Source organism: Nicotiana tabacum, chromosome 5 (genome assembly GCF_000715075.1).
Source record: "Nicotiana tabacum cultivar K326 chromosome 5, ASM71507v2, whole genome shotgun sequence".
NCBI classification, from domain to species: domain Eukaryota; kingdom Viridiplantae; phylum Streptophyta; class Magnoliopsida; order Solanales; family Solanaceae; genus Nicotiana; species Nicotiana tabacum.
In genome coordinates this window covers 31320423-31392511 of record NC_134084.1, presented here as the reverse complement: position 1 = coordinate 31392511, position 72089 = coordinate 31320423, and the positions used below count along the sequence as shown (strand labels likewise).

Here is a 72089-nt window from a genome sequence, read left to right as displayed (position 1 = left end):
AGAATGCACGATTTCATCATGGTTGAGGATTGTGAGCTATGGAATATCATTTGTGATAGTCCTTACGTTCCAATCAAGGTACTAGATGAATTTCCATTTTCAATGGCAAAAACCAGTAAAGAATACACTGAAGCATATAAGAAAGCTGTGGAAAAGAATTTTCGTGCCAATAAAATTCTAGTATGTGAAATGGGACCTGAAGAGTACAATAGAATCTCTACCCACAACACTGCAAAGGAAATATGGGAAGCTTTGTAAATAACTCATGAGGGAACTACACAAGTAAAACAGTCTGAAGATAAACCTAATACTGGTGATAGTTCCATGATGGCATTTGAAGGCGAGGAGATTGGATATGACTCAACTTTTGCTTTGATGGCTCAATCAGATGATGATAAAGACAATGGTAACAAAGAGGTAAACTTCAGGGATGTTCAAAGAAATCTGAAATCCTATTCTCCAAAAAAACTCATGTGTTTAGCTGATGATTTAATCACTGTCTTTTGTAGTCTTGCGGAGGATAGAGATTCTTTGATCTTAGAATTAGAAGAATCTGAACATACTAGAGAAGACTTAATGGCTGCAGTTACTGACCATAAGAAAACCATTGAAATCCTTAGGAAAGAAAAGAGTGTTCTGTTGGCAGAAATTACAGACTAAAAGGAAACAATAGTAAAACCATGGACTAAGTCAAAACCTGAAAGTTCTAAAAGAGGAAAGGAGATAGCAAGTGAGGAATACATTAGGCTTGAAGATGAGGTGAAAGCTATGAGATTTAGGATGTGTGCTGAAATTGAGAAAAACGAGCTTCTCCAAACCAATCTAGAAAGAGTAATGAATGATCTTGAAAAGTCTCTAAAGTTGACTTGGTTCTCAGAAGCAACCACTATCTTGCTTACCAATGATTGTGAAAAAAGGCAGGGAGCAGGGTTCCAAAAGGAGAAAACTTCTCACAACCCTTACAGTAAGTACGTCACTATCTCTGATAACTGGCCTTGTACCCAATGTGGGAACACTGGGCGCTTCAAGGAAGGTGTCCAGGCCAAGAATCAATCAGTTCAGAAAGATGAAGTGGCTGCTGAAACCGTGACCACAAAAAAGGGACCAGGTTCCACTCACAAAAAACACATTTACCTACATGGACTAAGAGAACTCTTATTCATCCTCTTGCTTACTACAAGGGACCCAAACTTGTTTGGGTTCCTAAAACTAACTACTAATCTCTTGTGCAGGGAACAATTAAAGGAAGCGGTTAACAATGGTTCATAAATAGTAGCTGTTTAAAATACATGATTGGGAACACCACAGACTTTCTTTCACTAAAAGCCCTGCAAGGAGGGAGTGTATCCTTTGGCAATGGTAAAAAGGGGTACATTCTTGGAGTTGGAAAAGTTGGGAAGTCGCTCACTCATTCTATTGAAATTGTGTACTATGTCAATGGGCTTAAGTACAGTCTCATGAGTGTTTCTCAAATCTATGATAAAGGAAACAAGGTGGAATTCTTGTCCAAAATATGTATAGTCACTGACCTTGTGACCGGTGAAATAGTACTGGTGGCCAAAAGATACAAGAACATCTATGTTGCTAACTTCGAATCTTTACAGAGTGGTGATCTGAGTTACCTGGAAGCTGTTAACAATGATGCTGAACTATGGCACAGAAGACTAGGCCATACAAGTTTTTCCCTTATGAACAAACTAATTCAGAAGGACCTGGTCAATGGTCTGCCTTTGTCACAATTCAAGATGCAGAAAGTCTGTGATGCCTGTGCTAGAGGAAAACATGTGAAGTCCTCCTTTAAGTCTAAAAGAGATGTGAGCACCTCAAAGCCGCTTGAGCTTCTGCATATGGATATGTGTGGACCTATGAGGGTGCAAAGCAGAGGAGGAAAATGATACATTTTTGTAATCGTGGATGACTATTCCAGATTCATATGGACTCTATTTCTCAGAACAAAGGACGAAACTGTTGAAGTGTTTGTAGCCTTTGTGAAGAAAATCCAGGTGAAGATGGAGTCTAGAGTTGTATGCATTAGATCAGATCATGGGACAGAATTTGACAATGTCAAATGTGATGAATTCTGTAATGAAAATGGTATCACTCACAACTTCTCAGCTCCCATAACTCCCCAGCAAAATGGAGCAGTAGAAAGGAAGAACAGAACTCTAGAAGAAATGGCAAGAACAATGTTGATTGACAGTGGAATTACAAAGAACTTCTGGGCTGAAGCTGTCAACACTGCCTGCTACTTAGTGAACAGGTGCATGATTAGATCACTTCTGAACAAGACTCCGTATAAATTGTTGAATGGAAGAAAACCCAAGTTGACTCACCTAAGAACATTTGGATGCAAATGTTATGTTCTCAACAATGGAAAGGATCAGCTTGGTAAATTTGATACCAAAAGTGACGAAGGAATATTTCTTGGTTACTCCTCTCAAAGCAAGGCTTACAATATATATAATAAGCGGACTCAATGTGTTGAGGAAAGTGTCCATGTTATTTTTGATGAATCCTATCCATCATTTGAGAAAAGTGTTGAGGAAGATCAAGATGGAGAACCCTTACTCGTTCCTGGTGAAGTCATTAACATGACAAACGGAAAGGCAGATATGATGAGTCAAGTAAAGGAGCCAAATGAGATAATGCTGCCTCATCATCAACATAACCAAGCACTTCAATTACAACCACTGAAGCTGAAGAAAGGGTAGTTGATGTAGTTCAGGGAACTCTACTAGCACCTGAGACAAGGATAGAGGAAAATCAGCCAAACATACCTCCCTCCTCTTAGAATGAACCTCAGTCATCTAACTGGAGACACCAAAGCTCTCACCCTATAGATAACATCATCACCCCTCTAGATTTCGGAGTACAAACCAGGTCAAGAGCCAGAAATTTATTTGCCTTCTCAGCCTTTCTCTCCCAGATAGAACCCCAAAAACATCAAGGGCCTTGAAAGATGCAGATGGATTACAGACATACAAGACGAGCTCCATCAGTTTGAGAGAAACAATGTGTGGCACCTGGTACCTAGACCCCCAGATCAAACCATTATAGGAACCAGGTGGGTATTCAGAAACAAACTCGATGAACATGGGGTTACCATAAGGAACAAGGTCAGGCTAGTGGTCCAAGGCTACAATCAAGAGGAAGGGATTGACTATGATGAAATGTTTGCTCCAGTGGCTCGCATGGAAGCTATCAAAATTCTAATCGCTTTTGCATCTCATATGGAATACACCTTGTTCCAAATGGATTTCAAAAGTGCATTTTTGAATGGACTCCTTAAGGAAGAAGTCTATGTAAAGCAACCCCCAGGGTTTGAATGTCATGAGCACCCTGAATATATGTTCAAACTGGACAAAGCTCTGTATGGGATAAAGCAGGATCCTTGAGCTTAGTATGAAAGACTGTCAAAGTTCCTCTTAGAAAATGGTTTTAAAAGAGGGAAAATTGACAACACTCTTTTCTTAAAAAAACGAGGAAGGAACCTGCTCATTGTTCAGGTTTATGTTGATGATATCATTTTTGGAGCAACAACTGACTCTCTGTGTGAAGAATTTGAAAAACTTATAGGAGAATTTGAAATGAGCATGATGGGAGAATTAAACTTTATATTGGGTCTTCAAGTAAAACAATCCCCCAAGGGTACTTCCATTTGTCAGCAAAAATACATCAGGGAACTCTTGAAGAGGTTTGACATGGAAGCATCAAAGGTGATAGACACTCCCATTGCAACTGCCACTCGACTGGACATGGATGAAACTGGATCTCCTGTGAATCAAACAATGTATAGAGGCATTATTGGGTCTCTCCTCTATCTCACTACTAGTCGATTTGATATTGTTTTCAGCGTGGGGCTATGTGCGAGGTTTCAATCAAATCCCAAGGAATCTCACTTGAAGGCTGCCAAAAGAATACTGAGATATCTCAAAGGAACAGAGGACCTGGTGTTGTATTATCCATCAGGTGACAGTTTTAATTTGATTGGGTATGCTGATGCAAACTATGTAGTTTATCTTGTGGACAGAAAAAGCACTTCTGGAATGGCTCACTTCTTAGGTTCATGTCTTATCTTTTGGGGAATAAGGAAGCAGAATTCAAGTGGCTCTGTTTACAGCTGAACCTGAATATGTAGCTGCAGCATCCTGTTATGCTCAACTTCTATGGATCAAGCAGCAACTAAAGGATTTTGGGGTACTCACTGAGAGTGTGCCCCTTCTATGTGACAATACTAGTGCACTCAACATGGCCAAGAATCCAGTTCAACATAAAAGGACAAAACATATTGATGTGAGGCATCATTTTCTGAGAGATAATATGGAGAACGGGTTGATATGTATGAAGTTCTGTAGCACAGAAGATCAAATTGCAGACATTTTCACCAAGGCACTAAGTAGGGAACAGTTTGAAAGAAATAGAGTAAAGTTGGGACTGTTGAAGCCAAATTAAGAACTTGTTTCCTCTTTGGCTGGCTCTTATCCTTAAGAAATAACTGGCTCAAAGTGTTTTCTGGACATGTCTAACTCACTTCAATACCATTACAGGTAAACACGCATGATGAGCATAAAGGTGATAGATGTAGTGCATGAATGATAAAAGACGATTGATTCTTTTCAAAACAAAAAAAAAGAAGATTTTTTTTTTCAAGAACCAAGTTCTCGTACTAAAGGTTAGTAGTTCTGTGCATCCTTTTAATACACGACTTAAAAAGGGTACAAAATACAACTGACATGTCATCAACTTTTCAAATCCTACTGTCACGTCCCTTTAATTCAAAACGTTCCATCTTCCTCTGAAACATTGCAATTTTCCACGCCCAACCGCTGTTTCAGAACCATTGCCTATTCCTCTCCTTTCATAATTATCATCTCCTTTTAAAAACCCCTTTCTTCTGCTCTTCTTAACCATAAGTCGTATACTAGAATCACCCAAAAGGGAAGGATCGTCATACAACTTCTTTCAATGGCTGAGAAAACTTCTGATCTCTCTTCCTCAGCTGTAATTACCACTGACCCATCTATGGAACCTTTCGTTTTGACTGAGCCTTTCTCACCCTCTATCACTCATGCTGCTGCAGTCACACCTTTCCCAGTTTCCCAATCTCTTCCTAACTTAGAAACCCTTGAAACTACTATTCTGTTCGCCCTATCATCTGTTGTTCCCACTAGTCATATCCTAAGTGGAGAACAAGGTTAAAATACTGAGTTCACAAAGGGTTTTGCCATCGTTGCCACCGATTCCATGGTTGTGGAAGCACCGGTTGAAAAAGAAAAAGATGTTGTAACTGTGTTTGTAGTATCTGCTGATGGGGTATTGCATGAAATTACATCCCATAAAAATGAGACACACAGTGTGGAGGAAGAAGGGGCCATTGTGGCTGTTGAAGGGGATGCAGTAGCAGATACTACTAGGGCATCACATGAGGAACCTAATCCCTCTCCGGAGGACCCAGGTCAGGGCTCTCATTCCTGGATAGTACTGTTCCTGTATTCGATGTTGTTCCCTTGGGAATTCAAGCACCTGAAATGCGATCCAGTGATGAAGAAGACCTGGATAATGTGGCTCTTGATGCATTCATAAGTAAGCGAAGGGTTGTGTCCACCCTTGAGTCTAAAATCAAACGACCTACTACCAGGCTTCAAGTCAAAGTGGCCTACGACGCTGCTCTTCAAAAAGAGCAAGAAGAGTAGTAAGAAGAAAAGAAAAAAGTTGGTGAAGAATGGTGTACCTGTAAGTGATGAGGCTATCCCTGTAGTCGAGGTGGAAGAGGGAACTCCAGAGGAAGCTAGTTCACTTGTTAGGGTGTCCTTGAAAAAGGCAAAACCTGTTTCAATGGAGAAAGGGTCAACATTTAAGTCTAAGATAAATGAGGCAGTGAGTGAGTTTTTCATGTCTGATGAGGATGTACTAGTCAAGTCTAAGGGAAAAGGCAAAGTCAGTGGAGAGAAGTTTGGGAAACGCAAGTCTGAATCTGTTGAAGAACCTAGTTCTATGAAGAAAATGAGAAGTGAAGTCAGCCTTGGCTCTAAGCGCCTGAGGCATCAAAAGGTTCTGTTGGGTCGTACGTTTGACCCAACAATCTCTGAGATGACCGGAATACGCCAAATTCTAGAAATGGTCGAGTTTCAACAATGGGTGCATCTATTTAACATTGATGCACCTAAGGTGTATGAGGATGAGGTACAAAGTTTCTTCGCTAGCCTCTTTCCAGTTGATACTGACCATGTCTGTGCTTTGGTCAATGGGGTGAAAATCGTCTTTGATGTAAAATTGCTTGGAGAGATTTTAAAAGTTCCTACAGTTGGGGTGTCGAGTGTACGAGATGTTTGTCAGTATAACTTCAGAAATGCAGTGGTGAAAGACAATGCTAACTAGAAAGGGGACCAGATCCATAAGAAAGCACTACTCCCTGTTTACTAGCTACTGTTTGAATTGGTTAACAAAGTCCTGTTGCCTAGAGCTGAAAGGAGGTCAGTGACTTCTAAGTCTGACCTATTCCTAATGGAGCAACTGGACGGTTTCAATCCTGTGAGTCTGCCTGATATTATGATAGAACACATGCAAAAGGTTTCTACCTTCAAGGATGGTAATCATGGCCTTCCCTATGGGTTCTTGCTTACTCTAGTGTTCGAATTCTTTAAAGTTCCACTAGGAATAGGTAAAATGGGGAATCGAAAGCAGACCTTCTCACAGACAACTTTGGAAGAGTGTGAGTGTGTAGAAAAGTATGGAGAGGTAGGAAGTACATCAACCGTTTCTCAGCTTATCAATGCCCAGAATAATGCAGCTGAGGAAATTCGTTGGTTGAAGGCCAGGAATGCTATCCTGGAAGGTCAGCAAGCCCGAGGGGTTCTCATGTTAAATGATGAAGTGGCTCGTTTGACACAGGAGAATGCTGATCTCAGGGTGCAAGTTGAGAACCTGAAGGCAGAACTGCTCAATGAGCAAAAGTCGGGAAACGCCCGAATAGACCTCGTTCTCCAGGCACTTGCTGCAGCTACCAAGCCTTTTACTCCGAGTGCCCCCTAAGTACCCCTTCAGTGATCAGTTTTTCTAGATATATTTCTTATGTTTTTTTTGGTTCTTTGTTGATGGTTTGGCGGAGGTTTTTTTGTTTTCTTTTTTTGATGGTTGGGATAAAACACGACTGCTCCCATTAGCAAGTCCAAATGTTGCCTCTAGCCTTTTTCAAAGGCAGAGACATATTAAATCATTATTAATATAAAATCCTTGTTTTATTATGTCATCACTCTCTCTTTGTGTTCTATTATCTATCATGATTGTGTGCACATATGTGGCATGAGTTAGCTTAGCTGGACTTTTTTGTGTTGTTGTTCTTTTTAATGATGCCAAAAGGGGGAAAATAGGACTTATAGGGAAACACATGGGGGAACTGGTTTTTAATGCTCTGACCATGTAAACTATTGTTACGATAAGACATAGTCTCAGGGGGAACTCTGTGTTTTCTTGAGTTCCTTGATACTTTGAAACTGGTTCTTACTGCCCAAATTCCACCTTATAAATGTTAAGTTTGTCATCATCAAAAATTGGGAAGTTGATAGACTTTAAATACTCTTGCCTTATGTTTTGATGATCTAACAAACATACTGTTAAGAACCAGTTAGGGAACTTGACCTACTTGGATTGCTACAAGCTTTAACAGATTCTAGCTAAAGGTGAACTGCGATAGCTTCAGGATCTAGGAACCCACACAAGAACCTGATACTCTTGCGGTTTCCTCCTAGCAGTACAGAGTCAATTGGACACAGCTGGAAATGAAGTGACTGACGGTACTGTTCCTGCCACACTGCACTGTCCGCCCACTCATTCTCTAACCAAACAAAGTACTCACATTATTTCAAGTGATATGATCAAGACGTACTCATAATGAGCTTTATACAAAACATCACTGGAGGGTTTCTGTTTCTCATTCAAGCATCTTGCAAAAACAGAAGAAATCAATCCTCACAAGCTTGAAGAGCAAGGTTGAACGCAACTACGGACCAGTTCCAAAAAGATAGCCCGTTGTAGTCCTAGTTGAGTTGTAACCTTGTTGTTGTACTTATTGTATCTCCTAAACTGCTTACCTAGAAGCGTTTGATTAGGAATCCTCTTGAAAATCTGTAAACTCCTTGAGTTTATGTTGTGACTAGATTTAGTCATAAGGAAAAGTCTTTGTAATTGTAGAGTTACAAAGTGGCTTGTGGTGAGAGCATCACAAGTTAGAAAAAGCCTTTGTAACTAGGAAGTCGCAAAGTGGCTTGTAGTAAGAGTACCACAAGTTAGTTGAGTAAATTCTTTGCAATAGAAATTATTGTAAAGTGGCATGTAATAAGTAGATTACAAGTTAGTGAAGTTAAAAGCCCACATGTGTAAGTCGTGGTTTTTTTGATCCCCTTGTGTGGGATTTTTCCACATAAAAAATCCTCCGCTTCATTTATATACTGTTTTATTAGCATTCTCAGCAAAATCTTGTAGAGGACCAGGTACTCTACAGTTTGGTGGACCCATACAAACTAACAAGATGGGTTTTATTCATTGTAATTCATCCCAAATCAATAAGAATTCTCTCGCTCTATGTTTCTCTGCAATACTCTTCTTCTTTTATTGTTTTATAACACGTTATAAGCACGAGACTCCAACCAATTGAGTAAAGTCATTGTCACACCTCTTCTTTACACAACATTCCGGAGGAGGGTGTAGTGTAAAGGGAGTTTTTCCAATTAAAGGACAATCGAAACGGGATTCTTTATTAGTTTCAGAGTCGCCACCTGGGAATTTTATAGCGTCCCAAGTCACCGGTTTTAATCCCGAATCGAGGAAAATATGACTCTGTTTGTTATTCTGCGAACCAGAAATCCGAGTAAGGAATTCTGTTAATCCGGGAGAAGGTGTTAGGCATTCCCTAATTCCGTGGTTCTAGCACGGTCGCTTAACCATTTTATACTTGGCCTTAATTATCTTGATTTACTAAATACATTTTTTCTTGTTGCATGATTTTGTTACCGCTTTGGTTAGATTGTTTATAATTATAGACCTACCTTGAGACGAATCACGCGTACGTATATTCGTATTATTTTTTTTATATAAATGTAAAGAATTGTGTCACGCATACGTGTACACAATAAGATTGATAGTATTTTTTATATTCTTTATTATAAAAAAAAGAATTTATGGACGGAATTGCGCGTGCTTAAAATAAAATTATGAACATTCGTCACTCTTGTATGATTAAATAGTGAACTACACATCTCGGGTTATACGAAATAAATTAATTTAATAACCTCCGGAAAACCCCTTTTATTAAGAAAGTTTGCTCGAAGTTGTGCGAACGCATACTCCGAATTGTCTTTAGAAATGTAATCATGTCACGCGAACGTGTCCCCAATTACACAAAATATTCTTGATGGTAATATAAATTTTCTACAAATGTTTATTATGTCCATCTATTTTTACATATGAAAGCCATGGGAAATCACCGAATGGGATGCCTCGAGATTTCTTGAAAAAATCAAAATTTATTAAGTGTTGATCACAGGTTATATTTTAAACGTGTGAATTATATACCTCAAGACTATTCAAATTAAAAGAATTAATGAGATGAAAAATAAATAAATAACGTGCAACTAAAACTACCATTTTTATCGTGAATACAACATTAGTATTTTGCTTATGTATTTTTAGTACTTGATAATTATATGCACAAGTTATTTATTATTTTTCTAAGCTTAAGACTAAGTGTATATGTTTGAAAACTTACCAAAAGCGAATTACGTGTAAAACCAAGGAAAAATTTAATTGATAAGCAAACTAATAGTTTTCGAAGAATTTCCATTATTCTATTCGGAGCGAACTCTACTTTGTGTATCTTTGACTTACAATGTTGCAATTTGTATTTATAAATCCGACCTTCTTCTACACAACTTGTCTTTAGTCCAAAGGTCTAATTATTTGGTTAATTTGCTTACTATGATTGAGTTTGGGATAGATAAAATCAAACCAATTTATCTCGTGCTTATGCAATGCTATTTACAAATACTAAATCCATACTTTGTACAAATCATTGACATTATTTCTATATACTATTTATAAGAAAATGGGTTAATCGCATTCCTAAAATAAATGGTCATTTGCTATTAAGAAAGAAAACTAATTTACAAATTTGATCAAATGAATTGACATTATATACCACAAATATACATCTAAACCTTTAGGAATATTCCAATATCTTAAACGCAACGGATTATGTCAATTTTTCTCTCACTTATGGTTATTCACATAACCATTAACATGCCATAGACAAACAAGAAACCCTTACATCAACTAGATTTAACAAAAATCTGATGCTTGACGAGATAAATGTGCAGAAAATAAAAAAAACAATAGCTTCTATTTGAAAGAACAAAACCACAATTTCAACTTGATTTCAAGCTTTGATCTAGATTTACTTCAAGGTTCAAATGTCTTTACGTACCTGGAAATGAAAGTTAAAAGGAAGCAAGATCAATATGCATAACAACAGCTATCACCAACAGCAACAAACAGCCCCGATCAAACAATATCTCGCACAGCTTTAAACCAAATTTGAAGACCAATTCTAAAACCTTTCTCCCTCAGGTGAACTGAGATTGTTTCAGAAGTTTTAAAAAAACAATTCTCAATCAGTAAAAAAAACTTCAATAGAACAGCATAATTGTCTTCCTGTGTGTGTATATCCGTGTATGTCTTAACCGTCAATTTTCAGAATTTTTAGAGTTTTATATCTCTTTCTCCTAAATCTCTTAAGCTCCCTCTCTTTTTTTCTCTATGTTCTGTATTTCTGTCCTCTCTTTTCTGTCTGTGTGTGTGTGTGTGCTCTTTTTTTCTGTTTTTCTCTTTCTGTTTTTTTCCTGTCTGTATATCTCTCTGTGTGTTCTTTCTGTTCCGTCTCTCCTTTCTTTTCTTTACTCCTGAAATCAGTCCCAACACACCCTTTTGTACAACTTGTTTCCCCTCTTTTCCTACTGCTCGGATCCCCTTGTTATCTAAGATTGATTTTTCCACTAAAAACTGCCACTAAAACTGCTTTTCATTTAATCAGCCACTAAGGAAAACTTTCCCTTAATTTCAGCCCCTCCACTTCCTTTGGTTCCCCATTAGGATTAATTAATACCCCATTGATAAAGCACTAACAATAAAGTATCATACTAACTGTTTTATTCCCCAAACACCCCTGAAAGTCCCTTACTATTACTGCCCTGAAGTTATGAAATTACTGCCCTACCCACTCCCTTTCAACCTGCATTGAACCTCTCCAGTCTACTCAAATCCAACCACTATCTGAATTCAATTAACTACAACATCTATAACCAATTCAAAGGTTTTAAGGCAAAGAATACCTTAAATACTAAGATTCCTAGGATTCAGAACATTGTGTACAATCAAACAAAACTTTAACTAATCAGACCATCAACCATCGAAATTAAAACTAAACAGAATGCCAAAAATGATTCAAACTTATATGAACAAACAGAACATTGACATCTAATTAATCAATTACATATACACAACACAAACAGAATTAATCATACTAACAGGGTAATTCATGGTTTTGTTCAACACAGGGGGTTTATGAAACTAACTATTCGACGACATTAATCAAATCGACTACGTAGTTTATAACATGTACAACTTAATTACGGAAGAGAAATCGACCAAATAAAAGGGTCACTGGGAATGAAAAGATGAATTGAAAAAGTGTGGAAAATTAATCAAAACTAAAATACACAAATACACAGATAAACAAAAAAATCATAAATACAGAAAAAGAAAAAAGAAAAATACCTCAAACCTTCAGAACTTATACGGACACAGGCTCAAACTAGGATTCAGACATTTTGAGGTTGAACAGACTTTACTCGAAGTATTCTCAATTGAGAATACCTTGATTAAAGTCTATTAGACCCCAATCTCTCATTTAATTTGGACAAATTCCACAATTTGGATTTTTTAGGGTTCCTGATTTTTTGATCTAAAATTCGAGCATTTCTAGACATATTCGAACCAAACCAACAATGTTTTAGGCACGAGGGAGGTCGGGTGGATAACTGGTGTGAGTTTGGGGCTTATAGACGAACTAGGGTTTTGAGTCCTGAGCTTCGATCGAAGATTCGAAGGAATCAGAGATGATTCGAGGACAACGGTCAACAGATCCATAACGAGGGGGGTCAGTGGGTGCCTTGGTGTGGGTTTGGGACTGGTTAGGGTGGGTTTCAAGTTTGCTCGAATCTTCGATTGAAGATTCGAGAAGCTGGAGTCTGAGTCGAGCAATACAGTTAAGGGATTTGTGGAGAGGGTGGTTAGGGGGTACAGGGTGTTATTTTGGTGGTCACCGGCGTTGTTGCCGCCGGTTTTCAAGCGAGGGGGTTTCAGGGCGGCTAGGGTTTGGGAGGGGGTGTCCGCTTCTGAGTTTGGGGACGATGAGGTGGGTTCGGCTATGAGGGGGGCGGGGTAAGGTCTAGGAATATATACCGGGGTGAGATTAAAACCTGGCCGTTTGATCCGATGAGATCGACGGCTCGGATTAGTTGTGTTGAAGGGAACGGTATCGTTTGGGTGCAATAACGGGTGAGACCGGGTTGGGAAATGGGTTGGGTTACATCAATGGATATAGGGGTACGTTTTGAGCCATTGGATCGATGTGGATTGAACGGCTAAGATTGATTGTCCACAAAACGACGTAGTTTGGCTCCTATACTACGTCGTTTCATCATCCTGTGAGACCTGAAAGTTTGGACCGGGTATGGCATGGGTTTGGGCCAATTTGGTTTGGGTATTAGGTGTGTTTGATTTGGGCTTGAGGATTAGATTGGTCCAAGAATTCTTTTCCTTTTTTTTTCAAAATTTGAAATAAAAATCCTAATTAAAAAACAAAAGACCTAAATTAGCTTAAAAATAGTAATTAACTTTAAATAATACATATCACAAAAATATTTAAACACTAAATTAAAAGAAAAATCACACAATTTGACAAAAATACAAATAATATGTTATTTTTTGTGAATCTTCATTTTTGTAAAACAACTAATTATTAATTAATTCCAAAAAATATAAAAAATCCAAATCTAAATGCAAATGCTATATTTTTGTATTTTTAATGCATTAATAAAATTAAGCATGCACATATGCCTCTGCAAACAAACAGGAAAACAGTATAATATTTCCTAAAAATAACACATAATTAAAGAAAAGACCTAATTTCGGGATTTATTTTGGAGTGATTCGTATGAGGCAAAAATCATGTGCTCACAGCTGCCCCTCTTTGTCCGGAAACACGAAGAGTTTTCATGCAAAGATAAAGTGAGCGGATACGAGCGATTTTTGCCTGTTTGAATACTCCGTGGGAAGCATTCTTTGAAAGATTTGACCGAACCTCTGCTTCAAAGGTTTCCTACATATCATTGGATATAAAAGAATCAGGTCAATATAGTTCGGGAAGTTTTGGTAGCTGGGAATACCATGGGACTGTGATGTTACTGCTGTTGCATGCTGCTTTTACTACTTGTTGACCTCCTTATTACACCCTGCTTAAAGAAAAACAAAAAAACAAAAGGCTAGACTAGACCATGGTATATGAATTACAAAATCTTATCTAGATCATGCCCTTGTGTCCCTTGTTGCTTTCATGTCTTGGTGATTCCTTTGGTATCTTTTGCTTCCGATTTGTCTTGTATTCTCTTCAGACTACCGATCTTGAACTGCTTGTTTCCTTTTTGTATTGTTTTTCATTGAGTCTTGTACTTCCTTCCTCTGCTTGGGGATTCTTTGTTGTTTCCCGCTGGTGATTCCGATCAGATTCCTCTGCCTTATTGATTCTAAGTGTATTCCTCCATTATATGGGTGGGCTCCTGACGTCAACCAACAATGTCAAAAATAAATCGTCATTCTGTTCTTCAGGGGGGCTCCTGACCTCGACAACATCTTTTGACAATAAATTGTCAACCAACAATGACAATAAATTGACAATAAATCGTCGTACGTTTGACCCAACAATCTCTGAGATGACCGGAATACGCCAAATTCTAGAAATGGTCGAGTTTCAACAATGGGTGCATCTATTTAACATTGATGCACCTAAGGTGTATGAGGATGAGGTACAAAGTTTCTTCGCTAGCCTCTTTCCAGTTGATACTGACCATGTCTGTGCTTTGGTCAATGGGGTGGAAATCGTCTTTGATGTAAAATTGCTTGGAGAGATTTTAAAAGTTCCTACAGTTGGGGTGTCGAGTGTACGAGATGTTTGTCAGTATAACTTCAGAAATGCAGTGGTGAAAGACAATGCTAACTAGAAAGGGGACCAGATCTATAAGAAAGCACTACTCCCTGTTTACTAGCTACTGTTTGAATTGGTTAACAAAGTCCTGTTGCCTAGAGCTGAAAGGAGGTCAGTGACTTCTAAGTCTGACCTATTCCTAATGGAGAAACTGGACGGTTTCAATCCTGTGAGTCTGCCTGATATTATGATAGAACACATGCAAAAGGTTTCCACCTTCAAGGATGGTAATCATGGCCTTCCCTATGGGTTCTTGCTTACTCTAGTGTTCGAATTCTTTAAAGTTCCACTAGGAATAGGTAAAATGGGGAATCGAAAGCAGACCTTCTCACAGACAACTTTGGAAGAGTGTGAGTGTGTAGAAAAGTATGGAGAGGTAGGAAGTACATCAACCGTTTCTCAGCTTATCAATGCCCAGAATAATGCAGCTGAGGAAATTCGTTGGTTGAAGGCCAGGAATGCTATCCTGGAAGGTCAGCAAGCCCGAGGGGTTCTCATGTTAAATGATGAAGTGGCTCGTTTGACACAGGAGAATGCTGATCTCAGGGTGCAAGTTGAGAACCTGAAGGCAGAACTGCTCAATGAGCAAAAGTCGGGAAACGCCCGAATAGACCTTGTTCTCCAGGCACTTGCTGCAGCTACCAAGCCTTTTACTCCGAGTGCCCCCTAAGTACCCCTTCAGTGATTAGTTTTTCTAGATATGTTTCTTATGTTTTTTTTGGTTCTTTGTTGATGGTTTGGCGGAGGTTTTTTTGTTTTCTTTTTTTGATGGTTGGGATAAAACACGACTGCTCCCATTAGCAAGTCCAAATGTTGCCTCTAGCCTTTTTCAAAGGCAGAGACATATTAAATCATTATTAATATAAAATCCTTGTTTTATTATGTCATCACTCTCTCTTTGTGTTCTATTATCTATCATGATTGTGTGCACATATGTGGCATGAGTTAGCTTAGCTGGACTTTTTTGTGCTGTTGTTCTTTTTAATGATGCCAAAAGGGGGAAAATAGGACTTATGGGGAAACACATGGGGGAACTGGTTTTTAATGCTCTGACCATGTAAACTATTGTTACGATAAGACATAGTCTCAGGGGGAACTCAGTGTTTTCTTGAGTTCCTTGATACTTTGAAACTGGTTCTTACTGCCCAAATTCCACCCTATAAATGTTAAGTTTGTCATCATCAAAAATAGGGAAGTTGATAGACTTTAAATACTCTTGCCTTATGTTTTGATGATCTAACAAACATACTGTTAAGAACCAGTTAGGGAACTTGACCTACTTGGATTGCTACAAGCTTTAACATATTCTAGCTAAAGGTGAACTGCGATAGCTTCAGGATCTAGGAACCCACACAAGAACCTGATACTCTTGTGGTTTCCTCCTAGCAGTACAGAGTCAATTGGACACAACTGGAAATGAAGTGACTGACGGTACTGTTCCTGCCACACTGCACTGTCCGCCCACTCATTCTCTAACCAAACAAAGTACTCACATTATTTCAAGTGATATGATCAAGACGTACTCATAATGAGCTTTATACAAAACATCACTGGAGGGTTTCTGTTTCTCATTCAAGCATCTTGCAAAAACAGAAGAAATCAATCCTCACAAGCTTGAAGAGCAAGGTTGAACGCAACTACGGACCAGTTCCAAAAAGATAGCCCGTTGTAGTCCTAGTTGAGTTGTAACCTTGTTGTTGTACTTATTGTATCTCCTAAACTGCTAACCTAGAAGCGTTTGATTAGGAATCCTCTTGAAAATCTGTAAACTCCTTGAGTTTATGTTGTGACTAGATTTAGTCATAAGGAAAAGTCTTGGAATCATTTTTCTTATTGCAACTCCTTGAAAGGGTATCAAAAGCCAAAACAATTTGATATGGGTTTAAAATTACAACTTTTGGAATCATTTTTCTTATTGCCAGTACAATTCCTGCCTCAGTTTCTTTCTTGGGGGTCTTTTTATGTTTTATTTTATGCACATTATGTATATTATGCACCCTATGACCGAGCCGTGAGGCGCCTACGTATCCTCTTTGAGGAATCAGGTCAAACGTAGTTCACTCCTATAATTTTTCTTGTTTTTTATTGATTCCAAAAGAGGGTAGGAAAGAAACAAATATGGCTCAAAAGGGGGGAACAAAGGGTACAGTGTTTGGATAGCAGAATAAATTGCCTTTGTCATTCCAATCTTTGAAATAATGCCAAATACAAACATTCAATAACTATACCAAAGAAAAATCATGCATAATATCTCTTTACTACATCAGAATTGATAGCCATGTCTATGCATTTTCCTTCAATATCTGTTAAACATAATGCACCATTGGACAATACTCTGGTCACAATGAACGGTCCTTGCCAGTTCGGGGCAAACTTGCCCTTTGCTTCAACCTGATGTGGAAGAATACGTTTCAGCACCTGTTGACCCACTTCAAACTTTCGGGGGCGCACCTTTTTGTTGTATGCTCTTGCTATTCTTCTTTGATACAATTGGCCATGACATACTACTGCCAATCATTTTTCATCAATCAAGTTTAACTGCTCCAAATGGGTTTTGACCCATTCATCATCATCAATCTTAGCTTCGGCGACGATCCGAAGGGAAGGAATTTCAACTTCTGCAGGAATTACCGCCTCAGTGCCATATACCAATAAATAAGGAGTTGCTCCTACCGAAATGCGAACAGTAGTGAGATATCCCAACAACGCAAATGGTAATTTTTCGTGCCATTGTCTTGAACCTTCTACCATTTTCCGAAGTATCTTTTTTATGTTTTTGTTGGCTGCTTCGACTGCTCCATTCGCCTTGGGCCGATATGGGGTAGAATTGCGATGTATAATCTTAAACTGTTGACATACTTCCCTCATTAAGTTACTGTTAAGATTAGCACCGTTATCTGTGATGATCACCTTTGGGATTCCGAATCGACATATGATATTTGAGTGAACAAAATCGACCACAACTTTCTTGGTCACTGATTTGAATGTTTTGGCCTCAACCCATTTGGTGAAATAATCAATGGCTACCAGAATGAACCTGTGCCCATTGGATGCTGCCGGCTCAATTGGTCCAATAATATCCATGCCCCAAGCGACGAAGGGCCATGGTGCCGACATTGTGTGCAACTCGGATGGTGGAGAATGAATCAAATCTCCGTGTATCTCGCATTGATGACATTTGCGCACAAAACTGATACAATCTCGCTCTATGGTAAGACAATAGTAACCAGCTCGGAGAATTTTCTTTGCCAACACATATCCGCTCATATGGGGTCCGCAAACTCTCGAATGTACTTCAGACATGACAGTCGTAGCTTGTCTAGCATCTATGCATCTTAATAATCCAAGGTCTGGTGTTCTTTTATACAAAACTCCTCCACTTAAGAAGAATCCACTTGCCAACCGTCTAATGGTTCTCTTTTGATCCCCTATAGCTTGTGCTGGATATATCCCCATTCTGATATACTCCTTGATGTCGTGGAACCATGGTTCACCATCAAATTCTTCCTCAACCATGTTGCAGTAAGCGTGCTGATCGTGGACTTGAATATGCAGTGGATCCACATAAGTTTTGTCCGGATGGTGCAACATTAATGCCAAGGTAGCCAATGCATCGGCGACTTCATTATGGATCCTTGGAATATGCCTGAACTCCACTGATCGAAACCACTGACAAAGATCATGTAAACATTGTCGGTATGGTATGAGCTTCAAGTCTCGTGTTTCCCATTCTCCTTGAATTTGATGTACCAGAAGATACGAATCTCCCAAGACCAAGATTTCCTGGATATCCATGTTTGCAGCTAGCCTTAACCCCAAAATACAAGCTTCATACTCAGCCATATTATTGGTGCAATAAAACCAAAGTTGAGCAGTAACAGGATAGTGATGTCCGGTTTCAGAAATAATCACAGCTCCTATCCCGACTCCTTTCATGTTAGCAGCCCCATCAAAGAAAAGTTTCCAACCAGGTTTTTCAATTTGCTCCATCTCACCGATATGCATTACTTCTTCATCGGGGAAATAAGTTCTCAATGGCTCGTAATCTTCGTCAACCGGGTTTTCGGCTAAATGATCGGCCAATGCTTGGGCTTTTATTGCAGTCCGAGTCACATAGATGATGTCAAATTCTATGAGCAATATCTGCCACTTTGCAAGTCTCCCTGTTGGCATAGGCTTTTGAAAAATATATTTCAACGGATCCAGACGCGAAATGAGGTAAGTAGTGTAGGATGACAAATAGTGTTTCAATTTCTGAGCTACCCAAGTTAGGGTGTAACATGTCCTTTCCAGATGAGTGTACTTAGCCTCATAAGCTGTGAACTTTTTGCTAAGGTAATAGATGACATGTTCCTTTCTGCCGGTGGTGTCATGTTGCCCCAGTACACAACCAAATGAATTTTCCAAGACTGTCAAGTAAAGAATCAAAGGTCTTCCTGGTTCTGGCGGAACTAACACGGGTGGGTTTGACAAGTATCCTTTTATCTTATCAAACGCTTCTTGACACTCATCAGTCCATTTTACCGCAGCATCCTTCTTCAACAATTTGAAAATAAGCTCACAAGTTGTCGTGAGCTGAGCAATAAACCTGCTGATGTAATTCAACCTCCCTAACAAACTCATTACTTCAGTCTTGTTCCTTGGAGGTAGCAATTCTTGGATGGATTTGATCTTTGATGGGTCCAAATCGATGCCTCGCCGACTGACTATGAATCCCAACAGCTTTCCAGATGGAACACCAAATGCGCACTTGGCAGGGTTAAGCTTGAGGTTGTACCTGCGAAGTCTCAGGAAGAATTTCCTCAAATCCCCAATGTGGTCGGCCTGATGCTTTGATTTTATGATCACATCGTCCACGTATACCTCAATCTCCTTATGTATCATATCATGAAACACCGTAGTCATTGCTCTCATGTAAGTTGCCCCGGCGTTCTTCAAACCAAATGGCATTACCCGGTAGCAATAAGTTCCCCATGGTGTGATGAATGCCGTTTTTTCTGCATCTTCTTCATCCATTAGAATTTGATGATACCCGGCATAACAATCCACAAAAGATCCTATTTCATGCTTGGCACAATTATCGATCAAAATATGGATATTGGGTAATGGGAAGTTATCCTTCGGACTTGCTTTGTTGAGATTGCGGTATCGACGCACACTCTAATCTTGCCGTCTTTCTTTGGAACAGGAATGACATTAGCCAACCAAACAGGATATCGAGTGACCCGAATGACCTTTGCATCCAACTGTTTGGTGATTTCTTCTTTAATTTTCACACTCATGTCAGTCTTGAACTTCCTCAACTTTTGCTTGACAGGAGGCACCATTGGATTAGTGTGCAATTTGTGAATCACTAAATCAGTGCTCAAGCCGGGCATGTCGTCATATGACCATGCAAAAACATCTTTGAATTCGATGAGTGCTTTAATTAACTCTTCCCGGATCTTTGGTTCAAGGTGGACACTTATTTTAGTTTCTCGGATATTATTTGTGTCTCCTAGATTGATGTCTTCGGTATCACTCAGGTTAGGTTTGGTTTTTTCTTCAAAATGAATTAACTCTTTACTAATTTCTTTGAAAGCCTCATCCTCATCATATTCTGATTCATAATCACAATATACTTCTTGAATTATTATTTCGGAATCAAATTGATTTTTAGACTGGGCTGAGGATTCCTTATGCATGCCATATCACTAGAGCCAGCGTAAAAAGGACTGTACAGAAAAAGAAGAAAAACAAAAGAAAACTATCAGGAATGATAATGAAAAGGAAACTGTATTTCATTGGATGACGAAAGATAACAAGGTTTGCACACTTCAAACAAATTGTAAGATAAAAATTTGGATTACAACCCTGAAGTAACCCAAACAAACTGAAGGAAAATCAAAATAAACTACCAAGTTAAGCTTTGTCTCTGGCCCCACGAATTGAACCTCTGCGTTTCTAGAACCTTCACCGCTTTCCACCATGTTCACATCGTCAAACAGCTTTTCAAATCTTTCAATTAATTCCTCCTCAGGATTAATCATGGATTTAGGAATTGTTGTTATCAGGTGATTTCCGGTACCGGGCTTGACAAAAGACTTTGATAGATGTGGGACTGTCTTTGGAAGGACCCATGCCTTCTGTTTTGGCTTTCTGGCCTTTCTCACGTCTGTGACAGTGGGTATGAATCCCAAACCAAATGTTCCCCAGTTCTCGGGAAGAGATACTGGTTGTATAATGCCTTGTAGAGATGAGCCCAAACCTTTACCGAGTATAAAACCATTCTTCAACATTTCATAGGCTACCATGACTAATGCAGCGGTTATCTTTGGATTCAGAATGTATCTCCCCTCCGGAATTTTCTCTACCAACATTGTGTCGGAAACCTAGTAAACCCATGGTCCCTGGTCATTTTCTATTCCCTCGACCGGTACAATGGCACTGCTGTGAGCATTTAAACTGTCTTCCCCATGCACAACTATTTCTTGTTTATCCCATTCAAACTTGACCACCTGGTGTAGTGTTGATGGGACTGCTTTAGCAGCATGGATCCATGGTCGACCCAACAGTAAATTATAGGAAACAGCTATATCCAACACCTGAAACTCCATTGTGAATTCAACTGGCCCTACTGTCAGCTCCAGCACTATGTCACCAAATGAATCTCTGCTTCTACCGTCAAATCCCCGTACGCAAATATTATTCTTGTGGATTCTCTCCTTTTTTATTTTCAACTTGCTCAAAGTGGAGAGAGGGCAGATATTTGCGCTTGACCCGTTGTCAATCAATACCCAGGTCACTACGGAGTTCTCACATTTTAATGTGAGGTAAAGAGCTCTGTTGTGTTCAGTACCTTCCACAGGCAATTCATCATCAGAAAATGTGATTCTGTTTGCCTCAAAGATTTTGTTGGCTATTTTTTCCAAGTGATTCACGGAGATCTTATCAGGAACGTGTGCCTCATTCAAGATCTTCATTAAAGCTTGACGGTACTCGTCCAAATGGATCAGCAATGACAATAATGAAATTTGAGCGGGCGTCTTTTTCAATTGTTCCACGATAGAATAGTCATCCAGCTTCATCTTTCTCAAGAATTCTTCCGCTTCTTCTTCAGTCACAGCTTTCTTCATTGGTGCTGGATTATTTTTATTTTTCTTAACTCTTCGGGAGTAAAATATCTTCCCGAGCGAGTCAAGCCTTGCACTTCACAGACTTCTTCCTTGACTTCTTTTCCTTTGTGCATTACCGTCACCCGTTCATAGTTCCATGGAATAGCCTTGTTGTTGATCACTGGTAACTGGGTTACTGGCTTGATAATAACCCGATCTACACGGGCTCCTTCCACGACTATGATGGGTTTGCTGGCCACCCCTGGTATAATCACCTTTGACCCTTCCTGCTTCGTGGCAACTTTGCTTAAAGATCCCTTCTCAACTACCACAGATGGCTCATCACCATTTTTGTTCTGCTTAGGTACCGACTTCTCCTCTGCTAACTGTTCATCTGGCTTGGCTTCATGAGACCGAATCATCATGACGGTTTGTGATGGCTTCTTTGTTTCCCCATCAGCCCGTACTATTTCTATCATATTGGCCTCCTGATGGGCTGGCATTGGATTTCTGTTGATATTGGGAGTTTTGGGGGTTTGAACTTCAATTTTATTAGTATCAATCAACTCTTGTATTGCATTTTTTAAATGCCAGCACTTTTCTGTATCATGGCCTAGTGTACCAGAACAATACTCATAGCTAACGGTGTAATCCAGATTCTTTGGAGGATGATTTGGCAGCTTGGATTGTATTGGCCTTAGCATATCTAGCTGTCTTAGCCTGTGGAACAGACTAGTGTAGGATTCTCCCAATGGAGTAAAGGTTTTCTTTTTCTGCAACCTTTCACCCCTGAGTGCTTGATTAGGCCTGAAACCTGGTCCGGAATAGGTTCGTGGATAAGGGTAGGTACTTGGTATGATAGGAGCACGCCAATGAGCGTGGGCAGGTGGCTGATTGTATGCTTGCGCATGGTTGACGGAAAAATGGGGTTCCGACGGGTGATAGTAGTGTTGGGGTAAATTGTGGTGATAAGTTGGTTGGTGGGATCGATGTTGATTGTAGTAATGAGGTGAACCTCTGGATCCCGACCAAATTCCTGAATCAACCATTGCCACTTCCTCTCTTTTCTTCTTTCCAATTCCTCCTACTCCGCCTTGAATAGCTTGAGTAGTTGCTTTAATAGCCGAATAGCTCATGATTTTATTCGACTTGAGGCCTTCTTCCACCATACCTCCCATCTTCACCACTTCGTTGAATGATTTTCCTATCGCTGAAACCAAATAGGCATAGTAAGTAGGTTCCAAGGCTTGTAGGAAGTAATATACCATCTCACTTTCCTTCATTGGGGGATCCACCCTTGCTGCCTGTTTCCTCCACCGGAAACCATACTCTCTAAAGCTTTCATTGTGCTTTTTCTCAAATTTTGTCAAGGATAGTCGATCTGGGATGATTTCCAGATTGTATTGGAAGTGACAAGCAAAGGCCTGTGCCAGGTCATCCCAGGTGTACCATCTCCCATGGTCTTGGCGGGTATACCGCTCCAAAGCTGATCCGCTCAAACTTTGACTGAAGTAAGCCATTAATAATTCGTCTCTTCCCCCAGCTCCCCTCATCTTGCTGCAAAAACCCCTCAAGTGGGCTACTGGATCGTCGTGCCCGTTGTATAGGTCGAACTTGGGCATCTTGAAACCAGCTGGTAATTGCACATTTGGGAACAAACAAAAGTCCTTGTAGGCCACACTGACCTGCCCTCCTAACCCTCGCATGTCTCAGAACGATTGTTCTAAGCTTTTGACCTTCCTGAACATCTCTTCTTGTTCGGTATTTTTGACTGGCTTGTCAATTTCTGTTGGGAGTTCAAAACGGGGAGTAAATGAATGAATTTCGGAAGCTTTGAAAGTGGGCTCCGGGGGGGGGGTAGTATTGGTTGTCCTGGGCCTGGAACATAGGCTCACTAGGAGATTTGTGGAATGTAGCTGGGGGAGGTGCTACGAAGACAGGAGTTACTGGTGGAGGAGGGTATGGAACTGGTTTAGGAGGCGGAGACTGCGGTGTATGAGAGGTGGTGCCCCGGTAGTGCTGGTAGATAGGGAAACTCGGGGATAGTTCAGTGGCAGGATTATCCTGAGTTTGGGCTAGTGGTGGGGTGGAGGCAGGGTTAGCTGGGTAAGATAGGGGTGATTGTCCTGTAGACCAAACCCGATACATCTCGGCCATTTGTTGCTTAAGTTTAAGCATCTCTTCTTTCATTTTACCGACGTCCATCTCCTCTATCTCAATACTTGTGTCGACATCCGGGATAGACATGTTTTCGGGTATCAGTCCTTTTGATCTGGTGTGATAATGATAATGTGCCAGTATACTCTTAGAAAAACTAACTGCTTGAATTCTGGAAATGAACAAACTTGTTAGTTTTGAGAGTTTAACACATATATAATTACACGTTGAGATGCAATATTCCTAGACAAATAACCCTTTTCTATTATGCATTTGCTCGGTTGCTTGTGTGAATCCAGCTTTTCTTGATCTTTCTTTTTATTGTCACTCACTCTTTATTTTATTCCTTCTTTTGATTGTGGTCAAATCTTATAGAGATTGCCTACGTATCATGTCCCCGCATGAATCAGACCGTGCGTAGTTCCGGCGTAAGGCAATTGTCAACACTTTTATTTATTCTTGAAATAATACAAAGATGGAACGGACATTACATTTGGAAAACATTATAAGAAAATGGTTTAAAAATTCGACACAAACCCAAATCAAACAAAAGACATAACTCTTAATAGCTGTGAACACGCTCCACTCCCCACTTTTGTTTTCAATCATTAGATCATCTGCTCACGGTGGGGCTTGACCCGACTGACCTCCTAGCGTACCATACATTATTTCTAACTCCATTGCCAGATGACGGGCAAAAATAGGTGCATGCTCTATAAACCTTTCATAATCCATCCCTTGGCAGTTCACATAACTTTGAGAGGTGTAAACCGCCAAATCATGGATTTGTGCCGGGAAATCTTGGAGACGTTGGTCTTGGTTTTGCAGTTGTTGTTGGCGAGTGGTAGCTATATCTCTTATGCGGTCTTCGCGATCTAAAGCTGACTCTAATTGAGCTCGAAGTCTGGCCTGATTGAGTCTTGCCTGTGCTCTTTCTCTGTCGATGTCTGCGTGCTGATGTTCTCTATTGTACCTTCTCGCTTCTTCCAATTGTGCATGGAGTTGAGATTCTGAATGTATCCAACGGTCTTTCTCTTTCTTGAATTGTGCCCTGTCTTCTTCGAATTGCATTACTTGGCATTCCTTATTAGATCTGGCCTCCTCGTTTAATTGTATGATTCTTTCTTTAGCTTTGCCCAACGCCTTTTCGGTTTTTGCCAAAATGGAGTCATAATCTTGCATTTTTTCCAAAAGATTGGCGATGATTTTTTGATCTTTCCAACTTCTCATTAGTGTTTCAGAAGCTTTCTTCATTTTTTGAAATTGAGCGTGAAGATGTTTATTTTCACAAGTCAGACTCTTCTTTTCTCCTTCTGCTTTTTGTGCTTGTAAGTCTTTCTCCAAATTGAGGTTCCTCAGACTTTCCTTTAAGGCATGAATAGTTGCTTTGTATCCCTTTTCCTTTTCTCCCCAAACCAATCGTTCTTGGATTTTATCGTTAAAGGTTTGAACATGGGGTCTTTTTATAGGCCGTCTCAGATCGGGTTCTGGTGCATCATCCACGCGGGATCGTTTCTCAAACCATCTTGCATATCCTGGATTTATCTCGCCCTTTGTAGTATCCGGAACTTGAGTATCATCTTTCAAGTATCGACATCCATTTCACATCTGCTGAATCAAAGCCTCGGGAAGAGTGGCTTCGGGGTGTAACTCGATCACTTGCATACTCAAATCCTCATCATCAGGCACCACTTGGTATCTCCCTAGTTGTCTTAGAACTCTCTGTGGCGCATATGGCTGGACGCTTCTCAATCCCAATAGCAGCAAATAACTATTCAAGGTTGACATGTGTATCACTTCTCTTACCGGGAGCCATCCCAAAGTCCACTCAATTTGACTTGCCGTTAAGGATCTTAGATGAGATACCCAGGCTTCCACCCCTTCTGGAGATTTATAATCTTTTATTCTTTCTTCATAACTCTCGATGAAATTGTCATTGCTTGGACCATACTGCATGAACTTGGGGTGATGTTGGAGATGCTCAATCATCCACATTTGCAACAAAATTTTGCACCCTTCGAAGACTTTTGCCCCTGATTTACATAAAGTCAACGCCCGATAAATGTCTGAGAGAATGATCGGGGCAAGGGTGTGATTTTCCTTGGTAGTGAGGACCTGCACGACTCTCGCTGTGCGAATATCAATTGTTCGTTCTTTGTTTGGGTAGACCATGATTCCCAGAAAAGCCACCATGAAAGTGAAGCGACGGTGAATCTGCCAGGTGTCTTTGTTCTGTTTGTTAGTAAGGCCCTTTTCATGAATTTCAAATCCATCCGGCTTTCCAAACCTTGAATACAGGAAGTTGAAAGAACAACACCCTTTGACAACGTTGCTTTTTCTGATTTGATTACTGATGTTCAGAAGACCAAAGAATCGATGCACTGAGGGAGCCTTTGGGAATATAAGATTTTGATTTCTTAAATCTTCGTCAAAACCGGCATATCCAGCTATCTCTTCTAATGTAGGAGTAAGCTCGAAATCAGAGAAGCGAAAGACATTGTGAACATGGTCCCAAAAAGTTACTAACGCCGCAATCAAATCATCACGTGGTTTAACTTTCATAATATCTGTGAGAGTTCCCAAATGCTTAATGACCCATTTCTGACCATCTTCTCCTAACTCATGCCACCATATCTGAAGCCGAAATAGAAACTCATCTACATTTGCGAATGATGGGTTTTGGGTGGTGCTCATTTTGTATCTGCGATTAATTTTAACAAAATCAAGACTCCTTTTGAAAACAGACACTCATATACAGAAAATCATTATTATTTTTTATTTAACAATTCTTCTTCTTTTTTCTTCTTCAAAATTTAAAACTATTTTGGGAATTTTCTAAAACATCCCATTTTATTTCTCGGCTCTCACAATGATGATTTTTTTTCAATTAAGCTGGTCAACATGCAAATCCGAGGCAAATGAATGCACAAGTAGCAAGTAGGATGCATCAGGGTGGTCTTTTTCATTTCGGGTTCACCTGTCCTAGACAGACCCAACCCCTGTGTTGAGTCTCCGAGGTCAAATGTACATGATGCAAACAGACGTTCCTACTAGGGATCCGGTACGAGGCTGAGTTATTCTAAGTGAAAAACTTGAGGCATATTGTTCTAGATCTGGCTTACCCAAACGGACAGCTTGAGCCGAAATGGGGGCAACGTACCGGGAGCACGAAAGTCTACCCGACTTCTAACAGAAAGGTGGGCCACGCGCACGTGTGCACCATAAATTCAGAAGACTCAGAAAGAAGAAGGGTTTCGTAGCAGTTTTATATACACAATTCAGATAATATTAAAGCGGTAAAAAGCAACATTTAGTACATTAAGCATAAATATGTGAAAAAAATCAGATAACAAACAAAGCCAACTATAACAGTTATTTTAAGCTCGAATTCTTGAACCCTGAACCTAGTGGTTCTGGGTTCGCAGTGCAATAATCCCCAACAGAGTCGCCAGAGCTGTCACACCTCTTCTTTACACAACATTCCGGAGGAGGGCGTAGTGTAAAGGGAATTTTTCCAATTAAAGAACAATCGAAACGGGATTCTTTATTAGTTTCAGAGTCGCCACCTGGAAATTTTATGGCGTGTCAAGTCACCGTTTTTAATCCCGAATCGAGGAAAATATGACTATGTTTGTTATTCTGCGAACCAAAAATCCGAGTAAGGAATTCTGTTAATCCGGGAGAAGGTGTTAGGCATTCCCGAATTCCGTGGTTCTAGCACGGTCGCTTAACCATTTTATACTTGGCCTTAATTATCTTGATTTACTAAATACATTTTTTCTTGTTGCATGATTTTGTTACCGCTTTTGTTTAGATTGTTTATAATTATAGACCTACCTTGAGACGAATCACGCGTACGTATATTCGTATTTTTTTTATATAAATGTAAATAATTGTGTCACACATACGTGTACACAATAAGATTGATAGTATTTTTTTATATTATTTATTATAAAAAAAATGAATTTATGGCCGGAATTGCGCATGCTTAAAATAAAATTACGAACATTCGTCACTCTTGTATGATTAAATAGTGAACTGCACATCTCGGGTTATACGAAATAAATTAATTTAATAACCTCCGAAAAACCCCTTTTATTAAGAAAGTTTGGTCGAAGTTGCGCGAACGCATACTCCGAATTGTCTTTAGAAATGTAATCATGTCACGCGAACGTGTCCCCAATTATACAAAATATTCTTGATGGTAATATAAATTTTCTACAAAATTATTATGTCCATCTATTTTTACATATGAAAGCTATGGGAAATCACCGAATGGGATGCCTCGAGATTTCTTGAAAAAATCAAAATTTATTAAGTGTTGATCACAGGTTATATTTTAAACGTGTGAATTATATACCTCAAAACTATTCAAATTAAAAGAATTAATGAGATGAAAAATAAATAAATAACGTGCAACTAAAACTACCATTTTTATCGTGAATACAACATTCGTATTTTGTTTATGTATTTTTAGTACTTGATAATTATATGCACAAGTTATTTATTATTTTCCTAAGCTTAAGACTAAGTGTATATGTTTGAAAACTTACCAAAAGCGAATTACGTGTAAAAACTAGGAAAAATTTAATTGATAAGCAAACTAATAGTTTTCGAAGAATTTCCATTATTCTATTCGGAGCGAACTCTACTTTGTGTATCTTTGACTTACAATGTTGCAATTTGTATTTATAAATCCGACCTTCTTCTACACAACTTGTCTTTAGTCCAAAGGTCTAATTATTTGGTTAATTTGCTTACTATGATTGAGTTTGGGATAGATAAAATCAAACCAATTTATCTCGTGCTTATGCAATTCTATTTACAAATACTAAATCCATACTTTGTACAAATCATTGACATTATTTCTATATACTATTTATAAGAAAATGGGTTAATCGCATTCCTAAAATAAATGGCCATTTGCTATTAAGAAAGAAAACTAATTTACAAATTTGATCAAATGAATTGACATTATATACCACAAATACACATCTAAACCTTTAGGAATATTCCAATATCTTAAACGCAACGGATTATGTCAATTTTCCTCTCACTTATGGTTATTCACATAACCATTAACATGCCATAGACAAACAAGAAACCCTTACATCAACTAGATTTAACAAAAATCTGATGCTTGACGAGATAAATGTGCAGAAAATAAAAAAAACAATAGCTTCTATTTAAAAGAACAAAACCACAATTTCAACTTGATTTCAAGCTTTGATCTAGATTTACTTTAAGGTTCAAATGACTTTACGTACCTGGAAATGAAAGTTAAAAGGAAGCAAGATCAATAAGCATAACAACAGCTATCACCAACAGCAACAAACAGCCCCGATCAAACAATATCTCGCACAGCTTTAAACCAAATTTGAAGACCAATTCTAAAACCTTTTTCCCTCAGGTGAACTGAGATTGTTTCAGAAGTTTTAAAAAAAACAATTCTCAATCAGTAAAAAAAAACTTCAATGGAACAGCATAATTGTCTTCCTGTGTGTGTATATCTGTATAAGTCTTAACCCTCAATTTTCTGAATTTTTAGAGTTTTAAATCTCTTTCTCCTAAATCTCTTAAGCTCCCTCTCTCTTTTTCTCTATGTTCTGTATTTTTGTCCTCTCTTCTTTGTCTGTGTGTGTGTGTGTGCTCTTTTTTTTCTGTTTTTCTCTTTCTGTTTATTTCCTGTCTGTATATCTCTCTGTGTGTTCTTTCTGTTCTGTCTCTCCTTTCTTTTCTTCTGTCCTTCTGAAATCAGTCCCAACACACCCTTTTATACAACTTGTTTCCCCTCTTTTCCTACTGCCCGGACCCCCTTGTTATCTAAGAAAGATTTTTCCACTAAAAACTGCCACTAAAACTGCTTTTCATTTAATCAGCCACTAAGGAAAACTTTCCCTTAATTTCAGCCCCTCCACTTCCTTTGGTTCCCCATTAGGATTAATTAACACCCTATTGATAAAGCACTAACAATAAAGTATCATACTAACTGTTTTATTCCCCAAACACCCCTGAAATTCCCTTACTATTACTGCCCTGAAGTTATGAAATTACTGCCCTACCCACTCCCTTTCAACCTGCATTGAACCTCTCCAGTCTACTCAAATCCAACCACTATCTGAATTCAATTAACTACAACAGCTATAACCAATTCAAAGGTTTTAAGGCAAAGAATACCTTAAATACTAAGATTCCCAGGATTCAGAACATTGTGTACAATCAAACAAAACTTTAACTAATCAGACCATCAACCATCGAAATTAAAACCAAACAGAATGCCAAAAATGATTCAAACTTATATGAACAAACTGAACATTGACATCTAATTAATCAATTACATAGACATAACACAAACAGAATTAATCATACTAACAGGGTAATTCATGGTTTTGTTCAACACAGGGGGTTTATGAAACTAACTATTCGACGACATTAATCAAATCGACTACGTAGTTTATAACATGTACAACTTAATTACGGAAGAGAAATCGACCAAATAAAAGGGTCACTGGGAATGAAAAGATGAATTGAAAAAGTGTGGAAAATTAATCAAAACTAAAATACACAAATACACAGATAAACAAAAAATCATAAATACAGAAAAAGAAAAAAGAAAAATACCTCAAACCTTCAGAAATTATACGGACACAGGTTCAAACTAGGATTCAGACATTTTGAGGTTGAACAGACTTTACTCGAAGTATTATCAATTGAGAATACCTCGATTAAAGTCTATTAGACCCCAATCTCTCATTTAATTTGGACAAATTCCACGATTTGGATTTTTTAGGGTTCCTGATTTTTTGATCTAAAATTCGAGCATTTCTAGACATATTCGAACCAAACCAACGGTGTTTTAGGCACGAGGGAGGTCGGGTGGATAACTGGTGTGAGTTTGGGGCTTATTAGACGAATTAAGGTTTTGAGTCCTGAGCTTCGATCGAAGATTCGAAGGAATCAGAGATGATTCGAGGACAACGGTCAACAGATCCATAACGAGGGGGGTCAGTGGGTGCCTTGGTGTGGGTTTGGGACTGGTTGGGGTGGGTTTCAAGTTTGCTCGAATCTTCGATTGAAGATTCGAGAAGCTGGAGTCTGATTCGAGCAATACAGTTAAGGGATTTGTGGAGAGGGTGGTTAGTGGGGTACAGGGTGTTATTTTGGTGGTCACCGGCGTTGTTGCTGCCGGTTTTCAAGCGAGGGGGTTTCAGGGCGGCTAGGGTTTGGGAGGGGGTGTCCGCTTCTGAGTTTGGGGACGATGAGGTGGGTTCGGCTATGAGGAGGGCGGGGTAAGGTCTAGGAATATATACCAGGGGTGAGATTAAAACCTGGTCGTTTGATCTGATGAGATCGACGACTCGGATTAATTGTGCTGAAGGAAACGGTGTCGTTTGGGTGCAATAACGGGTGAGACCGGGTTGGGAAATGGGTCGGGTTACATCAATGGATATAGGGGTACGTTTTGAGCCATTGGATCGATGTGGATTGAACGTCTAAGATTGATTGTCCACAAAACGACGTAGTTTGGCTCCTATACTACGTCATTTCATCATCTTGTGAGACCTGAAAGTTTGGACCGGGTATGACATGGGTTTGGGCTGATTTGGTTTGGGTATTATGTGTGTTTGATTTGGGCTTGAGGATTAGATTGGTCCAAGAATTCTTTTCCTTCTTTTTTTTTCAAAATTTGAAATAAAAATCCTAATTAAAAAACAAAAGACCTAAATTAGCTTAAAAATAGTAATTAACTTTAAATAATACATATCACAAAAATATTTAAACACTAAATTAAAAGAAAAATCACACAATTTGACAAAAATACAAATAATATGTTATTTTTTGTGAATCTTCATTTTTGTAAAACAACTAATTATTAATTAATTCCAAAAAATATAAAAAATCCAAATCTAAATGCAAATGCTATATTTTTGTATTTTTAATGCATTAATAAAATTAAGCATGCACATATGCCTCTGCAAACAAACAGGAAAACAGTATAATATTTCCTAAAAATAACACATAATTAAAGAAAAGACCTAATTTCGGGATTTATTTTGGAGTGATTCGTATGAGGCAAAAATCACGTGTTCACAGCCATCTGCTTTGGTCACCACACTTTGGGATACATGCATGATGCTCAACTTGTATATAATATTGAGCATAATGATTGTTAGTTGATCTATGAACTTCCTTCAGGAATAAATTTTGGATTTAAGGCAAATATTTTACCTAATTTTTCTCTTTTAAATTCTTGAAATTTTATAATTTGATTTTAAATACAAGTAAGAATAATAAATTTTGATTATAACTCTAATAGATTTTGTGAGAAATTATAACCACCCGAAGTGGTAAATGTTTTATGTCTTACCATGATCAAATTCATGTATGATTATGAGCACAAGAAGTGGAAACCCGTCCCATTTAATTTGCTTTATTCTCGTTCCCTTAAGAGAATGTGGTAGTGATATTAGGCTATATAGATGATATTTATACCTTAATACTAGCATGCTTTATTGTTGTTTTATAGGCGAATTGATAACAAAATGCTCTAGATGGTGTTCTTTTGCTTCGCAAGGAATAATCTAAGTGAGGAAGCACCATGGAGTGTTTTGGAGTCAATAATGTGAAGAAAACGCCCAACCAAGAAGCATCCGAGCATAAAGAAGCAAAAAATGGACTGAGGTGAAATCCACCGCGACCGCGGTGTACTCAAGGCAGAATGTTCAGCGTTCACCGCGGTCTTGCCGCGACCGCGGTGAACTGTTCACGTGCCAGAAATTTGGGGACCAAAGTGTAACTCGGGGAAAACATGTTCCAAACCCTCATAAGCTTTAGAAGCTCGCCCAAGACATGTTAAAGCTTGTTTTTAGACTACTTTGGAGGCAAGAACAAGTATGTGAAGAGTAACAAAATATTAGAGTTCTTTTATCTTCTCTTTATTATTGCAATTACCCATTATGAATAATTTAGTAGTTTTATCTTGTTTTGTCATGAATAGCTAATTTCCTAGTCTAGGGTTTTGATGGAACCTATTGAAGGATGAACTTCTTGTTATGTTAATATAGTTTGCCCAGTTTAATTTCTATTTGTTCAACGATGTGCTTGTTGTAGTTAATTGATAGGATCCTCAATTAGCTGTGCCTATTTAGTATGCATAACTCGAGAGAGTGTGCATATTTAGGTAATTGTTGAACAACACCACTCCCAAAGTATATGAGGGATCAATAACCGAGGGTTTAAAGGCAGGATTAGGGATAACGAAGTCTTGTGTGCAATCTAAAGTGAGCTATAATAAATAAAGCCAGCTAGCGTAACTCGGGAGAGTGTGTTTAGTAAATTGTCGTGATTACTCGGGAGAGAGTTACGGTAATAAAAGTGCTCATAATTGATAGAGAATATTTGGTGAATCTATGTGAAACATAACCGGAAGTGATTTCATCAATAAGGAAAATCATAACCTTAGATCTTTCTCTTAATTGTTTACAACTTAATCATAATTAGTTTTCAGTTGCTTATTTACTTACATTCGTAGTTAGTAGAAATACCCTCAATTGTCATTTACAACGTTTGGGAAGTTGATTCCATAGAATTTAGTACGTCTAACGAGAGTAATTGATAGGTTAATTCCTTGTGGGTTCGACTCTGGGCTAAATACTCAGGTTATATTAGCAACGTCCGCGTGTCCTTTTTATAAGGCATAGTTGGGCGTGATCAAATTTTGGCGCTATTGCCCGGGGACTTAACGGTGTTATCAATTACAATTGAAAGAAGTACAAAAATTCTTAGTGTAGTCAGTTTTCTCTATACCCAATCTTTACATTGAAATTTTAACGTTTGTTGACTTGGTTGTACATGTGCATGCCTAGAAACTCATCGAGAACTAGTGAAATATTTGAAGCATTATCAGATCCCGAGAAAGTTTTCAAGGCCTTGAATTGGGCTAATCGGTAAAACAAATAACTGAACAATTCGAACCAAACATGGGGGATCACGTAGTGGACCCAGCTGCGACGGTAGAGCTAGTGGCACCTCTGGTGCCAGAGGCTGTGCTTTATGACTGGGCACAACCCACATCTGAAAATCTGGCCACAACGATTGTAGTCCCGCAGATACAGGCTGAATCATTCCAAATTACGAACAACATGTTGCACTTGTTGCAAAACAAGGGACTATTTTCGGGGTCACAAATCGAAGATCCTCAACAACACTTGTAGAATTTCCTGTCAATCTGCCAAACCCAGAGGCAGCCCAACGTAACTCTAGAAGTAATCAAGTTGTTATTATTTCTGTTCTCAGTGACAGGAGCTGCCCAGACATGGCTAAACTCACTCCCCATTAATTCCATAACAACTTGGAGGAGTTAGTCAAGCAATTCGTGAACAAGTTCCACCCACCCAATAAGACTGCTCAACAAATTGATGAAATTTTGAGTTTCAAACAGAGACCAATGGAGACACTACATGAAACATGGGAAAGATTCAAAGGGATGATGGTTATTTGTCCACATCATGGTATTTCGGATCTGATGTTGGGGCAGCGGTTTTACATGGGATTGTCAGATAACGTGAAGGGTAATGTTGATGCTTCAGCTAGTAGAGCATTTTTGAGCAAAACATGGAGAGAAGGCCAGAGTCTACTTGACAAGATGACACAGAATTCGGGATGGACAACCAAGAATGCACCTATCACTCCAGTGGTTCACTCAGTGCCCTTAGATCCATCCAACTCTATGGCAGAAAATATGGCCACCTTATTGACACAGATGAGTATACTCACCAAAAAGGTGGAAGAGTCAGGGTAGAAGCAGCGGGTACACATCGTAGATACTACCAATGGGGGCTTGTGCACATCTTGAATTTGTCAACCAATTGGTAACCAGTAGAGTGCAGAACATGATCATCATCACTACCCCGAAGACATGAACTATGTGTTTAACTATGGAGGCCAAAGACAGGGTGGTCAGAATTGGGGCCAGCAAAATCAGTCGTACAGGCCAGTTCAGCCATAGTTCAACAATGAGAACATGAGAGGTATGAGACGTCCTAACAATATGGCACCTTACCCACGGCCACAGGGATATAAAAATCAAAGTCAGCAGCAGGGGTATCATCATCCTCAGCAGCAGTATGGTGGACGACAGGAAGACGGGTTTGCTAGACTTGAGGTAGTGATGCAGCAGGTTATTGGGTCTAATGCAAAAATCAGTGAAAGAGTAGATGCACATGATTCAGCTATCAAGAATATTGAAGTACAAATGGGCCAGATTTCGATGTCTCTAAATAATCATCCTCATGGGACATTACCTGCAGACACCCAAATAAATCCAAAAGATCAAGGGCCGAAGCAGCTGATGGCAGTGAGTCTACGTAATGGCAGAGATTTGGACGTGGAACAAGAGAGGGCTCGAGAAAGCAAACAGGCTGAGACACTTATACCAGTGCCCATTAAGCTAGATGAGTCAACGAAACTGACAGAGGTGACAGTCCAGCCTGCCCAGGAAGAACATAACATTTAGATTGAGACTGAGAAAGAAGTTGAGGCAGCCTAGGAACAAGTAGTTGAGGTGGAAGCTGATAAAGAGCAATCCCAAATCATTGGGAAGAAGAGACTTACTACACCATTCCCTAAGAGGTTGTCCAGGTACCAAAAAGAGGAGCAATACAAGAAATTCTTAGAGATGCTGAAACAAATCCAGGTAAATATTCCATTGATAGATGCTTTAAAAGAGATACCTGGTTATGCAAAAATGATGAAGGACTTAATGTACCAAAAATTCGATTTCCAAGATTTGTCCACGGTGACTCTTACTCATACCTACAGTGCAGTGGTGACTAGACCAATTGCTGAGAAGCTGTCTGATCCGGGGAGTTTCACAATTCCCCGCACCATTGGTAATTTTGCTTTTGCTAAGGCACATTGTGATCTAGGGGCCAACATAAATCTTATGCCCCTGGCGATTTATAAGAGGCTGGGGATTGGAAGAGCTAGACCCACCTCTATGTTGTTGCAGCTGGCTGACAGGACTGTAAAAAGACCCTCAGGTATCCTGGATGATGTGTTGATTCAGGTAGGGAAATTTGTGTTCCCTGCAGATTTTGTGATCTTAGACTGCAAGGTGGATGAAGAAATTCCCATAATTTTGGGAAGACCATTCTTGGCCACTAGGAGAGCTCTCATTGATTGTGAGATTGGGGAGCTCAAGATGAGATTGAACAATGAAGAGATAACATTCAATGTGCAAAAATCTATGAGGCGACCAAGTAAATTTGCCAATTGCTCCCTTATTGATGCCGTGGATGTAATTGTGGAAACTGATGATGAGATGCTGACTATTGAGGACCCTCTTGCTACATGTCTGATGAATTTAGATGAGGTAAATGGAGAAGAACTGGCAGAATGGGTATTGGCATTAGAGGGCAGAAGGTTCTGGGATAGAACTCTTGAATTTGAGCCCTTGCACTTGGAAAATAGAGAAACTCCTCCATCCAAGCCATCCATTGAAGAACCGCCAAAGCTGGAATTGAAGCCACTGCCCGCACATCTCAGGTATGAGTTCTTTGGACCTGACTCCACATTACCTGTTATTATCTCATCTAGTTTGTTAGACGTGCAGGCACAACAACTCTTGCAGGTACTCAAAGAGTGTAAGACTGCCATTGGATGGACCATGGCAGACATTAAGGGGATCAGCCCCGCCTACTGTATGCATAAGATTCTGCTGGAAAAGGGACACAAACCTTCAGGGGAACACCAAAGAAGGTTGAACCCCAACATGAAGGACGTGGTGAAGAGAGAAGTGATAAAGTGGTTAGATGCGAGAATCATTTTCCCAATCTCTGACAGCAGCTGGGTTAGCCCGGTGCAATGTGTGCCTAAGAAAGGTGGCATGATGGTGATCAAAAACGATAACAATGAACTGATCTCAACACGAACCGTCATGGGCTGGAGAATTTGCATGGACTATAGAAAGTTAAATCTAGCCACCCGGAAAGACCACTTCCCACTTCCCTTCATTGATCAGATGCTAGATAGATTGTTAGGGAGGTCACACTTTTGTTTTCTGGATGGGTACTCAGGGTACAATCAGATCTCCATTACACTAGAGGACACAGAGAAGACCTCGTTCACTTGCCCATATGACATTTATGCCTTTCGAAGGATGCTCTTCGGCCAATGCAATGCACCCGCGACATTCCAAAGATGGATGATGGCCATATTCACTGACATGATAGAGGACATAATGGAGGTATTCATGGATGATTTCTCAGTGGTGGGGAACTCATTTGATGAGTGCCTTATAAATCTGACTCGTGTGTTGAAGCGGCATATTGAGACTGACCTGGTTCTTAATTGGGAGAAGTGTCATTTCATGGTACAAGAGGGCATAGTCTTGGGGCACCGGATGTCCAATAAAGGAATTGAGGTGGATTGCACAAAAGTTGACGTGATAGCAAAGTTTCTACCTCCAACTTCAGTTAAGGTAATCAGAAGCTTCCTCGGGCATGCCAGTTTTTACTGGAGATTCATAAGAGACTTCTCAAAAATTGCCAACCCTCTCTGTAAGTTGTTAGAAAAAGATCACCCTTTCTTGTGTTCTGATGATTGCAGGGTAGCATTCGAGGAGCTGAAAAAGAGGTTAGTCACAACACCCATCATTGTTCCCCCGATTGGGAGCAACCATTCGAACTCATGTGTGATGCTAGTGACTACGCAGTGGGGGCAGTGCTGGGACAACGAAAAGACAAGCTAATGCATCCAATCTACTATTCCAGTAGAACGCTGAGTGGAGCCCAGTTGAACTACACTGTAACTGAGAAGGAGATGTTGGTTGTGGTGTTTACTTTTGACAAATTCAGATCGTACCTGATAGGCTCTAAGGTAATTGTATACACTGATCATGCAGCTCTTAGGTACTTAATTGAGAAGAAGGAGTCTAAGCTGCACCTGATTCGTTGGGTGTTGTTACTGCAAGAATTCGACCTCAAAATTCGTGACCGTAAGGGCATAGAATACCAAATCGCTGACCATCTATCACGACTTGAGGGAGCTGAAAACTCAATTGAGGTTAAGGACATTCTGGAAATCTTTCCAGACGAGCAGCTGCTCGCTACTAGTCTTGAGGAAGTGCCATGGTATGAAGACTTTGCAAATTACCTAGCCAGCGGTATAGTTCCCTATGACCTTTCCTCTGTACAAAAGAAAAAGTTTTATCATGACTGTCGTATGTATTATTGGGATGAACCTTACCTGTTTTGAATATGTGTTGACAATATGATCCGGAGGTGCGTTCCTGAGATAGAACAATCTTCTGTTTTGCAGGCATGTCATGCATTGGCGTATGGAGGACAATTTGGAGGAGTCAGGACAGTTGCGAAAGTGCTAGAGGCCGGTTTCTTTTGGACAATAGTGTTTAAAGATGTGCACCAATGGGTGAAGGACTGCAATGAATGTCAGCGAACCAGGAAAATTTCCCAGTGCCATGATATGCCCATGAACCCGATTCAAGAGGTGGAAATGTTTGATGTCTGGGAGATTGACTTCATGGGACCCTTTGTCAGCTCCTTTGGCAATAAGTACATACTTGTTGTTGTGGATTACGTGTCTAAATGGGTAGAAGCTGCAGCGTTTCCCACTAATGATGCAAGAGTAGTGGTGGGATTCTTGAAGAAGAACATATTCACCCGTTTTGGGACCTCGAAAGCGATTATCAGTGACCGAGGCACCCACTTCTGTAATCGAGCCTTCGAGAAGTTGCTAGCAAAGTATGATGTACGCCACAAGGTGGCAACCCCATATCACCCCCAAACTAGTAGACAGGTTGAAGTGTCCAATAAAGTAATAAAGAGTGTGCTAACCAAGACTGTGAACGCCACAAGAACTGATTGGGCGAAAAAGCTAGATGAAGCACTCTGGGCTTATAGGACTACTTTTAAAACACCAATTGGTATGTCACCATATAAGTTGGTGTTCAGGAAGGCCTGCCACTTGCCAGTGGAACTTGAACATAAAGCTTGGTGGGCACTGAAATAGCTGAACCTAGACATTGAGGATGCGGGCACAACGAGAATCACTAAATTGCATGAGCTTGACAAGTTCCGACATCTTGCTTTTGAGAGCACAAGGTTTTACAAGGAAAGAATGAAGAGATTGCACGACCAGAACATTGTTGAGCGACATTTCAAATCTGGGGACATGGTATTGCTCTATAACTCAAGATTACAGTTGTTCCCTGGTAAGCTTAAGTCACGATGATCTGATCCATTTCGAGGGGTCGAAGTATTCCCTTCAGGGGTTATAGAGATTGCCTTAGAGAAATACTCTCACACATTTAGAGTCAATGGGAAAATATTGAAACTATACATAGGCATGAAAGAACCAAAGGAAGTGTCAAAGATCCACCTGATGGAACCTCAGAGGCCGAGCGAGCCTTAAATGCACTTGTTTGCGTCGTGCCGCGACGTTAAATCAGGCGCTGCATGGAAGGCAACCCACGAACGTTGTTGTTAGTGTTTTCTTATGTAACTTCCTATAAATAAATAAAAAAAACTGGGCAGCACCGCGACCACGGCAGAACCGTGGTAGGACCGCGGTGAGAGGCGTACATTCTGCCTCAAGACGTCAACCCACCGCAACCGCAGTGGGACCGCGGTAAATGCCTATGACACAGCCTCGAGTTAGTTAACCCACCGTGGCCACGGTGGGACCGCGGTGACGCGAAGAAAAAAATCGCAGCCCAGGTAAGTTCGAATTAATTTTTTATTTTCTTTTCTTTTCAAACACCCCCTTTCTTTATTTCCCACAATACTCGACCCCCCTTCTTTATTTCCCATCTCTCTCTCTCTCTAAACCCTAAATCCCAAATCCCTCCTCTCTTCTTCTTCAATCATCCTACTTCCCCCATCTCCATTCCTCTCACTCCTTTTTCCACCAAGGTATGTAATTCTTATACCCTACCTTTTCTTTTGTATTTTGTTGTAGTTGTATGCTACCCTAATGTTTGTAAGTGTGTAGTAATTTTTATTATACTTACTTGTGAAGGGGCTACGGTATAATATGGTGGAGAGGTGTATGTTTGTGAGTGTTGAATGAAGATTTGTGGGTGTAATGGTGTAGTAGAACCTTTGATTTGGGGGAAGTTTTGATATATCCATATGGGCTATTAGTGTTAAGAAATTGCTTTGCCCACAAGGTGTTTGTGGAATTGCCCCAATGGAGTTATAAGGGCTAATGTGACATGGTTGTGGTGAAGTCTGAGTAACCACCCATAGTCACACATCTCACACACTCACTGATAGGCGTTTCTCTGTTTGACAAGTACAATGAATCCATCTAGGAAGTGACGCACCACCGGGTCCTCCGCTAGTGAACCGGGAAGCTCCTCGAGAGCTAGGAGTCAAGCCAGTGCGCCACAGTTTGACAGCACTAGGTTTGTCTCCAAACCAGTGGAGGACAGGTATAATGCAAAGGCGGCTAAGTAATTATTACATGAGGTGTATATTGACTGAGAAGCCTTAGAGGTAGAATGCCCGAATATCTTCAATGAGTTGAGGAGGTGTCAACTAGACATCTTCTTTGAGGAACCAGATGAGGCCAATGCTCAGATGGTAAGGGAGTTCTATGCTAACTGCTCGGAACATGAGAATGGATTTGTTACTATCCGCAATACACATCCATCAAGGCCATCCGTAGGGTGTACCGGCTGCCAGTGTTCAGGGGGGACTCTGATAATTATCGTACTTTTAGCCGAACAAGTGCCTTGTGGGGAACTCTTCTTGAGACTATCTGTGTGCCAGACAAATAATACATATGGATAAAACACCGGATCACACTTAACTCCCAGTCTCTCAATTGGGAGGCTAAGTGTTGGCTCACCATTGTCAATAGTCGGCTGTTGCCTTCCAGCAATACAACCGATGTCAATCTACCACAGACGGCAACAATCTACTGTTTCATAGCCCACAGGGATTTTGATGTGGCCCGGCTCCTCCATGACGAGATGCTCATTAGATCACCTGAGTTGCTCAAAGGCTTCTACTTCCCTTCTCTAGTCACCAGGCTGTGCCGTTTTGCTAAAATCAGAATTGGGATAGAGCCGATGGTGAATGTTGATGAATCGGATGATGAATTTGATGATGATGATGCTGAGGCAGCTGAGATCCCACCACCTACAAGAGTTGATGAGGTGGGCCATTCGCAGCCCCGCCGTAGTACCTGTCTGACAGCCCTAGAGCAGGATATGGCTGGTCTCCGCACTTCTGTCACAGACTTGGGCACTAGATTCGACACTTTGACCACTCAACAGACGAAGTTGGAGAAGAAGATTTTGGGATGGCTTCGAGCGCTAAGATGAGCATGTCACCTCGATCCTGGCACCGTCTCTGATCAGGATTGATCTTCAGGGAGTCCTCCTCCTTAATCTGCTCTTTATTTGTTGACATGGGGACATGCCATATTTTTAAGTGTGGGGTGAGGGATGACTGTTGTTGTATGATGTTGTTGTAAATAGATTGTGTAACTTTGTATGCTGTTGCTTTATTGTTGTTGCATTATTTTTGATTCATTGGTAGGGTAGGATCATGTAATTAACTTCGACTTGGCCCAACGACAAAATACTCTAAATAGTGTTCTTTTGCTTCTCAGGGAATAATTTAAGTGAGGAAGCATTACGGAGTGTTTTGGAGTTAATAATGTGAAGAAAACTCCCAACCAAGAAGTACCCGAGCATAAAGAAGCAAAAAATGGACTGAGGTGAAATCCACCGTGACCGCGGTGGAACCGCGATAGATCAAGTACTCGAGGCAGAATGTTCAGCGTTCACCGCGGTCGAGCCGCGGTCTTACTGCGACCGCGGTGAACTCTTCATGTGCCAGAAATTTGGGGACCAAAGTATAACTCGGGGAAAACTTGTTCCAAACCCTCTAAGCTTTAGAAGCTCGCCCAAGACATGTTAAAGCTTGTTTTTAGACTACTTTGGAGGCAAGAACAAGTGTGTGAATAGTAACAAAACATTAAAGTTCTTCTATCTTCTCTTTATTATTGCAATTACCCATTATGAATAATTTAGTAGTTTTATCTTGTTTTATCATGAGTAGCTAATTTCCTAGTCTAGGGTTTTGATGGAACCTATTGAAGGATGAATTTCTTGTTATGTTAATATAGTGTGCCCAGTTTAATCTCTATTTGTTCAACTATGTGCTTGTTGTAGTTAATTGACAGGATCCTCAATTAGTTGTGCCTATTTAGTATGCACAACTCGGGAGAGAGTGCATATTTAGGTAATTGTTGAACAACGCCACTCCCAAAGTATATGAGGGATCAATAACCGAGGGTTTAAAGGCGTGATTAGGGATAACGAAGCCTTGGTGCAATCTAAAGTGAATTGTAATAAATAAAGCCAGCTTGCGTAACTTGGGAAAGTGCGTTTAGTAAATTATCGTGATTACTCGGGAGAGAGAGAGTTACGGTAATAAGAGTGCTCATGATTGATGGAGAATATTTGGTGAATCTATGTGAAACATAACCGGAAGGGATTCCATCAATATGGAAAATCATAACCTTAGATTTTTCTCTTAATTGTTTACAACTTAATCATAGTTAGTTTTCAGTTGCTTATTTACTTTCATTCGTAGTTAGTAGAAATACCCTCAATTGTTATTTATAATGTTTGGGAAGTTGATTCCGTAGAATTTAGTACGTCTAATGAGAGTAATTGATAGGTTAATTCCTTGTGGGTTCGATTCTTGGTTAAATACTCAGGTTATATTTGCAACGTCCGCGTGTCCTTTTTATAAGGCATAGTTGGGCATAATCACTTACTAATAATATATTTTGTACTTTTGAGAAGACAAAATTATTACCGTAGAGGTATGAATGGATGTGGATGTAGTAATGGACGAAATTATAATAGTCATCATTGTGGTAATGAGAACAATAATGATTCGCAAAATAATCCTTCACCCTGTGAAAGTAATGTTTGTCATCGATTTACATGAGATTTTGTAAAGCACATATAGATGATTATGTTCATTCATGATGTGAATGTTATAACATGTGATTTGTGAATACATATTCATTCTTGGAAGAATATGAATGTGCTAGTGAATATACCACACTAACCTCTAGAAAGAGGTTTAAGATGAAATAAGAAAATAATTTTACTACTATGGCATGAATGATCATTGATCACGTACCTATTTTGATTATGCCAAAATTTCATGGCAGTGTGATTATTACAGGGCAAAAATAATGGAAACAACATATCTTGCCTATAATGATTTTAACCATGTCCATAGTGGTATAACTTTCTCCTTGAAAGAGATATTCATCATATGGATGTTGATGAATATGTGATAGTAAGAAATTAATTGAGAGCTCTGGAAGAGCCAATTATACTATTTTGAAGAAATAAAATTGATTATCAATAAGGTATTGTGTCGTAGTAGATCTCAAAGAAACTTATTGAGTTTCTAAAGTATTCGCGAAAGCGGGTGGTTATATTGAGACTATAAATAAAGGAATGATTAATAACTTCTGTTACTACAACTTATAACGTGGTAATATGTATATGAAAAGTTACCCGCTTTATTCTCTAGTTTGTACTACACAAATAAAATAATGCCTCAATAAAGTAGAAGTTTATTAATATAAAAATCAATATCATAATAAACTTGGAGTTTATTGATAATTGCACACATCATAATGCAAGCCTGAAGTTTATCAATATTAATAATTTAACCAGTTGGCATAACTAGTTTAACCATATCAATTTAAGTATGATGTATAAAAATAAAAGAGAATTCACATGGGTAAATGTTAAAGAACTAGAAAGTTCTTTACAATTCTCTTATGTTGCTTGTTTTTATTAATTAATAAAGCAATTAAAATTGGGATTGAATCCGATGAATACTGGAAATATCAAAGGTGAATATGGGTCCATTCACCTGCCATGTATACCACATAAGATGCATCTATGAGATGATTACATGTGCGACTATTATTAACCCACAACCTAGTGTTTGCGAGGTAAGTTTCTCAATAATTTAATTTCGAGCATAATTTCCATATTTTCTATTCAAGACAGTTCATCTTGGTAAGTTGGTTACATCACAACTAGTTTAACAAAATGATTTATTGAGTACCTCCACTTAATAATTAAACTATTGCTTATGAGAACAAAGTTATACATATATATATCAATTTGATATACGTTATATACGAAAGTATATTACATTCTTCCCTTATATATGGTTCATGGTCAAGAAATAAATAATTCCATCTTATTATTATTGATGTGCGGTGTTTATTTTAATTAACACCATAACGCACAAAGGTGAGTTTCCAAAATTGAGGAAGAAAGTTAGTTTTTCTAACATGAGGGAGAGACCTGATAAACAGTTGAGAAAAATTACGGAATGAATTATTATTTGTACATGTAGATCCTCGAATAAGATAGTATGAACTTGAAGTTCATAAAAAAGATAATTCATATGCAATTAATGCAAATCATGCCAAACTCATTTGCTGACCCAAATAAAGGAACTATATTCTTACTGCAAATACTCCTATTATAATAATTCATAGAAGGACAAAGTCTATGGTACGCCTAAAACGTATAGACAAATCGGATTCAAATAAATTTTTTGATAAAGAAGATGAGCAAATGATCTAAATGATCATAATAAGAAGGCAAGTGATCAGGAAGATCACGTGACATAACACTTCATAAAATCTCAGAAGAGGTTCAGGTACCTGAAAATACGAATGAAGAGATCTTCATGTTATGTCTTTATAAAAAAATGAGGTTGCATCCGATATAAAATGTTCATTGACGACATCTATGATAACGCCAAATATGTATGAGGATCTTATGTCTGGAGAAGCAATTCAAGTAGAATTGATTTTATATGAAAGATATGTAGTTTTGGACGTACAATTCAAACACTTGAAAGTATAAAATCAATGGTGTGTGCAATCACCTTTAGCTATCTTATATGTCTATCTTGACATGAAAACTTGATATGCATCTAAAGTGCATTTACATGACTTAATTTGTATGACAATCCCTAAAGGATTTAAATTGCTTAAAGCATATTGAGTTCTCGGTCATGAAGTACCATATCCTAAGAGCAATTTGTGCACATATGTATCTTGCTATAACTATAAGTATGTTAATATAATAGCGAAAAGTTTTACCCCTACGGAGATATTGAAAAGGCCATTCCACGACATTATATGAAGATATTATATATCTATCAAGAATGATATATGACTTCAAGGTGCAACATGTTCATTCAAGTTAATATGGGTGATTTATTAATGAAATCTCTACAAATGATATTTTGAAGATGCTGCACAAGATTGGAATGAGACTCAAAGATATGAATCGATAAGAATCTTATCAGGGGGACCTAATACGCGTTGTACTCTTTTTTTCCTTACAAGGCTTTGTCCCACTGGTTTTTCTTGTAAGTTTTTTAACGAGGCTACCAAAAGGTGTATGGTTAGATATGTGTACTCTTTTTCCTTCTTTAGAATTTTTTTCCTACCGAATTTTATTTTAGATAAGGTTTTAACGAGGCACTGTTGCATAGACATTCAAGGGGGAGTGTTATAAATAGAATCGTATTTAAGGTGAATATCTATATTTTGGAGAGATTTTAGGATTTGTTACTTTGTGGCTAAGTCACTTTTTCCCTATAAATAAAGGGGTTTTATTCATTGTAATTCATCTCAAATCAATAAGAATTTTTTCACTCTATGTTTCTCTGTAATGCTTTTCTTCTTTTATTGTTTTATAACAAAAGGAAAGATCTAAAAAAATTTCGCGATGATTTTTTTGTTTTGTCTTGTGGCTTTAGTGTTATCAGATAGACAATGAACCTTATTTTATTTCAAATAATTGCAAATAAAATTAACACATTTTGCTTGAGTAAAAATATAGACATACAGTTTCAAATTGAACTTAAACAAAGGAGGAGAACTTTAGTAGCGTGAAGATCGAATGGAGTGTTAAATAAGTAAGAAGTTCCAGCATTTTGCCGCTAGGGTAAGAAAGGAAGTATAATAAAAAAATTCTTAATTTTTTTAAGTGATCAAATTTTATGAACAAATAATATTTTCAATATGTCCAAGAGGAGCAAAAGAGACAAGGAAAACGTTTAGAGATGTTGGTAACATGAGTTATTTAGTTATGATATTGTTAACTAGATAAAAATAAAAACAGGGGTCAGCACCATCATTGAATGAAGATTTAAACATAAATTAGTCGAATTAACAAAGCTAATAATAGAATTATCTCGTTAAGGCTAGTTTTAGTAAAGGACAAAAACAAATACATAAAGAAAACAGAACAAAAAAGGACATGGTCGAACTCAAGTCAGTCATATTTATTCATCGAGTTCCCCATGTCAAATAACTACTTCAAAAGAAAAAAAGAAAAAAAAAAGGTTTTAAGCTTCCAAATGGAGCGGAAAACCATTCATTTTGAAACAAAGCTTTGTTGGTAGAGATTACATTTTACTATTTTTCACATTCATCAATCCATATTTTATTTCTTATTTCTTCTTCTTTGTAGTTTCCTCATGTTAATACAAACCTCCATAAATTTTGGTGGCTGAATCTCAAGACAGGGTTGTAGCCAGGGTTGTTCCCTACCCTGGCACATGACAAGAAAAAAAAAGGGGTTCAAGGAAAACAAGAAGAAAAGAGAAAAATATATTTTTTCTCATAATAATGTACAAATTTTGATTGCAAAATTTGTTGATTAAGGTGGTAAAAATCTTTTTTTTTTTTCAAACATCAATCTCTGGAAATCAAGAAATGGCAGATTTAGAACCACCTATTGATACTGAAAAATTAAATGATAAAATTCTGTGTTATGCACAGACCATTTACAGGTTAAATGGTGTTTGGGAAGGACCTGATCCTTTGACACCAATTATTCCTCTTTTCTTCGTTCAGATTTCTTTAGCTATCTTGATCACCCGTCTTGTCATGTTTGCCCTTAAAATCACCAGGCAACCTCCTTTTGTTGCTGAAATTATTGTAAGTATACATTAATTTCTTCCTCAAACAGTTCTTGAAATTATCTTAATTCTTTGTCCATTGCAAAGGGAAGCCTTGGCGTAACTGGTAAAGTTACTGCCATGTGACTATGAGTTCGAGCCGTGAAAACAACCTCTTGCAAATATGTAGCATAGACCCTCGTGGTCCGGCCCTTCTCCGGACCTCGCGCATAGCGAGAGCTTAGTGCACCGGGCTGCCCTTTGTCCATTGCATGAAACATTTTCTTGTACATTTAGGGTGTGTTTGAAACTATTTTCTTTACAACTGTTTGAACTTTTAACTTCGTATTACTTGCCCTAACTAATATTTAGACACTCGTAGGCCGTGGAATTTGAGATAGGCGGACAATATTTGAACTGTGGAATTTCCACAAATATTGATAATTGAACTGTGTAATTTCCACAAGAGGGGTTGCTCTGATGGTAAGCAACCTCCACTTCCAACCAAGAGGTTGTGAGTTCGAGTCTTCCCAAGAGCAAGGTGGCAAGTTCTTGGAGGGAAGGATGCCGAGGGTCTATTTGGAAACAACCTCTCTACCCCAGGGTAGGGGTAAGGTCTGCGTACACACTACCCTCCCCAGACCCCACTAAGTGGGATTATACTGGGTGGTGGTTGGTTGTTGTTAAGCTTCTCCGACAGCATGATGTTTGCAAAGGTATATCGCGTGTTCATTTGTAATGCTATTCGAAGAATGTGTTGATAGTAGACTGTAAATATCTCAAGGTTAATATTAGAAACTTTTTCCTTTTTAATAACGGTGATGTCCAGGTTAGTTTGACCTCATTTTGACAATTCATCAGTACTTGCTACCTTCTACTAGCATAGATACACGATAACTTTGTCCTTTAAGACTTTACGCAGATGGAAAGATACCTTTTTTGCTTCTTGGCTAAGATCAAGCGTAGTATTTGTTCTTATAAGTTCAATATTATTACATAGTATGAATTTGTACACAATTTAGCATCTTTAATAATATTCAGCTCATTACAATCTATTATAGTTGTGTGCATTCTAGCACTAAATGGTTACTAATAAACTTAAGTTTCCTTTACTTGTTCTCATAAATCAATGGGAATGAAGAAACCATTTTGACAATCCTATTTGAGCTACATGAACAAAGCAATGTTTTTTGTTTGTAGAGCGGCATACTTTTGGGTCCGTCAGCGCTTGGACAGATTGTGAAGTATAGGAGGCAGCTTTTCCCAAACTACAACTTCCATGTGATTGAGACAATGGCTCATGTAGCCCTTGTGTTCTATGGGTTTCTGGTGGGATTACAGATGGATATAAAATCAGTTCTTCGAATTGGAATAAAGGCTAGGAATGTGGCTGTTATAGGGATCATTATCCCTTTTGTCATGGGCACAATATTGTTTTTCTCACTCTATCGCGATGAAGATGCTAGAGGTTTCATTTTCTATGGTGGTGCTCTCACTGTTACAGGGTTCTCTGTCTTGGCTAAGATACTTGACAAACAGAAGATCCTCCAAACTGACATTGGGAAAATGGCCATGTCTTCAGCTGTAATCAATGATATTGGTGCATGGTTTATTTTGGCACTAGGTTATGTAGTCACAGGGAGTACAACTAACATCCATTGGGCTGTAATTTGCACGATTGCCTATGCCTTGTTCTGTGTCTTTTATCTCCGTCGTGCCATTGGTTGGATCATCCGAAAATTGCCTGAAGGACAAGGATATAGTGAGTTCTTTGTATGTTCAATTCTTGGTGGGATGGCGATTTCCGGAGTTATAACAGATGCTTTGGGCACACACCCTATAATTGGTGCTTTTCTGTTTGGACTGAGTGTACCTAACCAAATGCTTCAAGCAGCAATTTTGGATAAGCTTGATGACTTTGTGATGGGATTTCTTATGCCAACTTTCTTTGTTGTTTGTGGACTCAGAACCAATTTCAGAGCCATGGGTAGTATTTATGAAATTGTTGGCTACATTATTCTATTTGTTTCAGCCAAAATCTTGAGCACATTTGCTGCTACTTTCTTCTCTGATATGTCTATTAAGGAGGCCTTGGCTGTTGGAATACTTAGCAACACCAAAAGTCTCATGGCCTTAATCATTATTGAAGCTGGTCAAGCACAACAGGTAAGTTTTTCCCCTCCCACTCGTCGTTTTGCTTTACTGGAAATGGATTTTTAGGCTAACCATCTTGTTTTAAAATCTTGATCAGATTTTGAACACTCAATTATACTCTCTTATGGTGACCGGCATTTTGGTGATGACGGTGATTGTCACACCGATCACTATGCTCTACCATCCCTCGCAGGAATTGGTGCCCCATAAACGAAGGACTATACAGAAAGCAAAAGTGGAGGAGGAGCTTCGGGTGCTGGCGTGCATCCATGCCGCGCACGACATCCCTTCGGTCATCAATCTTCTTGGCTCGTCGAATTCTACATCAGCAGCCCCTATAACTGTCTTTGCTCTCCAAGTAGTAGAACTAGTCGGGCGTGCATCATCGATGCTAGAAGTCCACACCTCAGGTAAACGAGGCTCGAGAAGTCTTGGCCACGAGGAGGCACAAACGAGACAGATAATTGCTGCTTTTGACAACTATGAGCTACGATCAGATGGTGTGATGGTTCAAGTACTAACAGCAAGGTGTGCTTTGTCCACTATGGATGAAGATATATGCAACATTGCCAAAGATAAGCGTGCAGCTTTTATCATACTCCCTTTCCACAAACAACGAAGTCTCGCTGGTGAAATGGAGGATGTCAACCCTGAAATTCGGGCTGTCAACGAGGGTGTGCTCGCTAATGCCCCTTGTTCTGTGGGAATCCTCATCGATCGTGGCCTTTCTGAGACAAGTGACTACGCAAAAAATATCGTTGTCCTTTACTTTGGAGGTCCTGATGATAGGGAAGCTCTGGCTTACGCGTTGAGAATGGTTGATCGTCCAGATACACGCCTAACTGTGGTTAAGTTTATTCCAGGAGAAGGTGCTACTGATATAGATCCAATGGAATTTGCTGAAGAAAGTCACGTAAACGTCCACATTGACAAAGAGAGCGAAAAGTTGCTAGATGAAGAGTTCTTGAACAGGTTCAAGATCAGCACAGCCAATGACAAATCAGTAAAATACATAGAATTGTTGCTGAATGATGTGGAAGAAGCTGTCAACGCAATAAAACTAATGGACCAGCATAACTATGATCTCTACATCGTAGGAAAAGGTCGAGGCATAGTGTCACCACTAACAGCTGGTCTAGTCGATTGGTGCGACTGCCCCGAGCTCGGGGCTATTGGTGATCTTTTAGTCACATCCGAATTCGATTCCACATTCTCTGTGCTGGTTATGCAGCAGTATGTTAAGCCAATCGGAGATGGTTCGGTGAATTCTTATGGATCAATGAGTGAGCGGATAGGACTCGGGATGGACATGGATATGGACATGCAACGCGCAGATAGTGAAGCTGGCGACGTGTTTTCCAGTTTTAGGAGGCGGCCGGAACATATGCCACGAGTGTAAAATGCAAAGTTTTAGCTTAGGCTGATGACAAAATGGGGTGGAATTGAAATTGGTTGAGACTTCAGATTCAAAAGTTCCTGCAAGAATCAATGATTTATTGGCTTTCATCTGACAAAAATAGAATTGGGGTTGAATGATGAGGCTTGCTTTGTAATTGTAGTAACAATGTAACTTCGAAAATTTTAAAACTTGAATCTCTGACATTTTATGCCAATGTAAAATGTGTTGAGGCAAAGTGAACCATAGTGAAAGACAGAAATTGACTCCTTTAATTTTCTTTATTTAACCAACTATATACGTCATCCCAAACTCGTTAGCGTCGTTATATGAATTATTTTTATTCATCCTCAATAATAAATAATTTATCTTCTAAGGAAAATTAGGTGCTCTCTAAAACTAAATTCTCTAAATCTAACATTTATTCTTGCACGACCGTGCAACTGTCCAACCAGAGTAACACCGTAAGTCTGTAACGGTAGACTTGATGCATGCAGCAACACTAACTAGTGTTAATCTCAACCAGCCCTATCAATATATCATATGTATGTACCATTTGCTTCAGTTATATTCTGTTTTTAGCTAAATTCTCGTTGATTATGAGAAGTTTTAGGTAACTTTCCTTCGTTCCAGTATTCTTTGAACGGCAAAGGGCTAAATATACCCCTCTACTTTCAAATATTGTTTATCTGTATCCCTCGTTATACTATTGGGCTATCTATACCCCTACCGTCATACTATTGGGTTATCTATACCCCTACTGTCATACCTTGAAATAAAAATACCCCTATTTTGGATGGAGTGACACGTGACAACACCAGACTAAAACGACCCATTTTTTTTACCTAACCCGTTTTTAAAAAAACCCACAACCCGACCCCTATTTTCATTTTTTTCCAGTTTTTTTTTTAAAAAAAGTTCGGTTTTTAAAAAACAAAAATATTTTGTTAAAAAACAAAAAATATTTTTTTTTCTGTTTTTATTCCAGTTTTTACAAAACAAAATTCTTTTAAAAAACTGAAAAATAAAAAATTCATAAACGAAAATATTTTGTTGAAAATAATTTTTTCAGTTTTTAAAAAAAGAAAATATTTTTTTTCTGTTTTTACAAAAAAAAAATCAGTTTATACAAATTTGTATTTTCAGTTTTTACAAAAAGAAAATCTTTAAAAAAACTGAAAAAAAATTATTTTTCAAAAACGAAAATATTTTGTTGGAAATGTTTTTTTCAGTTTTTAAAAAACAAAATATTTTGTTAAAAAATGGAATTTTCTTTTCCAGTTTTTACAAATATGTTTTTACAGTTTTTACAAAAAAAAATATTTTGTTAAAAAAATGATTTATTTCAGTTTTTACAATTTGTTTGCAAAATCTTTTCAGTATCTACTCAGTTAAAAAAACGAAATATTTTGCAATTTTTTTTAAGTTTTACAAAAAAGAAAATTCTTTAAAGAAATGAGCTATTTTAATCTGGTGCTGACACGTGACACTCCATTCAAAATAGGGGTATTTTTGTTCCAAAGTATGATAGTAGGGATATGAATAACCCAATAATATAACGAAGGGTACAAATAAATAATATTTAAAAGTAGAGAGGTATATTTGGCCCCGTGCCGTTTTTAGAAACTACCACGCAGACTTCCTGTTTGTTGATACAGACCTGACACTTAACTGACAATTATAAAGTAGAAATATAAAAATCACATCTTAAATAACAATATGTAGTTACTGACAATATTCTTGACTGACAATTGAAAATTATAATTGTACTTTTCTAATATAATCAATTTAGTGTTGACCAACTAATAAGTCATATCTTGTAGTTACATGTAATTGCACTCGTATTCAATTTTCATGTGCTTTTCAAACACGCCATAAGTAGAAACCTAATCCAAAACGTTGGTTTTTCTAGAAGAAATGTGACATCTTTGACGACAGGAGAGGGCTGTGACATTATAGATTTTGACCTCTTGTCATATTAAGCCGCCTGATGACTATAGCCACTTGAGTTGAATTATTAAAAGGAGAGTAGTGTGATAAAGAGACCTTTTCTTATATTTTATTTTACTTTTTGATTTATAAGGTCTTTGAGTTTCTATTAGCTAAAGTTACTCTCAGTTTGATAGTATGCGATTTTAAATTGCTTTTTAATCTTAATATACTTTCTGTTCAATAATTTGGCGTGGATTAACTTGTGCGAACTTCAACTATTAGGCAAATAAATAAGGATATTTAGTATTATTTTTGTTGGGTTGATGTTTACATCCTCTTTATTGATCACTAGGCAACAACTGTAAAGGCAAAACCCTATTTTACTAAATTGCACGATACTTCATCTCATTCACTTTAATTGATTTTTTTGGTTGTTCTTACACATATTAAGAAATTTATCTTTTAACATTAATTAATGGAATAATAAAATTGACTATATTAACCTTTATTATTTCTTTAATTTGTTCATTAAAAATATACTACAGATACTCCAATACTCTTTACTCCAAGAGTAATTTTGGAAAAGAAATAAGTTAATTTTTTCTTGATATTTGAAAAATTCACAAATCGAGGATCACAAGAAAAGGGCTAAAAAATCAATTAAAGTAAATAGGATGGAGTAGCTCAATAACAAGTGAGTTTGCTTCCTCAGTCAAATTTGGAAAAAACTTACCCACGATGTGTACACCAAATCTAATTAAATTAATCATAGAAAATAAACTAACATCTACTAAAGGTTTTTTTAATAAAAAAATTAAAAAGAGATACTACAGTCTTAATAACTGATGTTAAAGTTTTTAGGGTCGCCATCTTTATTTTATTTCCCGCCTCAGTTTCTTGTTGCATCTTGGGAGTTTCCTGTTCTTTTATTTCTCCCTTAAAAATCGAAAAAGGTAATTCTGTTAGGGTTCAAATTAAGAACTATAAGTAATAAATATATTAAAATAATGATTTAAGTACAATGAGGGTGTACTTGCAGCAAAAATTAGTTTAAGAAGAAAGAAGGAGGATTTAGGTGCTTAATGTGTTAGCTGTGATTTGCTCGTTCATGATTTAAGATTATACCGGGAACAACGGAAATACCGGGATATATGTAAGATTATTATTATATTATAATTTAAGATTATATAGAAAATACATGTAGTCAACTATGATTAAATACTACTAGTTATATAATAAATAAGGTGACAAGTGTCATTTAATTATTGGTTTCTTGCATAAATAGAGTACTATCACGATGCCAAAAACTCATGTGGCCTCGGTATCCAACACTTTCCCCAGAAAAACAAATCCTTATTCGCTAGTCAAGCCTCGCGAATGCTTTGCAACCGCTCCTCTTTATGGGCCGCTACCCTCCTGCACAGATATTTTTACCACGCAACCAATCCACATGCTCGTGGTTCCTTTATTTGGAATGACCTCCTCGTAGGCTGGCACCTCAGTCAACCAGGCATAAGATGGCTCATAGGTGACGACACACTCATTAACTCCTGGTCTAATTCCTGGATCGGCTCTAATCAACTATTGCGACAATGTATCACCGGGCCTCTACCATGCCACGCTCTTCTTGATACCATATCCACTTATCTTACACGTCACCAATGGGACTTCGCCAACATCCCTTTTGAACTACCTTCCGAACTCTTAGAGCAAATCCTTAACACATATATTCCTTCCCACACTACTAACCCTGATTCTTTTGCCTGGACTCTAGATTCAACGGGCACCTTCACCACAAAATCACTCTATCACCATTTACTCCCCACCTACTCCGGACCATCCTTTAATTGGCTTTGGAAGCTTCGGCTACCGCCAAAAAGTAAACACTTCCTCTGGCTGATTAGCTATAACCGCCTCCCTACTAGAAGCCATTATCACCACACAGGCTTCCTCCCAGATGACACTTGTGCCCTGTGCCTCACACACTTTGAAACAATAACTCATTCATCCACTGCCCAATTGCAGTACATCTTTGATCAACTTTATCCATGATACCCGAAATTCCGACACTTCAGAGCACTGTTGACCCCCCCACTCCTATGGCTCAAACATTTCTTTTTGCATACTATAATGCCAAATTCCATGAATCCCCAATGACATACTTATTCGCTTTGGCCTATGGCACATCTGGTTAGCCCGTAATGAAAAACTTTTTCGATCCCATAATCAACCCCCCTTCGCGTCTCATATTCTTCGTATGGCTGCGGAATTCTACTATATAGCTTCTCCCCTCACACCGCATCTACACATATCCCTATGCAAATCAAGTGGCACCCTCCTAGTCTAGGTTACTTTAAACTTAATACTAATGGTTCAGCCAACACACTATGCATGGGGAAATTGGTGGAGTTATCTGTGACCCCATAGGTAAATGGCTCCTGGGCTTTGCGGGTCATCAATTCATTCATGGAAGCATGGAATCTGAGTTACCAGCACTATACCATGGCCTTAACTTGGCCTTCACTCACGGAAATACACCCTTTGACGTTAATATAGACGCCAAGGCTATTATTCTTGTACTTCATACCTCACATCCACTTTATGCTAACATTATCTTTTATTGCAAGTCTCTGATCGCCCAGCTTCATGATCCGGTTATCCTTCACACGTACATGGAGCAAAACGAGGTAGCTGAATCTTTAGCTAAACATGGTTTGCAGATGGAGGCTTCACCAAGCATCACCATTTTTGCTCAATCACCTGTAACGACCCGACCGGTTATTTCATGAGTTACAGTCACGTTCTCCCCATTTTTGTTTCCTTTATTGTTCAACCGTTTTTCATCATATTGTGTTGGTTGTTCTGTGTTCGGAGTGTCATGGAGTGCAATAAGACACTTAGTCTCTTATTTGGAAGCTTAAGTTGGAAAAGTTAAACGAATGTTGACTTATGTGTAGAAGTTCTTGGATGTGAATTCTGATGATTCGGGTAGCTTTGTTAGGTAATTTTGGACTTAGGAGCGTGTTCGGAATGTAATTTGGAGGTCCGTGGTAGATTTAGGCTTGAATTGGCGAAATTGGAAATTTGGTGTTCTCCGGTCGGCAGTGGAAATCTTGATATCAGTGTCGGAATGGAATTCTAGAAATTTGAGTAGGTCCGTCGTGTCATTTGTGAGGTGTGTGCAAAAGTTCAGATCATTCGAATGAGGTTTGATGGGTTTTTGGATCGGTTGCGGAATTCAAAAGTTTTGAAATCCTTAGGATTGAATCCGAGGGTTATTTGGTGTTTCGATGTTGTTTGGAGTGTTCTGAGGGTTTGTATAAGTTTGAATGATGATATGTGACTTGTTGGTATGTTTGGTTGACGTCCCGAGGGCCTCGGGATGGATTTGGGTGGTTGACGAAAGGATTTGAACTAAGTTGATGCAGCAAATTTTTGCTGTTTCTGTCATATCCGCTCCTGCGGATTGGGGACCGCAGGTGCAAGTCGCAGGTGCGTGAAAGAGACCGCAGATGCGGAAGTTGGCCATCAGAAGAAGAACTGCAGGTGTGGTATGTTGGGCGCATCTAAGGGATCGCAGGTACGGTGCATGGGCGCAGATGTGGCCCTGAGGAATTAATGAAAAACTGCAGATGCGGTTATTTTGACTGCAGCTGCGATCCGCAGAAGCGTGATTTGGGCCGCATGTGAGGAAATGCCTGGGCAAAAGGTATAAATTAAACCCTTCGCGAATTTTTGCCCATTTCCACCATTTTTGAGACGGGGTTAGAGCTTTTGGAGGGTTTTGAAGAAGGATTCAAGGGGAAACTTGTTGAGGTAAGATTTTTGAACATAATACTCGTATCTATAGTGAATTTCAGTTGATTAAACATGGAAATTGAAGAGATTAGGGGTGAAACATTGGGAATTTAGGGCTTGAAATTGGAAAGTTTAAATTGGGGATTTGATGGGCCATTTGAGGTCCGATTTTGATGTTTTGGTATGTATAGACTCGTGAGAGAATAAGGATTCTAGTGTTGTAATTTTTATCGGATTTCAAAATGTGGGCTTGGGGGTCAAGTTTGGCCAATTTCAGAACTTTGAGTTTAATTTGATAATTTTTGTGTGGGCTTTGTCCCTTTGGCATGTATTGATGATATGATTCTGATTTTGGATAGATTTAGGACGATTTGAGGCCGAGTCGAGAGGAAAGGGCATCGCGGAGTAGATTTTCATTCGGTTCAAGGTAAGTAACAATTGTAAATATAGACTTGAGGGTATGAAACCCCGAAATTTGTACTATTTTGATAAATGAGGTGACACACATGCTAAGTAACAGACGTGTGGGCGTACACCTGTTGGGATAGTGACTTGGTCCGTCCCGTGGCAACTGTAGAGTTTCATATTTTGATAAACTCTATATGAAATCTATGTGTTTAGAAATGATTCTGTTAACTTGGGCTAAATGCCATGTTTGGGGCCTTGTGTTGTACTGTTTGGATCCACATGGGTATTTTACTATTATCCTCACAGTGTTTTGATTTGAAAGCATAACCTCAGTCATGATTTTTACCTGATTATTGTTTGATTCAGTTTCATTACTCTACTTTCAATTATATGAAAACTGTTTGGGCTAAGTTCCCTGATTTTTCATTGAAATGCCCGAATGGCTGTGAGGTTGATACTGAGAGAGGCCGCGAGCCGGATGGTGAGGATTATATATTTATGGATCAGACTGCACGCCGCAACGATATGTAATCGGGCTGCACGCCGCAACGATATGTATTAGATCGGGCTGCACGCTCGACGATATAACGTTTGGGCTGTAGGAACCCCTCCGGAGTCTGCATACCCCCAGTAAGCACAGTCGACTATATATATTTACAGATTGGGCTGCACACTTCAACGGTTATTATTATGAGATATCTATTGAGCAAGAGTGCTGAGTGTGAGCGTTGTTTGATGAGATTTGAGTCACGAGTGACTGAGAGGCTTGCCCGAGGGGCTACATATATATGAGTGATACTTTATCCGATGGGCTTGTTTATGAAATTACTGTTTTCACTCTTCTTTTACACTGAGCCTCTATTGAAAAATGTTGGACAAATATTTTAAATAACTTTCATTTGAACGGGAGTTTTTACGAGATGTTCGGTAATTAAACTACGGATTTGACTTTGATATTTATATTGAGATTCTCTGTTAGACTATGTATATGATTTAAATGTCGTCTCTGCACTCAACCTTTATTTACTTTGGTTACTTACTGAGTTGGCGTACTCACGTTACTCCCTGCACCTTGTGTGCAGATCCAGGTGCCAGGACATCTGAGTGAGAGCATCCAGCAGCTTCTGAGTATTTTTTTCCGGAAATAGCAAGGTAGTTGCACGATGTCCGCAGCCCTGCCCTTCTCCATCCTATCCTTAGTATTATATATTTCAGTTTTATCTTGTATTGAGTAGACAATGTTGGACAGTATCTTAGTGGCTCATGACTAGGGACACCAGGATCATGCAGTATATGATGTATTTGCGTATTTTTGTTCCGCTTATCTTGATATATTAAAAATGAAATATTTGTGATCATATTTGATAAAGAAAATGAATTTACAAAAGACCTTTATGTTGTTAGTGTTGAATCGACTGGCCTAGTACTGTGATAGGCGCCATCACAACCGGGGTGGTTTGGGGTTTTGACAAGTTGGTATCAGAGCATAGGTTACATAGGTCTCATGGGTCATGAGCCGGTTTAGTAGAGTCTCCCGGATCGGTACGGAGACGTCTATACTTATCCTTGGGAGGCTGCAGAACCTTTAGGAAAAACTTCACATTCTTGAATTCCTGTCATGCGAATCTGTTGATTCTGGTAACTGAACTTCTGTTATTCTATTTTCTCACAGATGGTGAGGACACGTGCTACCGGTCAGGATGGACGACCACTAGTACTACTAGTTGGGGCCACTAGAGGCTGAAATCACGGTCGAGGCTGTGGTTGGGGCAGGGGTGTAGCCCGCATAGTAGCTAGGGCAGCACCTGCAGATCCACCAGCCGCCCCAATTCACGATCAGGTCCTAGTTGTGGACGCTCCAGCAGGACCAGCTCAGGCACCGATTGTGCTGATTGTTATTCCAAGCCTTTAGGAGGCCCTGGTCTAGATTCTATCAGTGTGCACTAGTCTGGCTAAGGCGGTCTCAGTTACTACGGCCGCAACTACTTCTCAGGCCGGGGAGGCACTTCAAACTCCCGCCGCTCGCACACCTGTAGGTTGTTCAGGGACTTCTAACACTGGGGGCACCTCCAGCCCAGCCAGTTATAGCTTCTCAGGACTATGTAGCTCCTGTTATGCCAGACGACATGTACCGTCGATTGGAGAGGTTTGGTAGACTTCAGCCTCCGACTATCAGTGGTGCAGAGGGCGAGGATGCCCAGGGTTTTTTGGACAAGTATCAGAGGATGCTTCAGACCGCAGATATTTTAGAGACCAGTGGGGTCTCGTTCACTACTTTCCAGTTTTTAGGAGCTGCCTTTACTTGGTGGGAGGCTTATGAGAGGCGTATGCCTGTTGATGTAACGCCCCTTACCTGGCAGCAGTTTTTTGCTCTCATTTTGAAGAAGTATGTGCCTTAGTCTCGCAGAGAGGAGCTGCACATGCAGTTCGACCAGTTGCGTCAGGATGATATGACTGTGACACATTATGAGATGAGATTTCAGAGCAGCTCGTCATGCTATTTGGTTGGTTTCTATGGATAAAGAGAGAGAATCAGGAGGTTCATGGATATCCTTATATATCAGCTTCGGATTCTCATGACCAGAGAGAGGGTGTCAGGTGCTACTTTTGAGCAGGTTGTTGATATTGCCCGGGAGATTGAGTCAGTTCATCACCAGGAGCGAGATGAGAGGGATGCCAAGAGGTCTCGGGGATCTGGTAGTTCTGGTGGTGCTCTTTCGAGGGGCCAGTTTCAGCACGGGAGAGGCCGTCAATTTATACATGCTCAGTCAACTCACCCAGTTCATCGTGGGGCATCATCGGACCATAGTTCTCACACTTCTCATCAGGGCCATTCATCACTTAGTGCCCTTCCAGCCCAGAGTTCGTCTCGTGTTCCATCAGTTCAGGGCTCTTCCGTACCAGGATTTTCTGCTAGTCATCCGGGTGTTAGGGGTTCCCTTCAGTCCCCGTCCCCCACACCAGGGAGTTGTTATGAGTATGGAGAGTTTGGGCATATGAGAAGGTAGTGTCCTCGTCTTCTTAGGGGTCCATCTCAACATAGGAGTCAGCCCTCAACTTCAGCTCCAGTTACTTCACCACCCGCCCGAGCAGCTAGGGGTGGAGGTCAGTAAGCTAGGATTTGCCCTAGAGGGGGAGGTTGATTCGGTGGTGGTCAATCCCATTTCTATGCACTCCCAGCTAGACCAGATGTTATTTCTTCCGGTGCTGTGGTTACAGGTATTGACTTAGTTTGCCACAGAGATGCCTTCGTGTTATTTGATCCTGGTTCCACTTTTTCATATGTGTCATCATATTTTGCTCGTTATTTGGATATGCCTGTGAGTTTCTTATTTCCTATGTTCAGGTATCTACTTTGGTGGGCGATACTATTGTTGTGGACCACGTATATCAATCGTGTGTGGTGACTATTGGGGGTCTGGAGACCCGAGTGGACCTTTTGTTGCTTTGTATGGTGGACTTTGATATGATATTAGGCATGGATTGTCTATCTTATGTCGTGCTATATGGATTGTCATGCTAAGACAGTGACGTTGGCTATGTCGGGTGTGCCACGGATTGAGTGGCGAGGTTCGACTGATTTTGTTCCAGTAAGGTGATTTCATTTTTGAAGGACCAGCGGATGATTGGGAAAGGTTGTCTTTCATACTTAGCCTTTGTGAGGGATGTCAATACGGAGACTCCTACCATTGATTCAGTCCCGGTGGTGAGGGACATTCCAGATGTGTTTCCTGCAGACCTGCCGGGCATGCCACCGGACAGGAATATTGACTTTGGTATTGATTTGGTGCCGGGCAATCAGCCAGATTCTATTCCATCGTATCGCATGGCACCAGCGAAGTTGAAGGAGCAGCTTCAGGAACTCCTTGATAAAGGGGTTTATTCGTCCTAATGTGTCGCCTTGGGGTGCGCCTGTTCTATTTGTGAAGAAGAAGGATGGCACAATGAGGAAGTGCATTGATTATAGGCAGTTAAATAAAGTTACAATCAAGAACAAGTATCATTTGCCTCGTATTGATGATTTATTTGACCAGCTTCATGGAGCGAGAGTATTCTCCAAGATCGACCTCCGGTCAGGGTATCACCAGTTGAAGATCAGGGACTCGGATATTCTTAAGACATCTTTCAAGATCCGATACGGTCATTATGAGTTCCTCGTGATGTCTTTTGGGCTGACTAATGCCCCAGCAACATTCATGCATTTGATGAACAACATGTTTTGGCCTTACCTCGACTCGTTTATGATTGTTTTCATTGATGATATTCTGGTGTACTCGCGTAGTCAGTAGGAGCACGCGGAGCATTTGAGGGAGGAGAAGCTTTATGCAAAGTTCTCCAAGTGTGAGTTTTGACTCAGTTCAGTGGCTTTCTTGGGGCACATGGTGTTCAGTGAGGGTATTCAAGTTGATCCGAAGAAGATAGAGGCGGTTCAAAGTTGGCCCAGACCGTCCTCAGCCACAGAGATTCCCAGCTTTCTTAGTTTGGTAGGTTATTACCGTCGGTTCATTCAGGGATTTTTATCTATTGCATCACCCTTGACCAAATTGACTCAAAAGGGTGCTCCATTCAGGTGGTCGGATGAGTGTCAGGCGAGCTTCCAGAAGCTCAAGACTGCCTTGACCACAACTCCAGTGTTAGTTTTGCCATCAACTTCATGTTTATATACAGTATATTGTGATGCTTCTAGAGTTAGTATTGGGTGTGTGTGTTGATGTAGGAAGGTAGAGTGATTGCTTATGCTTCTCGTCAGTTAAAGCCTCATGAGAATAACTACCCTGTTCATGATTTGGAGTTGGCTTCCATTGTTCACACGTTGAAGATTTGGAGGCACTATCTTTATGGTGTGTCTTGTGAGGTGTTTACTGATCATCGTAGCCTCTATCACTTGTTCAAGCAAAAGGATCTCAATTTGAGGCAGTGAAGATGGTTGGAGCTGCTAAAGGACTATGATATCACTATCTTGTACCATTGGGGGAAGGCCAATATAGTGGCCGATACCTTGAGTAGGAAGGCGGTGAGTATGGGTAGTTTGGCATATATTCCTGTTGGGGAGAAACCTCTCGCATTTGATGTTCAAGCCTTAGACAATCGGTTCGTGAGGTTGGATATTTCGGAGCCCAGTCGAGTGTTAGCTTGTGTGACTTCTCAGTCTTCCTTACTGGATCACATCAGAGAGTGCTAGTATGATGCTCCTTATTTTCTTATCCTCAAGGACATAGTTTAGCACGACGATGCCAGAGATGTGACCATTGGTGATTACAAAGTATTGATGATGCAGGGCCGTATACGTGTGCCCAATGTGGATGGGCTTCGGGAGTTGATTCTAGAGGAGGCCCATAGCTCGCGATATTCCATCCATCTGGGTGCCACGAAGATGTATCAGGATTTAAGACATCACTATTGGTGGAGGAGAATGAAGAAGGATATTGTGGGTTTGTAGCTTGGTGTCTCAATTGTCAGTAGGTGAAATATGAGCATTAGAGATCGGGTGGCTTACTTCAGCGATTAGATATTCCAGAGTGGAAGTGGGAGCGGATCACCATGGATTTTGTAGTTGGGCTCCCACGGACTTTGAGAAAGTTCGATGCTATTTGGGTGATTGTGGATCAGTTCACCAAGTCCACACACTTCATTCTTGTATGTACTACCTATTCTTTGGAGCGGTTAGCAGGGATTTATATTCGAGAGATTGTTCGCTTGCATGGTATCCTAGTTTCTATCATTTCGGATAGAGGCACTCAGTTTACGTCGCAGTTTTGGAGGGCCGTGCAGAGAGAGTTGGGTACTCAAGTTGAGTTGAGCATAGCTTTTCACCCTCAGATGGACGGGTAATCCGAGCGCACTATTCAGATATTGGAGAACATGTTGTGCTCTTGTGTCATTGATTTTGGGGTTCATGAGATCAGTTTCTACTGCTCGCAGAGTTTGCATATAACAACAATTATCAGTCGAGTATTCAGATGGCTCCATATGAGGCTTTATATGGGAGACAGTTTAGATCTCTAGTAGGATGGTTTGAGCTGGGCGAGGCCAGTCTTTTGGGGATAGACTTGGTACATGATGCTTTGGACAAGGTGAGATTGATTCAGGAGCAGCATCGTATAGCGCAATTGAGATAGAAGAGTTATGCGGACAAGAAGGTTCGTGATGTGTCTTACATGGTTGGAGAAAAGGTTCTACTGAAGGTTTCACCCATGAAGGGTGTTATGAGATTTAGGAAGAAGGGTAAATTGAGTCCTCAGTTCATTGGGCCTTTTGAGGTGCTTCGGAGGATTGAGGAGGTGGCTTATGAGCTGGCTTTTCCACCTAGCCTGTCGAGTGTGCATCCGGTATTTCATGTTTCTATGCTCCAAAAGTATATTGGCGATCCATATCATGTTTTGTATTTCAACACGATTCAGTTAGACGGTGATTTGACCTATGATGTGGAGCCAGTGGCTATTTTGGAGCGGCATGTCCGAAAGTTGAGATCAAAGGATATAGCCTCAGTGAAGGTGCAATGGAGAGGTCAGCCCGTGGAAGAGGCCACCTGGGAGACCGAGCGGGAGATGCAGAGCAGATAAACCCACCTATTTGAGGTTCCAGGTATGTTTCTTGACTCGTTCGAGGACGAACGTTTGTTTAAGAGGGGGAGGATGTAATGACCCGGCCAGTTGTTTCATGAGTTACAGTCTCGTTCTCCCCATTTCTGCTTCCTTATGTATTGTTCAGCTGTATTTCATCATATCATGTTGGTTGTTCTGTGTTCGGAGTGGTCATAGAGTGCAATGAGACACTTAGTTTCTCATTTGGAAGCTTAAGTTGGAAAAGTCAGCTGGATGTTGACTTATGTGTAGAAGTTCTCGGATGTGAATTCTGATGGTTCGGATAGCTTCGTTAGGTGATCTTGGACTTAGGAGCATGTTTGGAATGTAATTTTGAGGTCCATGGTAGATTTAGGCTTGAATTGGCGAAATTGAAAATTTGGCATTCTCCGGTCGGCAGTGGAAATCTTGATATCGGTGTCGTAATGGAATTCCGGAAATTTGAGTAGGTCCGTCGTGTCATTTGTGATGTGTGTGCAAAATTTCAGATCATTCGGATGAGGTTTGATGAGTTTTTGGATCGGTTGCGGAATTCGAAAGTTTTGAAATCTTTGGGCGTGAATCCGAGGATGATTTGGTGTTTCGATGTTGTTTGGAGTGTTTTAAGGCTTGGTATAAGTTTGAATGATGATATGTGACTTGTTGGTATGTTTGGTTGAGGTCCCGAGGGCCTTGAGATGGATTTGGGTGGTTGACGGAAGGATTTGAACTAAGTTGATGCAACAGATTTTTGCTACTTCTATCATATCCGCACCTGCGGATTATGGACCGCAGGTGCGATGTCACAGGTGCGTGGAAGAGACCGCAGATGCGGAAGTTGGCCATCAGAAGAAGAACCACAGGTGCGGTGTGTCGAGTGCATCTGCGGGACCGCAGGTGCGGTGCCTGGGCGCAAATGCGGCCCTGAGGAATTAATGAAAAACTGCAGATGCGGTTATTTTGACCGCAAGTGCGATCCGCAGAAGTGTGATTTGGGCCGCAGGTGCGGAAATGCCTAGGAAGAAGGTATAAATTAAACCTTTCACGAATATTTGCCCATTTCCACCATTTTTGAGACGAGATTAGAGCTTTTTGAGGGTTTTGAAGAGGGATTCAAGGGGAAACTTGTTGAGGTAAGATTTTTGAACTTAATACTCGTATCTATGGTGAATTTTAGTTGATTAAACGTACAAATTGAAGAGATTAGGGGTTAAAAATTGGGAATTTAGGGCTTGAAATTGGAGAGTTTAAATTGGGGATTTGAGGGGCCATTTGAGGTCCGATTTTGATGATTTTGGTATTTATAGACTCGTGAGAGGATAAAGATTCTAGTGTTGTAATTTTTATCGGATTTCGAGACATGGGCCCAGAGGTCGGGTTTGGCCAATTTCGGGATTTTGAGTTTAATTAGATAATTTTCGCGTGGGCTTTGCCCTTTTGGCATGTATTGATGATATGATTCTGATTTTGGATAGATTCGGGACGATTTGAGGCCGAGTCAAGAGGCAAGGGCATCACGGAGTAGATTTTCGTCTGGTTCGATGTAAGTAACGATTGTAAATCTAGACCTGAGGGTATGAAACCCTAGAATTGTGTACTATTTTGATAAATGAGGTGACACACATGCTAGGTGACGGGCGTGTGGGCGTGCACCTGTACGGATTGCAACTTGGTCTGTCCCGTGGCAACTGCAGAGTTGCATATTTTGATAAACTCTATATGAAATGTATGTGCTTAGAAATGATTCTGTTAACTTGGGCTAAATGTCATGTTTGGGGCCTTGTGGCGTACTGTTTGGACCCTTAGGGGTATTAAACTATTATCCTCATACTGTTTTGATTTGAAAGCATAACCTCAGTCATGATTTTTACCTGATTATTGTTTGATTCAGTTTCATTACTCTACTTTCAAATATATGAAAACTGTTTGGGCTGACTTCCCTGATTTTTCATTGAAATGCCCGAGTGGCTGTGAGGTTGATGACTGAGAGAGGCCGCAGGCCGGATGGTGAGGATTATATATTTATGGATCGGGGTGCACACCGCAGCGATATATATATATATATATATGGATCGGGTTGCACGCCGCAACGGTTATTATTATGAGATATCTATTGAGGGGGACTGTTGAGTATGAGCGTTGTTTGAGGAGAGTTGAGTCACGAGTGACTGAGAGGCTTGCCCAAGGGGCTACATATATATGAGTGATACTTTGTCCGGAGGACTTGTTTATGAAATTACTGTTTTCACTCTTCTTTTACACTGAGCCTCTATTGAAAAATGTTGAACAAATATTTTAAATAACTTTCATTTGAACAGGAGTTTTTACGAGATGTTCGGCAATTGAACTATAGACTTGACTTTGATATTTCTATTGAGAATCTATGTTAGACTATGTATATGATTTAAATGCTCGTCTCTACACTCAGCCTTTATTTACTTTGGTTACTTGCTTAGTTGATGTACTCACGTTACTCCCTGCACCTTGTGTGCAGATCCAGGTGCCAGGGCATCTGAGTGAGAGCATCCAGCAACTTCTGAGTATTTTTTTTTCCGGAGATAGCAAGGCAGCTGCACGGCGTCCGCAGCCCTGCCCTTCTCCATCCTATCCTTAGTATTATATATTTCAGTCTTATCTTGTATTGAGTAGACAATGTTGGACAGTATCTTAGTGGCTCATGACTAGTGACACCAGGATCGGGTAGTATATGATGTATTTGCGTATTTGTGTTCCGCTGATCTTGATATATTAAAAATGAAAGATTTGTGATCATATTTGATAAAAAAATGAATTTACAAAAGACCTTTATGTTGTTAGTATTGAATCAGCTGGCCTAGTACTGTGATAGGTGCCATTATGACCGGGGTGGTTTGGGGTCGTGACACCACTGTCTTTTGTACAGAAGACGCTAGAAGAAGACCGTTTGGGAACACTTTTTGTAAGACAACTACCACCGCTCTGCCATACTAGCACTGTTGGCGGTTTTTTTTTGTTTGTAATCCTCTAGGAATGGCTTCCCCAACTAATAGTTTACACCAGGCACCCCTTTTTTGTTACGACCAATCCAAAGGTCGCCCTCTAGGATGTTGTGTATATTACCTCCTATCCCTTGTAACGTTCAACCTTAATATTATATAAAATAGCTGTTTTTTTTTTGCACCAAAAAGAAACTACTTTTAATGAACTCCAGGTAGTTTCATCACAATATTTGCCTTTTACACCTTGTTTTCTCCAAAGGAAGATTGTTTAGGCTCCCTACGTTTGGTCCAAATTTAAAACAACAATAATTATTGTGCCTCAATTCTAAATTAATTTGGATAACTATAATAACTTTTTTCTTCTTTTTTCTCAATATTCATTTCACTTTACTTAATTTGCAGCAGATTTGTTTTCCGCATCTCTTTGTTCTGCATAAATTTTATATCAGCGAAATGTACCTTTTCCCTTCATGAAATTGGACAAGTGAACTAGAATTTACAGTTTGTGAGTTTAGTTTTAGTGTAACATTCCATAGCCAACTGAAATGGATTATTACCACTAATAAGTTCAATCCAATATTCGTTAACTCCACAACATGTCATGACAAAAAAACGATATTAAACCAAACGAAAAGTTAAAACATATACATTATATAGAGAGATATGAATGTGAGGAGGAAATTAATGAACAAGATTCATAAGTAAAGAATTTCCAAGTTAGAAATGCAAATTAGTACAGCTTTTCCATACATTGCACAACATTGAGAATTTCAATAAAGAAAAATAACGAAATAAAAAAGAACCTTACACCCCATTAGATATCAACATTTTTTGCAAATATCAATAAACATTGATATTCGAAAAATTCACCAGAATTAATCAGATATGGCAACCACAACAGAAGAAGAAGAAAGCTAAGGTGGAAACCAAAGCAATAGCTTCAAAAACAGACACAATCTTGAATAGAAAGGAGTCAACGAACCAATGGTGCAATTTATATAAACTCTTCTTCTTCCACCTTAAACCAGAAGACAAATTCTTGAACCTCCACCTCAATGATGTTGGCTTAGAAATATCATGATCCCTTGTTATTTCCCCTTTAGAATCACTAGCATTAAGATTTTTAGCACCAATATTTCCTTTCTTGTTTAGTTTCTTGAATGAGAATAGGTAACCACCCGCTTTCATGTCTAAGACTGTGACGACTGTTTTCACTAGTTTCAAAGGTTTAAATGATTCTTAGGATTAAATTTGACGAAGGAGCGTAACACAAGAATTTGAATTGTGACGACTATTTTCAGAGGTTTGATCGACCCTTGGAATGGAATTGAATCTGACTAGGGAGCGTCCTCCTATAAATTTCTCAAATCAATTGAGTTCTTGGAATTATTTTTTGGAGAGAATTGTTGGAGTAATTTGGTGATATAAGTGAGGTTTTTGGAATGGTAGAAATATATAAGGTTGTGGAAAAGTGAGGAATAATTGGAAGAATGATAAGGGTATTTATGGAAAGTCAAAAGTGGGGGCTGGAAATAACTTCTCATTGTTGCGCGTTATTAAATAATGAGTGGGTCAAAAGGTGGGGAATCGTGCGTTGGTGCGCCTTGTAGAACAAGTCCAGTTAGGAAACAGAGTAGAAATAGTGAAATCCAAGGAATTGGGACTTAGAAAGATATGTATGTATCTACTGCCAATTTTTTAGACCGTTCAATTGAACTAAACTCTTCCAAAAGAAAGTCCAATTGGATGGAAATTTTGAAATTACCTTTTCTTTTAATTTGTTTCGCGAGCAGAAGTGGAGTCGTAAGAATTATCACAATATAACCAAAACATTATGGTTCAAGTAATAAAAATACTTCTTGCAAAAATATAAGATAAAATGGCATACCATATACGCAATTTGGTTTGGTCCTTCTTCAAAGGTTGCACATAGAAAAAGTTTAATGGTTCGAAATGTCCTTTTGTTGCTCTAATATAAAAGATACTTCCTCCGATTTACTTAATTGATTTTTTGGCCTTTTTTTTGTAGTCCATAATATTTTCAGATATCAATAAAGAATTAATCTCCTTTTTTTTAAAGTTATCCCTGGAGTAAAAAGTCTCGGACTATCTGTTATATTTTCAGTGAACAAATTAAAGAAATATTAAAAGTTAATATGATCAGTTTTATTGTTAATTAATATTAAAAGATGGATTTCTTAATATATATAAAAATATTCAAAAAATCAATTAAAGTGAACCCGAAAGAATATAAATCTATTTGGTATATCACAAATCCTCCTATGCAGACCCTTTCTTTAGTTGTTGATAATAATTAATATTCCAAGTATTTGCGGCTTTACTTTGAAAATTATGAAATGATAAAGAATTTTATTTGTTCCTCTGGCACTAGGGGCTCTATAATCTGTATAACATGTTAAAAAGAACGTAAGTGATGATTAAATAAGTGTTAAATATTTGTGAACCTAAGTTGAGAGGCAACAGTGACCAAGACTTTACTTTATTCCCTTTTTCTCACTTCATTCAGAAGATATTTTATTAACTTTCGCTACAAAAACACATTTTTCTCACTGCCTTATATGTTCAACTCACATGCATGCTCTATGCTTTCTTGTCAAAATATAATATTTATAAATCAATTTTGACTGTCAAACTTAATTTAAGTTGACTCACCTTCAGTAACACATTAACTTTTTGATGTTGTCGAACAAGTTGAATCATCAACCTGTTTGGAAGCGCAGTAATTACTCAATCTCATAATTACAATGGCCTATTTATTTGCCGTAACATAATCTATATATATAAAGGCTGATTTTTGTAATTATACTTTTATTGAATATGAAGGATAATAAAAATTTAAATATATATAAACAAAGAAACTTGAAAGCATCGTATCAAATTATAAGAGCAAAACCGTTTAAAAAGTTCTAATTGAGAAGAACTCTTGAAAAATATTGAAGTAGCTAATGCATTTTATCAGCGATTCTTATAACCTAAAAATGAGATGTTGGAGAAAGAAAAAGAAAAGAGAAGGTATAACTAAAATTATTTAAGACTTGTGATTTTGGAATTTTAATATAGCACGTAAAATGAAAATATATAAGAAGAACTTAATCAAGAGAGTGATTTTTCTTTTATTTTTCATGAGTTTATTAGGAGGCAAAACTTGATTTTTTAAGAAAAGGTAATAATTTCTGATTTTATGAAGTAATGACGAGTGTGAATATTACAAAAAAATAACGTAAATGGCAGGTAGACAAACAAGAAAAATAACAAAATAAAAAAAGGGTATTTCCAAATGTCAAGGTAATAAGAATATTAAATAGAAAACCTTTTTTGCATCTTCTTTATTGAGAAAATTAGAATAAAATTTTCTTTTTATAAAAGTAAGGGCAGATAAAGTAAATTTGGATATAAATTTATTAAATTCCTAAAATTGTGAAAGGAGATGTTATTAACCTAGAAAACTACGGAGTACTAGAAATCTCAAGAAAATAATTGAGATGTGAGGGTCAAAATTAAGTGTAGCAATTAGTCATTTTGACAAAGTAGAATTTTGAAGCAAACAAATAGACTAAGAATAATTTTTGACTTGATCAGTTATTAATTTCTGAAGAAAATACGACTTAATCAGTTGGATGCGCTTCATTATTTTTAATATTTATTTATTAGAGAAAAGATCATATCGATAATATAATTGTGCGAAGTGCGGACAAATTCACTAGTTCTAATATAATTTTTAGTGTCATATTTGATTGTAGAGTGTAATTACATACTCCACTAAAAGTTAATTATAAACAAATTAAATAAACTTTTTCAGATGAATATGTAAACTAATTTTATAGTACGCGCTTTGTACGTGTACCTATATCAGTGAGTAAACAATTTTTTATGAAATCATATAAATATTATTAAATAATAGGTTTGCATTAACATAATAAAAATATAAGTTCTTAAAAGTTATGAACACTTATCCTATTTAGCTGGTTCGATAAATGAATTAATATGATTTATTATTATTGTATTTTCCCCAATTATCAGAATTATCTGATTGTCTTCTTTAATTCTCTCTCTTCTATATATTTATTTTTGTTGTAGAGTGTCATTTTAAAATATTATACTAAAAAGTCAATGAAGAGTAAATATTATTTGAGTACAAAATTAAAAGAGTTTAAACATAATAATCGAATAAATTATAGTCATATTATGACATAAAATTATGGCCATGTTATTTTAAAATAAGAAGGCAAAATCTCGATTGTCGTTTAAATCTTAAATATTTAAATCACGATATTTCACTAAGGGCGTTCGTGCTTTTAATATGGTACTAGTCTTAGGATACACGCTTTGCGCGTGTACTTATATAGTGAATATAGAACTTTTTAAAAAATCATGTATATATTAATAAATAACATGTTTGCATTATAAAATAAGATTTTAAAAAATATAAATTCCTGGAAATGATAAATTCTTGTTTTTTACATTATTCATTTGATAACAATATTTTAATATATATGTGGGCTATGAAACTTATTATTTACTAATCAATGTTAGTGATTAACTTAATAATTATATTAATTAATATTTTTTAGTAATGAATTAGAGTACTGAATTATTTGTTAATTTTTACTTATTAGAAGCTCATAATGATAAATTGCGTTTCATAATTGTTAATTATTGCTGTAAGACAGAATTTCCAAAGAATTAATCTGTAAAAAAAAATGTAACAAAAGAAAAAAGACTCCTAAACCTTAAAAAAATACAAAATTGTTTGAAATTATCCTAATGTGAGTTTGCATTCGTCTTTTTAGGTTTGTTAGTTATGAAACATCCCTTTTTAATCAGTCTTTATTTCCCTATTTATAGTTTTTTTTTTTTAAAAAAAAAAATCTCCTACGTGTCTTGAAACTAAGGTGTTTTGCAAAAGAATTTAAAGCTTCTAAACCAAAAAATGTGGTTTTATGTGTATGTGTTATTACTTTTTTTTTTTGGGGTTGCAAATATGGCATATTACATAATTAAAATAAGAAAAATTTCAGTATAAAACATTTAGTTGAGTTAGAAGTCCTAAATATTAGAAAAATTATTAAATGACTATGCCTTAAATATTAGGAAAATAATCAAATGACTATTTTGTCTAGTATGAACTCTATTTTAAAAGGGCAAAAAAGGCGAACGACATCTCGCTAAGGGGCTTCGTGCTTTTAATATAATATATAGATAGATAAGTTTTTAATATGCTACAAAGATATGTGTATATAAGAAATATTTTTTAAAAAAAAATTGAAAAGTCAATTGGTAATTACATACTGTAATTGGAAAGTCTAATTGTTCCCCTTAATTACACTCAATTTTATGCTATCAGGTAATAATTCAAGAGAAAAATAAATTAAACGGTAGTCAGTTACGCCTAAAATCCAATTACAATGTGGCATTGTAATAATTGGTTATGTTGATTATAAAGTTATAACACAAATGTAGCAGATTAGTTTTCCTTGTAATGAGAATGGAATGCACACTTATTCTACAGTGCTAGCTAGCTAGCTATATAGTCCAATAGAGATTGAAGAATCTCAAGGCAAGGCTAATAATTTTTCCACTGTGAAATGGATTAGCACTTTCACTCACAATATTAGGTTCAGACTGAAGTTGTGCAATAAAAAGTAAATTTTGGAAAAAGGAAAAAAAGCAATTGAGAATAATTCTTTTTGTGATTCATCACGTCTTGCCAGATACATGCTGTAGTCGATTATTTTTTCTTAAATAAAAGTATCATTTGCATGATTTTTATATATTGGGACCTTACTAGAAAAAGTTACCACCAACTTTTAGTCATATATTCGTCTGATACTTTTCTGAAATTATTTAAGTAAAAGCAACTTACCTTGTGTAAATGAGAGTTTGATTATTTTGTTGGGTCAAACATGCATAGGCGAAGCTAAAATTTCAAGCTTATGAGTTTGGAATTCTAATTGTTTTAAGTTACTGGGTTCTAAATTAATAATTTATACATATTCAATGAATTTTCTAAGACAAATACAGGGTTCGAACCAAAGCTACTGGGTTCGGCCGTAATTAGCCAAATTAATAATTTATACATATTCAATGAATTTTTTAAGATAAATACAGAATTCGAACCAAAGCTACTGGGTTCGGCCGAACCCGCTGGTTACACTCTAGCTCCACCCTGCAAACATGCAAAAATATTTTGTTGAAGGATGGTAATAAAACTAATTGGAAACTAAATCTAAAAACTTTAGTAAACTTTAATTTGCTTGTTGTCAGAAAAAGG

The 72089-nt window shown here is 38.6% G+C and overlaps 1 protein-coding gene, 1 non-coding gene and 1 pseudogene across 3 annotated transcripts; 2 read left to right on the top strand and 1 right to left on the bottom strand.

The window, feature by feature from the left end:
* Nucleotides 1-33973: 33973 nt before the first annotated feature.
* LOC142181337 (small nucleolar RNA R71) lies at nucleotides 33974-34080 on the bottom strand. Its single transcript, XR_012710004.1, has one exon. It is a non-coding gene; the product is annotated as a small nucleolar RNA R71 (small nucleolar RNA).
* Nucleotides 34081-45995: 11915 nt separating this feature from the next.
* Nucleotides 45996-50356, top strand: LOC107830104 (cation/H(+) antiporter 15-like). 2 transcript variants are annotated; one of them, XM_016657585.2, is made up of 3 exons: nucleotides 45996-46608; nucleotides 47769-48734; nucleotides 48820-50356. In XM_016657585.2, exons 1-3 carry the CDS (start codon nucleotides 46384-46386, stop codon nucleotides 50119-50121), a joined length of 2493 nt encoding a protein of 830 aa, XP_016513071.2. In that variant the 5' UTR covers nucleotides 45996-46383; the 3' UTR covers nucleotides 50122-50356. The 2 variants fall into 2 exon arrangements, with proteins under 2 accessions (XP_016513071.2, XP_075109544.1); XM_075253443.1 differs by lacking the exon at nucleotides 45996-46608 and adding an exon at nucleotides 46617-47284.
* On the top strand, nucleotides 47499-47598 carry LOC142181402 (U2 spliceosomal RNA; annotated as a pseudogene).
* Nucleotides 50357-72089: the final 21733 nt, after the last annotated feature.

Excerpts from the sequence above, each read along its gene's own strand:
- LOC107830104 (XM_016657585.2), top strand. The coding sequence starts at position 46,384 with ATGGCAGATTTAGAACCACCTATTGATACTGAAAAATTAAATGATAAA. Across the intron at positions 46,609-47,768 it reads CTTTTGTTGCTGAAATTATT|AGCGGCATACTTTTGGGTCC; the intron begins GTAAGTATACAT and ends TTTTGTTTGTAG. Across the intron at positions 48,735-48,819 it reads AAGCTGGTCAAGCACAACAG|ATTTTGAACACTCAATTATA; the intron begins GTAAGTTTTTCC and ends AATCTTGATCAG.